Consider the following 70,750-nt stretch of genomic DNA (forward strand, 5'->3'; position numbering starts at 1 on the left):
TGGATCATTTGGTTCCTATTCTGAAAGTTTGATAAATTGTGCATAATGACATGCATCTTTAATTGTGCAACAAATGTATTTAGGTTATCAGACTCATATACTGTATTTCAATGCAAATTCAGGGGCACTTCTGAAATATTTTGGAGCCCCCTCTGGCCAGGATGAGGAGCCATCTACCTCCTCAGACACACTGGCCAGGATGAGGAGCCATCCACCTCCTCAGCCACACTGGCCAGGATGAGGAGCCATCTACCTCCTCAGCCACACAGGCCAGGATGAGGAGCCATCTACCTCCTCAGACACACTGGCCAGGATGAGGAGCCATCTACCTCCTCAGCCACACAGGCCAGGATGAGGAGCCATCTACCTCCTCAGCCACACTGGCCAGGATGAGGAGCCATCTACCTCCTCAGCCACACTGGCCAGGATGAGGAGCCATCTACCTCCTCAGCCACACTGGCCAGGATGAGGAGCCATCTACCTCCTCAGCCACACTGGCCAGGATGAGGAGCCATCTACCTCCTCAGCCACACTGGCCAGGATGAGGAGCCATCTACCTCCTCAGCCACACTGGCCAGGATGAGGAGCCATCTACCTCCTCAGCCACACTGGCCAGGATGAGGAGCCATCCACCTCCTCAGCCACACTGGCCAGGATGAGGAGCCATCTACCTCCTCAGCCACACTGGCCAGGATGAGGAGCCATCTACCTCCTCAGCCACACTGGCCAGGATGAGGAGCCATCCACCTCCTCAGCCACACTGGCCAGGATGAGGAGCCATCTACCTCCTCAGCCACACTGGCCAGGATGAGGAGCCATCTACCTCCTCAGCCACACTGGCCAGGATGAGGAGCCATCCACCTCCTCAGCCACACTGGCCAGGATGAGGAGCCATCCACCTCAGCCACACAGGCCAGGATGAGGAGCCATCCACCTCCTCAGCCACACAGGCCAGGATGAGGAGCCATCTACCTCCTCAGCCACACTGGCCAGGATGAGGAGCCATCTACCTCCTCAGCCACACAGGCCAGGATGAGGAGCCGTCTACCTCCTCAGCCACACAGGCCAGGATGAGGAGCCATCCACCTCAGCCACACTGGCCAGGATGAGGAGCCATCTACCTCCTCAGCCACACTGGCCAGGATGAGGAGCCATCTACCTCCTCAGCCACACTGGCCAGGATGAGGAGCCATCTACCTCCTCAGCCACACTGGCCAGGATGAGGAGCCATCTACCTCCTCAGCCACACTGGCCAGGATGAGGAGCCATCTACCTCCTCAGCCACACTGGCCAGGATGAGGAGCCATCCACCTCAGCCACACTGGCCAGGATGAGGAGCCATCTACCTCCTCAGCCACACTGGCCAGGATGAGGAGCCATCCACCTCAGCCACACGGGCCAGGATGAGGAGCCATCTACCTCCTCAGACACACTGGCCAGGATGAGGAGCCATCCACCTCCTCAGCCACACGGGCCAGGATGAGGAGCCATCCACCTCAGCCACACTGGCCAGGATGAGGAGCCATCCACCTCAGCCACACAGGTATCTTCACAAATGTTGTCTGAGGATGAAGACCCATTTGCTTTCACTTCTCCCCAGCAGGATTCTTCAGTTGTGTTTGTGTGCACGCGCAAGTGTGTGTGTGTGGGTACACGCACCTATGTTTAAGTGTGCATCCCTGCATAACATAAACAAAATAAATAATTTCCCTTTTTGTAAAGTTTTAAGTTTCCATATTGTAGGTAACTATGATGATTTTATTATTACTGGGTATGTACAGTGGGGAGAACAAGTATTTGATACACTGACGATTTTGCAGGTTTTCCTACTTACAAAGCATGTAGAGGTCTGTAATTTTTATTATGGTACACTTCAACTGTGAGAGACGGAATCTAAAACAAAAATTCTGAAAATCACATTGTATGATTTTGAAGTAATTAATTAGCATTTTATTCGGAAACATAATGTTAACTTTCACTGCTATGCGGACGACACACATCTGTACATTTCGATGAAACATGGTGAAGCCCCAACATTGCCCTCCCTGGAAGTCTGTGTTTCAGACATAAGGAAGTGGATGGCGGAAAATGTTCTACTTTTAAACTTGGACAAAACATAGATGCTAGTTCTAGGTCCCAAGAAACAAAGAGATCTTCTGTTGAATCTGACAATTAGTCTTGATGGTTGTACAGTCATCTCAAATAAAACTGTGAAGGATCTTGGCCTTACTCTGGACCCTGACTCGGTCTCAACCATTAAGTCTTTATTGAAGACTCATCTCTTCAGTAGGTCCTATGATTGAGTGTAGTCTGGCCCAGGAGTGAGAAGGTGAACGGAAAGGCACTGGAGCAACAAACCGCTCTTGCTGTCTCTGCCTGGCCGGTTCCCCTCTCTCCACTGGGATTCTCTGCCTCAAACCCTATTACGGGTGCTAAGTCACTGGCTTACTGGTGCTCTTCCATGCCATCCGTAGGAGGGGTGCGTCACTTGAGTGGGTTGAGTCACTGAAGTGATCTTCCTGTCTGGTTTGGCACCCCCCTCGGGTTCGTGCTGTGGGGGAGATCTTCGTGGGCTATACTCGGCCTTGTATCAGGATAGTAAGTTGGTGGTTGAAGATATCCCTCTACTGGTGTGGGGGCTGTGCTTTGGCAAAGTGGGTGGGGTTATATCCTGCCTGTTTGGCCTTGTCCGGGGGTATCGTCGGATGGGGCCACGGAGTCTCCTGACCCCTCCTGTCTCAGCCTCCAGTATTTACGCTGCAATAGTTTATGTGTCGGGGGGCTAGGGTCAATCTGTTATATCTGGAGTATTTCTCCTGTCTTATGCGGTGCCCTGTGTGAATTTTAGTATGCTCTCTCTCTCGCTCTTTCTTTCTCTCTGAGGACCTGAGCCATAGGACCATGCCTCAGAACTACCTTGTCTGATGACTCCTTGCTGTCCCCAGTCCACCTGGTCATGCTGCTGCTCCAGTTTCAATTGATCTGTCTGCGGCAATGGAACCCTGACCTGTTCACCAGACGTGCTGTTTTCAACTCCGCAGGTGCGGTAGAGATACTCTGAATGATCGGCTATCAAAAGCCAAATGACATTTACTCCTGAGGTGCTGACCTGTTGCACCCTGTACAATCACTGTGATTATTATTATCTGACCCTGCCGGCACAGCCAGAAGAGGACTGGCCACCCCTCATAGCCTGGATCCTCTCTAGGTTTCTTCCTAGGTTCCGGCCTTTCTAGGGAGTTTTTCCTAGCCACCGTGCTTCTACACCTGCATTGCTTGCTGTTTGGGGTTTTAGGCTGGGTTTCTGCACAGCACCTTGTGACATCAGCTGATGTAAGAAGGGCTTTATCAATAAATTTGATTGATGTATATAGTTTAAATTAATTCAAACTTCGATATGTGTATTGGGTATATGCTGTGTAATTTGTTATATATTACTTTTTCGATATTACTGCACTGTCGGAGCTAGAAGCACAAGCATTTCGCTAAACCTGCAATAATGTGACCAATATGACTTGATTTGCTCAGTCCCCTCCTGTGCTCCCTGTTCACTCATGACTGCATGGCCAGGCACGACTACAACATCATTAAGTTTGCAGACAACACAATCAGTGCCTGATCACAGACAACGATGAGACAGCCTATAGGGAGGAGGTTAGAGACCTGGCTGTGTGGTGCCAGGACAACAGCCTCTCCCTCAACGTGATCATGACAAAGGAGATGATTGTGGACTACAGGAAAAGGAGGAGAGGAGCACGCCCGCCATTCTCATCTATGGGGCTGTAGTGGAGCAGGTTGAGAGCTTCAAGTTCCTTGGTGTCCACATCACCAACAAACTACCATGGTCCCAGCACACCAAGACAGTCGTGAAGAGGGCACGACAAAACCTATTCCCCCTCAGAAGACTGAAAAGATTTGGCATGGGTCCTCAGAAGTTCTACAGCTGCACCATCGAGAGCATCCTGACTGGTTGCATCACAGCCTGGTATGGCAGCTGCTCGGCCTCTGAGGGCACTACAGAGGGTAGTTCGTATGGCCCAGTACATCACTGGAGCCAAGCTTCCTGCCATCCAGGACCTCTATAACAGGCAGTGTCAGAGGAAGGCTCTAAAAATTGTCAAAGACTCCAGCCACCCTAGTCATAGACTGTTCTCTCTGCTACCGCACGGCAAGCAGTACTGAAGCGCCAAGTCTAGGTCAAAAAGGCTTCTCAACAGCTTCTACCCTCAAGCCATAAGACTCCTGAACAGCTAATCAAATGGCTAGCCAGACTATTTGCATTGCCCGCCCCCCCTTTTACGCTGCTGCTGTTTTCTTTTTATAGTCTATGCATAGTCCCTTTAACTCTGTCTACATGTACATATTACCTAAATCACCTCGACTAACCAGTGCCCCCTCACATTGACGTTGTACCGGTACCCCCTGTATATAGCCTCGCTATTGTTATTTTACTGCTGCTTACTTTTCTTTCTTATTTTTCTTATTTTTTTACTTAACACATATTTTTCTTAACTGCATTGTTGGTTAAGGACTTGTAAGTAAGCATTTCACTGTAAGGTCTACAGTTGTATTCGGGACATGTGACAAATAAAATTTGATTTGAATGATGTATACAGGTAAGATAGTCTAGCGTTAGCTGGCTACATTTTCAGATATTACACATTTCTAATTTTGACAGAAAGTGCTTTCATTTCAAGCTAAAGTGTACTGTTAGCTGGCTGGCTCCCTAGCTAACGTTACGTGTATGATGTTATTGTTCGTATCCCAGAACCGTTTGCTTTGATAGTTAGAGCCTAGCTAGCTAACATTGAACCTGGTTAGCTCTCAGCAGATTCATGCAGAGTAGTAACGACATGATTTGGCACTATGCTCATTGTTGTTTAACTAGCTACCGTTAGCTGGCTGGCTCGTTAGCTAACGGTACGTAACGTGTGTGATCTTACACGTTTTTTTTACCTAGCTAGGTTCATTGTTTACCTAGGTAGCTGGCTACATGTCTTAAGGTAAAGTGTACAACACCCGTTTAATATGGCCGATGTCAGAAAAACGTTTGAAAAAAGCGTAATGAAATTGTTGCCAGCATTGCTGGTTAGGCTGTTTTCATGTTATCCAGAAGTAAACAAATCATTGGCCAGAGCGTCAAGTGTGCGCTCACTTTATATCAGGGGTGGGGAACCTTTTTCCCATCAAGGGCCATTTGGATATTTATAAATGAATTCACGTGTATGTTAAAATATTATTATTTTATTATTAAAATATTATCAAAAACGTATTAATTAAATTAACAATATTATGCTTTATTCATGTTTTAATGTGACTTTAATCACTGACATTGGTTTTATAGTTTAAATATGACTTTTATGATGTTTCTTGTGTCCTTGAGTATTGAGAAAAGTGCTAGACCTATTTAAATACGTTTTAGTATTGTAAATAATGTTGTTGATATTATGATTACTTGTTCAGACTCACCACTAATGCGATGGCTGAATGCCTTTGACAAGGCATTTTATGTCAGCTGGCAGTGAAGATGGCGCTACTCGCAGCTGGTTATCCAGGTTCCAGTCAGTCTTGAGTGGAATCGAGTCTTTGCAAGAGTCAGTTTGGAAAAGAACTGCTCACAGCAGTTGGTTGTCATGAACACAGATGCAAATTTAAGTGGATGTCTCCTCAGAACAGAAAAATGCTGTAGAACTCAAGGAGAGGGTTGTTGTACCTGGCTTTGAGCTCGTCATTGCTTTGCAGCTTAAAAGGGTTTCACCTAGGGGTCATGATAGGGGCTGTACCAAATGTTTAATGTATTATAATAATTTATTATGCTGATGTTGTATTAATAGAGGGGAGGGGAGGGGTTATAAGACCCCTCCCTCCTTACATTTATAGGGTCCTAGACTACAGATTAAGAATATATATATATTCATTATAGAGGTTTAGTATTGTTCCACATTTGTTTTGTAGACTCTGCCTCTTATAAAGAGACCCCTCTGAGAAATGTGTGACTGAGACAGAACTCTGCAGGGGAGTGTAGGAGATAAGAGATTAGTCAGACATTCCACAATAAATCAACTTTGGGGAGAAGAAATGTATTGCCTAGGCCTTAGAAAACACTGGAACTATTGTATCTCTCTTGCAAGTGTATATAGCTGTGTATGCATGGGCTTGGTATGAAGAGTAGAAGGTAATGACGTGTGCAGTAACATCACAAGGGCTGTTTAATAAAATAACTTGGGACCTTTTAAATTTTGCAGAACTTACTCGGAAACTTGCGTTGTATTCCTGTTGTCAACTTTTGTCTGCAATTGCATTAATAAAGGTTTTTGAATGATTTAATTAAAGAAATCAAATCAAATTTTATGTGTCACATACACATGGTTAGCAGATGATAATGCGAGTGTAGCGAAATTCTTGTGCTTCTAGTTCTGACCATGGAGTAATATCTAACAAGTAATCTATCCTAACAATTTCACAACAACTACCTTGTACACACATGTGTAAAGGAATGAATAAGAATATGTACATATAAATATATGAATGAGCGATGGCCGAATGGCATAGGCAAGATGCAGTAGATGGTATAGAGTACAGTATATACATATGAGATGAGTAATGTAGGGTATGTAAACATTATATAAAGTGGCATTGTTTAAAGTGGCTAGTGATACATTTATTACATACATTTTTTATTATTCATGTGTCTAGAGATGAGTCAGTATGTTGGCAGCAGCCACTCAATGTTAGTGATGGCTGTTTAACAGTCTGATGGCCTTGAGATAGAAGCTGTTTTTCAGTCTCTCGGTCCCAGCTTTGATACACCTGTGGTGACCTCGCCTTCTGGATGATAGCGGGGTGAACAGGCAGTGGGCTCGGGTGGTTGTTGTCCTTGATGATCTTTTTGGCCTTCCTGTGACACATCGGGTTGTGTAGGCGTCCTGGAGGGCAGGTAGTTTGCCCCCAGTGATGCGTTGTGCAGACCTCACTACCCTCTGGAAAGCCTTATGGTTGTGGGCGGAGCATTTGCCGTACCAGGCGGTGATACAGCCTGACAGGATGCTCTCGATTGTGCATCTGTAAAAGTTTGTGAGTGTTTTTGGTGACAAGCTAAATTTCTTCAGCCTCCTGAGGTTGAAGAGGCACTGCAGCGCCTTCTTCACCACACTGTCTGTGTGGGTGGACCATTTCAGTTTGTCTGTGATGTGTATGCCGAGGAACTTAAAACTTTCCACCTTCTCCACTACTGTCCCGTCGATGTGGATAGGGGGCGGCTCCAAGTCAGAATTTGTAAATTTTATTTTTGTGGAAAAATGACGTCTACAGCTTTTTATATATATAAAAAAAAAAAGAATGTATTTAAGAATTGGTTCTGTGGCTTGATCAAAGGGTCTCGTAGGCCGGATGTCCCCCACCCCTGCTTTAAATGATAGGTATGTACAATCCTGTTACTCTGGTTGTGTAAATTGCCGTTTTCACCGAACTCTGTACCTAATCCACCACGGCTGTGCACATCTTGTGTTCTTGCCCCCACCCTCTGTACTCTGAAACTTGCATGTTCGGAACGAGGTATCTCTGCTCCGAACAAAGTCGCTCCTTATCCTCTATTCTAAGTACAAACAGAGGACAGAATATTTGGTCACCTCATCCAGTAGATATCGGTTGGTTCGACACATTGAGACAGTTGTGGTGGATTAAGGAAATGTAACATGATTTGGCTATGTTGGGTGGTCCTTTACATGGGGTGATGTAAGTTTCCTTTAACAATCAGTCTTCCAGATAGATGACACAGACACAGGAACCTTGGTAATAAAATGCAATTGCAGACAGAGTTTCACTTAACAGAATACCTCAGTAGTCTATAGTGGGTCAGAAGTTTACATACACTAAGTTGACTGTGCCTTTTAACAGCTTGGAAAATTCCAGAAAATTATGTCACAGCTATAGAAGCTTCTGAAAGGCTTATTGACATAATTTGAGTCAATTGGAGGTGTACCTGTGGATATATTTCAAGGCCTACCTTCAAACTCAGTGCCTCTTTGCTTGACATCATGGGAAAATCAAAGTAAATCAGCCAAGTCCTCAGGAAAAAAATTGTAGACCTCCACAAGTCTGGTTCATCCTTGAGAGCAATTTCCAAATGCCTGAAGGTACCACTTTCATCTGTACAAACAATAGTATGCAAGTATAAACACCATGGGACCACGCAGTCGTCATACCGCTCAGTAAGGAGACGTGTTCTGTCGCCTAGAGATGAACATACTTTGGTGCGAAAAGTGCAAATCAATCCCAGAACAACAGCAAAGGACGTTGTGAAAATTATGGAGGAAACGGGTACAAAAGTATATATCCACAGTAAAACGAGTCCTTTATCGACAAAACCTGAAAGGCCGCACAGCAAGGAAGAAGCCACTGCTCCAACACTGCCATAAAAAACAGACTATGGTTTGCAATTGCACATGGGGACAAAGACCGCACTTTTTGGAGACATGTCCTCTGGTCTGATGAAACAAAAATAGAACTGTTTGGCCATAATGACCATCGTTATGTTTGGAGGAAAAAGGGGGAGGCTTGCAAGCCGAAGAACATTATCCCAACCGTGAATCACAGGGGTGGCAGCATCATGTTGTGGGGGTGCTTTGCTGCAGGAGGGCCTGGTGCACTTCACAAAATAGATGGCATCATGAGGGTGGACAATTATGTGGATATATTGAAGCAACATCTCAATACATCAGTCAGGAAGTTAAAGCTTGGTTGCAAATGGGTCTTCCAAATGGACAATGACCGCAAGCATACTTCCAAAGTTGTGGCAAAATGGCTTAAGGACAACAAACTCAATCTATTGGAGTGGCCATCAAAGCACTAACCTCAATTCTATAGGAAATTTGTGTGCAGAACTGAAAAAGTATGTGTGAGCAAGGAGGCCTACAAACCTGACTCAGTTACACCAGCTCTGTCTGGAGGAATGGGCCAAAATTCACCCAACTTACTTTGGGAAGCTTGTGGAAGGCTACCCGAAACGTTTGACCCAAGTTAAACAATTTAAAGGCAATGCTACCAAATACTAATTGAGTGTATGTAAACTTCAGATCCACTGGGAATGTGTTGAAAGAAATAAAAGCTGAAATAAATCATTCTCTCTACTATTATTCTGACATTTCACATTCTTTAAATAAAGTGGCGATCCTAACTGACCTAAGACAGGGACTTTTCATTGTAATTAAATGTCAGAAATGGTGAAAAAGAGAGTTTAAATGTATTTGGCTAAGGTGTATGTAAACTTCCGACTTCAACTGTATACTGTAATCATGACATCATACCTGTTTTCTGTTTGTCTGTTGATAGTTTGTCTCGTCAAGCCTACCCGCGTGTTTTTCTGTACTCCTGTTCTCTCTAGTCCATGTTTTCTAGTTCTTCTGGTTTTGACCATTCTGCCTGCCCTGAGCTTGCCTGCCGTTCTGTACCTTTCTGACACTGCTGTGGATTACTGACCTCTGCCTGCCCTTGACCTGCCTCCTGTTTTGTAAATAAACATCTATGATTCGAACTCTCTGCATGTGGGTCTCATCCTGAGTCCTGATACTTTTAATCAAGTATGACAATGTAACACTTTTTCCACCACTGGTGGAAATGTATTGTTTCAGTTGGCGGTGCATTCAAAATGCAACCACTTTCCAATAACATTAGAAATAGAGAGAAACACATACAGGAAAATAATGTAACTATTTTGAGATATTATGGTAAAAAGTATCACTCACCTCAATAGTAGGCTATCTCAGTTAGTCTTGTTTCAGTGAAGTGACTTCCTCTCCAAGGTCTGCCTGCGTGTGTCTCTTTAGTCTCTTCATCACTATACTTTATGGATGTAGTCTGTTAAAATTTATCACGTCAGTTTGTTGCCTTAGCAACAAGTAAATCATCGATTCTCTTCTTGTACTCTGTTTAGTCGGTCAACATATTACTTTCCGTAAAGGCATGGAACACAACAGATGCATTTCAATATTCAAAGCACAAGATAACAATGTTGTCCATAAAACTATTTGTCGCCATATTGTAATCTTTAAGAAATTATTTTATATTTTTTTGTAACACTTTATTTGGTAAGTCCCCCTACATATGGTTTATCAACTAACTATCAAGAAATTGTTCAACTGATAATCCACTAACCTTAACCCTAGCCCTAACCTACCATAACCTATCCCTGTCCCCCCAACCATAACTCTAACATTAACCTTAACCTTAAACCCCAAACCTGTTCCTAACACTAACAAGTTGCTGCAGATCAACAGAGTTGCAATTGTAAGTTGATTGATATTGCATTTTACACCCTAACTAGTTAAGTGTCATATTTCATGTCATTACATGTTAATTTAATTATTACATTTTCAGACAAAAGTCATGTTTAAGTCCATAAAACACAGCAATGATTAAACCGATTGTACACCCTCCAACAGAATCAGTCAATGGGGTGAAGTTTCCCCTAGTTGTTGATCTTGGGTCAGTTTTGCATATTTCCCACTATTGGTTATGGTTATGATTGGGGGAGGAGAAGCTGATCCAAGATCTATTCATACCGCAGGTGGAAACTTCACCCTGGAGCCAGTGAGTGGAGTGTGAGCCTCTGGAGCTACACAACGCCTCTCTATGGCCGTCTGATGCTATAGAAAATCCACACTGCTTCAGGACCTGAGAGGGCAGAGAGAGACGAGAGAGGCAACTTGGTTTCTAAACCATATAAGGGAGGAAATTTGGCATAGAGAGTACGCTGAAATATTCAGTCCTGAAAAAAAAACATATTCCAAAGGCTAGAAAATAAGAAAAAGTTGCAGAATGAAATGAAAAATATGAAGAAAAATAGACTTTGGGGGAGGAGATTCTATTCTGTTGCAATACAATTCAAGAGTAGAGTTACTTTGCTTCTGGATTCTGATCATAAATCATAATGAGTAAACATTTCATTAGTGCTTTCTTGTTGTGGGTTTTCCAAATGTGTTGCATGATTTGTCATTGCTGTGTCAACAGAGACTTGATGACAAAGGGGATTGTCACACCCTGGCCATAGAGAGGCTTTTATTCTCTATTTTGGTTAGGCCAGGGTGTGACTAGGGTGGGCATTCTAGTTTCTTTATTTCTATGTTTTCTGTTTCTATGTTTTGGCCGGGTATGGTTCTCAATCAGGGACAGCTGTCTATCGTTGTCTCTGATTGGGAATCATACTTAGGCAGCCTGTTTTTCCACCTTAGTTGTGGGTAGTTGACTTTGTTAGTGGCCTGTATAGCCCTTGTAAGCGTCACGTTCGTTTTTGTTGTTTCTTGTTTTTGTTGGCGACATTCAAAATAAAAAGAAATGTACGCTCACCACGCTGCACCTTGGTCCGGTCATTTCCCTGACGACTTCGTGACAGGATTCTATGTATCAGTGTACTTTCATTTGGTTGTTTACTTGGTTCTTCGATAAGTTTGAAATGTCAAACCAACCAGACTTGATTCAAAGTCAGACTGGAAATCAAAAGTAAATAACAATATATGTGGAAACAATGTAGCCTTTAATGCTTCATAGTTCATGACCTACATTAAGATCCATATATGATACCTTACTGTAAGCCCCAATTTGTTACTTAAATGTATTTTAACAGGTAAATTAAACTTTTGTTAGACAAACAACAATCTACTGTAGAGTAAAACGTTTAACATTAACATGTATTGTCTTGTCACAGCTATGGTTCACTCAAAAACATGTCAAAATAGTGTGTGTGTGTTCTCTCTGTGTGTGTGTGTGTGTATACAGTTTTATTTTGGACATTAGGTCACAAGGAATTGGAGTTCTTGATAAGTAGAGGAAGACAGGTTTTTATTTTTGTTTCCATGACGTGGGACCTGATATATATGGTGTCTGTGTGCCAAGCTCTGATTCACACTCAGTTGTATATCACGTCCTTGAAACAGTTCAATTCAACACTCGTCTAGCTGAAGTTAAATCAACCTGGTAAGCCATGGTTTATCTTTTCATGAACTACTTTCACTACTAACTATTTAACAGGCCTATGTTAATAACACTAACAAATAATTGTCCATCACTAGTGAATGGAGGGAAGTGTTGCAGGAGAAAATGGTAGGATGATGATTTACCGTGAAAGATGGGTTGATCTGTGACTGTCTGAAGGTTGGAATGAATGAGTTTTGGAATAAATACATAGACACATGAACAGTATAAATGATTAAGCTCCTCCGATCAGGGTGAGATTGTGTGTTTAGTTATATGTTTTGGTTTCACGGTCTGAGAGGTGTGTGTGTGCTGGTCGTGGTGGTTATGTGTGCGCTCGCTTCCATACCAGCCTGGGCATCAAGCGGGGCTTGGTCCTTCCCGCCCTGGAAAATCCCTTTGGGCAGGGGGCTTCGCCATGTCGGCATCTTAGGCAGGTGGGGACGAGTGCTCCCACTGACCAGAGCACCACTGACCAGAGCACCCATTCACAATGTCTTTGTAATGTATTTTTGTTGTTTTAATAGCAATAATAATAATTGTCCTCAGTAACATTAGAAATTAGGGTTTAAGACGTCATGCTAGACATAGATAATAAAAAGCCTAATATATAATTTGGCACCAAACAATTCACCTGAATACTTGTCTTTCTTTTGGATGAAGTTCTGTTGAACAAGACTGGATATTAGTTTCAATATCTTCTAACATGGAGGCTCATGTATGCTCTTACATTAAGATCATTCCAGGGGTTTTCCCCTACCTTAATATGTTAACATTGTAGATTTGTTATTTAAACTTAATTATTATTACAGTGTAATTATGACTAGTTATATAGTTGTTACTGCTGTTAAACTTTCTGTCTAAACAAGAGAACTTTAATGACAAAAGGTCAGAGTTTATATTTCCACAGGTGTTACGTTGTCTGTTCATTACCTATTTACTGTATGTTTGTAGTTATAAAATGTCTATAATCTCATTAGAAATATTAGAATTTATAGATGTGTCTTTGTAAATTGATTAATTGGGTCACATGTCAAATATCATGTCACATGAGATATCCTATGTTTTCTCTCCCGAAACTCTTATTCTGTCTCTCTCTCGCTCTCTCTCTTTTCCTCTCTTTTCCTCTCTCTCGCTCTCTCACACACACAACCACAATATACATCTGCTATACAGAGACATGGTGGGTTTTCTCTGCCTTCTCCTCTCTCTGACTGCTCTACAAGTGGAGGGTTTCAGTGGGGGAGGATCTCTTATTGCTTCTCAGTGTGGCTCAATGCTACCTGGTAATAGTTTTCATGGCAGCACAGGGCAGAGCTCTTCCTCACCATACACTGTCACTGTCAACCAGACCACCTACCAGCCAGGAGACACCATCCAAGGTGAGTCACCAAGATGGTAGAAACACACTATTAGGCTTACCTGATCCATACTGTATTGGCACAGATGAAGTAACGGAGTGGGAACAGTTATCTGTCTGGACATTTCTAATACACAACCCATTTTATTCCTTGGGGCACTTGCAAAAAATGTTAATTTTGCGAGAAAATTTTAATAAACATTATTCGTCCCTGCCCAGATGTTAACTTTTCGCATAGCATATTCCAGCACAGTTGCCGTGACATTACAAGATTGCTAATTGGCAGGGAATCATAACTTAGTCTAAGGAGATGTCATCCAGCGTTTCAGCACTCAATATCTCATTCTTTAGCCATCTGTCATGATGTTGGCCTGTGGGTAAGGTTTATGACCCCCCCATAAATACCTTTCTCCCTTCCCTCTCTCTCTGACTCTACTGAAGGACTCTTGAATAGCCTTTGTTAAACATAGAGAGTCTGGGAACATCAAACAAGTGGGGGGAACCATATTTCGGTAATAGAACCAGTTGAAAATATGCGTTGGTACTTAATGAATATGATGTCAGTTCGGTTGTCATCTGAGACATTATGACTAATGATAGGACGACATAAACTGTATCTGGGAAAGTCTACACATTCTAGTTATCAGATTCACATGGAATTGTTGTGCAATTTAAATGTTTGAATATGAAACTATTTGTGAAAAGACTAAATGTAATGTTAGCTTCCAAGTGAGAGAATTGGGTTTTCATAAGGTTAGAGCTCTGCTCAATCAGTGGCCCGTCCCTGTGAAGAGACATGGGTTATAAACTATGAAACACACCCTTCTCTCCCTCCACTATATAAGCCTTTGACGAAAATGTAACCTTCTGTTCCGAGTACATTAGGGCGAGAGCCTTATGTTAAAAGGGTTTAGATAATAAGCTGTTCCAAGGACGTGAGGACTCACCATCCCCACGTTGAAAGGACAAAGACCACCTACAGAACTAAGCCAACCTCAGCAAGATCCTAACGAAATTAGCATCAAATTTCAATGTGAAGGTGACGACCTACACGCCGGAAGGATGAATTTCGAATATAGCATGAGAATATAGCATGAGCTAAAAGTATGGCAACTTGGTATGAACTTTGAACTCTTATTCACTCCAGAAGTGATACCTTCTAGCCGTTGAGTGGGCTAGGAAACGTGGGCTAGGAAAGGACGGACGACGTATCCAGTCTTCCACACAACCACGATACTACAACGTTTCCAGTTTCCCACCAGAGACACTCTTCAAAGGACAAGGAAGATCTCTTGGGCAACACGGCCTCCCATCTACTACCAACCGATCGAAGCGTAGCTCAGAGTAAATATTTATTGCATTTTCCTTTTCCAAATTGGCGGTTATTTAGAATGCATAAGATTCTGTATTTGCGATAGAGTAGCGGCCTACGGCCCGATAGAGACATAGCTTCTCCCTTTGTTCCTCAGTCTTCCCGCTCTTTCATTCAAAACCCAACCCTCTTTCTTTGTGTAACCAGCCATCATAACGATTCCGTCCACAAGGGACGTTTTCTTATATGACATAATTTGTATTCAATGTATTATCCATTCTGTGTTTATGTAATTCTGTGTGATTATTTAGGTATTTAGTAAATAAATAATTCAACCAAATGTTTTATTGCTGATTCAACTTGTTATCCATGGTTCGTGAAGATAAATCTTGTTTGGGATAGGGGCAGCATTTTCACTTTGGATGAAAATCGTGCCCAGAGTGAACTGCCTCCTACTCAGTCCCAGATGCTAATATATGCATATTATTATTAGTATTGGATAGAAAACACTCTGAAGTTTCTAAAACTGTTTGAATGATGTTTGTGAGTATAGCAGAACTCATATGGCAGGCAAAAACCTGAGAAAAAATCCAAACAGGAAGTGGGACATCTGAGGTTTGTAGTTTTTGAACTCACCCTTATCGAATACACAGTGGGATATGGGTTATTTTTCACTTCCTAAGGCTTCCACTAGATGTCAACCGTCTTTAGAACGTTGTTTCAGGCTGCTCATGTGAAGGGGGGCCGGATGGGAGCTGTTTGACAAAGGGGTCTGCCTACAGCCTCGTTCTCAGTCACGCATTATCGAACAAAACATGCATTTATTGTGGAACTGCGATTCCTGGGAGTGCATTCTGATGCTTTCACTTGAGAGGTAGCTGTCGTTCCATTGCTTTTCTACAGACAATGGAATTCTCCGGTTGGAACATTATTGAACTTTTATGATAAAAACATCCTAAAGATTGATTCTATACTTAGTTTGACAAGTTTCTTCGACCTGTAATATAACTTTTTGAATGTTTCGTCCGAATGGACCAGATCGCGCTTTTGGATTTGTTTACCAAACGCCCTAACAAAAGAAACTATTGGACATAAATGGACATAAATGATGGACATTATCGAACAAAACATGCATTTATTGTGGAACTGCGATTCCTGGGAGTGCATTCTGATGAAGATCATCAAAGGTAAGTGAATATTTATAATGCTATTTATGAATAATGTTGACTACCCAACATAGCGGATATTTCTCTGGCTGTTTGGGCTCTGAGCGCCGTTCTCAGATTATGCTTTTTACGTAAAGTTTTTGGGAAATCTGACACAGTGGTTGCATTAAGGAGAAGTGTATCTAAAGTTCCATGTATAATAGTTGTATTTTCATCAACATTTATTATGAGTATTTTTGTGAATTCATGTGGCTCTCTGCAATATCACTGCATGTTTTGCCTAATACTTGTATGTTTGAGAAATTTGATTTATGAGATTTCTGTTGATTTGTATTTGGCGCCCTGCAATTTTATTGGCTGTTGACCCCAGTCCTAGACAGGATAACCAAGAATTTACAACTTTCAGATGAGACTGAAATAAGGTGACGATTAATATTGACTGCTATTGATGTAAAATATGACTAGGTCTTTAAGAGTTTATTCGGAAGATAACAGCTCTATAAACACTCTTTCGTGGTGCCCCAACTTTCTAGTTAATTACATTTACATGATTAGCTCAATCAAGTAATATTAATTACAGAGAAAGGATGTTATAGAATAGCATGTCATATCACTTAATCCGGCATAGCCAAAGACGCGACACATCTCTCTCCCTTTCTCTACATTTCTCTCCATCCCTTTCTCCCACCTCTCTTTCTCAGTGACTCTGTCAGGAAAAGTCAGCTATAAAGGGTTTCTTCTGGAGGCCCATGAGGAAGGACAGAACAAGGCTGTGGGAACGTTCTCTCTCGGCAGTGGAACTGGGATCGTTCTTGTACCTTGCAATGGGATCGCAGTGAGTTACTGTTAGGGTTGTAAAATTCCTGAAACTTTCCCAGTTGGAGGATTCCCACCCTGCTCCTACCCTCCTGAATCATGAGATCCTCCAACTGGGATTTCTGGAAAATCTGGGACATTTTGGTAGAGCTCCTGGAATTTTGCAACCCTAGTTACAATACAGCACAGGACATTCTGGCCATAGTCTTCACTGTTACCAATTTACGTACTGACTTATTGGATTATATTGACTCATCAATATGTCAAATGAAACTGACTTGAGCCAAATAATAGGAGAGTTTTTACTGGTCAGGCTACACAGTGAGGAAATACTCCTGGCCCGGATTATAATGAATGAAGTTGATGAAATGACAGAGGTAGGGTTGCAAAAATTCCGGTAACTTCCCAAAATTCCAACGTTTCCAGAAATCCTCGTTGGTGGATTCCAGATTTCCTGCTTGAAACCTGGGTATTTTGGGCAAGTTACCGTGATTTTCCAACCTCAAACAAGAGTTTGTTACCTTTACCTACTATAGCTAGAACCATCAAAAAGCAATGATCAGTGCCTTACCTTACATCATTGTACCAACGTCATTGTTCTCTGTTAATTGACTTTACCTGCTGTTTTACTGTTAGGCCTCTGGGGTGAGTCAAAGCAACATTCAGCCTAAATCATCAGTAACAGTCACCTGGACATCACCATCCTCAGCCTCCTTGGGCAACATCATAGTCAAGTGAGTCTCTACTAGAGTTGAACAATTACAGTAACTTTTTCCCAATTTGGCAACCATAGTCTCTGTTAAAGCCATCACAAACACGACACAGTTCTTTTTTACATAATTTTTCTGTAGGATGCAACTGAAATAAAAAATGTCACCATGTCATCAAATCAAATCAACATTTATTGGTCACATACACATGGTTAGCAGATGTTAATGCGAGTGTATCGAAATGCTTGTGCTTCTAGTTCCGACCATGCAGTAATATCTAACAAGTAATCTAACAATTTCACAACAACTACCTTATACACACAGGTGTAAAGGAATTAATAAGAATATGTACATATAAATATATGGATGAGCGTTGGCCGTGCGGCATAGGCAAGATGCAGTAGATGGTATAGAGTACAGTATATACATATGAGATGGGTAATGTAGGGTATGTAAACATTATATAAAGTGGCATTGTTTAAAGTGACTAGTGATACATTTATTACATTTTGTATTATTCATGTGGCTAGAGATTGAGTCAGTATATTGGCAGCAGCCACTCAATGTTAGTGATGGCTGTTTAACAGTCTGATGGCCTTGAGATAGAAGCTGTTTTTCAGTCTCTCAGTCCCAGCTTTGATGCACCTGTAGTCACCTCGCCTTCTGGATGGTAGCGGGGTGAACAGGCAGTGTCTCGGGTGGTTGTTGTCCTTGATTATCTTTTTGGCATTCCTGTGACATCGGGTGGTGTAGGTGTCCTGGAGGGCAGGTAGTTTTCCCCCGGTGATGCATTTTGCAGAACTCACTACCCTCTGGAGAGCCTTGCGGTTGTGGGCGGAGCAGTTGCCGTACCAGGCGGTGATACAGCCCGACAGGATGCTCTCGATTGTGCATCTGTAAAAGTTTGTGAGTGTTTTTGGTGACAAGCCAAATTTCTTCAGCCTCCTGAGGTTGAAGAGGCGCTGTTGCGCCTTCTTCACCACGCTGTCTGTGTGGGTGGACCATTTCAGTTTGTCCATGATGTGTACGCCAAGGAACTTAAAACTTTCCACCTTCTCTACTACTGTCCCATCGATGTGGAGGGGGGGGAGGCTCCCTCTGTTTCCTAAAGTCCACGATCATCTCCTTCGTTTTTTGACGTTGAGTGTGAGGTTATTTTCCTGACACCACACTCCGAGTGCCCTCACCTCCTCCTGTAGGCCGTCTGGTCGTTGCTGGTAATCAAGCCTACCACTGTAGTGTCGTCTGCAAAGTTGATGATTGAGTTGGTGGCGTGCGTGGCCACGCAGTCATGGGTGAACAGGGAGTACAGGAGAGGGCTGGGAACGCACCCTTGTGGGGCCCCAGGATCAGCAGGGTGGAGATGTTGTTTCCTACCTTCACTACCTGGGGGCGGCCCGTCAGAAAGTTCAGGACCCAGTGGCACAGGGTGGGGTCGAGACCCAGGGTCTTGATCTTAATGATGAGTTTGGAGGGTACTATGGTGTTAAATGCTGCGTTGTAATCGATGAACAGCATTCTTACATAGGTATTCCTCTTGTCCAGATGGTATAGGGCAGTGTGCAGTGTGATTGCGATTGTGTCGTGTTCGGAGCTATTGGGGCGGTAAGCAAATTGGAAAGGGTCCAGGGTATCAGGTAGGGTGGAGGTGATATGATCCTTTACTAGTCTCTCAAAGCACTTCATGTTGACGGAAGTGAGTGCTATAGGGCGATAGTTGTTTAGCTCAGTTACCTTAGCTTTCTTGGGAACAGGAACAACGGTGGCCCTCTTGAAGCATGTGGGAACAGCAGACTGGGATAGGGATTGATTGAATATGTCCGTGAACACACCAGCCAGCTGGTCTGTGCATGCTCTGAGGACGCGGCTAGGGGTGCCTTGCAACCTTGCGAGGGTTAACACGTTTAAATGTTTAACTCACGTTGGCCGCGGTGAAGGAGAGCCCACAAGTTTTGGTAGCGGGCCGTGTCAGTGGCACTGTACTGTCCTTCCATAAACTTTCCATAAACTTTTCCAAAGCAATTAGGTTAGAAATGGATAATCTGCCAAATCAGGCTTGAATGAGCACTGCGAATCCTACAACCATGGGATTTAAAAAATAATGGATATTTTGAGAATATTTCAGGAATTTTGTGTGCAGTCTAATATTGGCACTTTTGTCTGTCTTCCTCTTCAAGGTCAACATTTATGGAGACCTCCAGTGTATTTTGGATTGCAGTGCCTAGCGTGACAGTTAACCGACTGTCCTCAGTTGTCACCACCACAAGTGCTCCTACTACAACAACTACAGCTCCTACTACAACAACTACAGCTCCTAATACAACAACTACAGCTCCTACTACAACAACTACAGCTCCTACTACAACAACTACAGCTCCTACTACAACAACTACAGCTCCTACTACAACAACTACAGCTCCTACTACAACAACTACAGCTCCTACTACAACAACTACAGCTCCTACTACAACTACAGCTCCTACTACAACAACTACAGCTCCTAATACAACAACTACAGCTCCTACTACAACAACTACAGCTCCTACTACAACAACTACAGCTCCTAATACAACAACTACAGCTCCTACTACAACAACTACAGCTCCTAATACAACAACAACTACAGCTCCTAATACAACAACAACTACAGCTCCTAATACAACAACAACTACAGCTCCTAATACAACAACAACTACAGCTCCTAATACAACAACAACTACAGCTCCTAAAACAAAAACTTCTGCTACAACAAGTGTCACGTTCTAACCTTAGATCTTTTGTTATTTCTTTCTTTTAGTATGGTCAGGGTGTGAGTTGGGTTGGTTATCCTTTCATTGATACCCATCCCGGATCCGGGAGCATCCTCATCAAAAAAGCTGACTAGCATAGCCTAGCCTAACGGGACAGGGATATCATATAATATAATTTCATGAAATCACAAGTCCAATACAGCAAATGAAAGATAAACATCTTGTGAATCCAGCCATCATTTCCGATTTTTAAAATGTTTTACAGCGAAAACACAATATGTATTTATATTAGCTAACCACAATAGCCAAACACACAACCGCATATTTTCACCATGTTTCCACCGCATAGGTAGCTTTCACAAAACCGACAAAATAGAGATAAAATGAATCACTAACCTTGAACAACTTAATCAGATGACAGTCTTATAACATGTTATACAATACATTTATGTTTTGTTCGAAAATGTGCATATTTGAGGTATAAATCATAGTTTTACATTGCAGCCACCATCACAAATAGCACCAAAGCAGCCAGAATAACTACAGAGAGCAACGTGAAATACATAAATACTCATCATAAAACATTTTTGAAAAATACATGGTGTACAGCAAATGAAAGATAAACATCTTGTGAATCCAGCCAATATTTCCAATTTTTTAAGTGTTTTACAGCGAAAACACAATATATATTTCTATTAGCTCACTACAGTAGCCAAACACACAACGCAATTTACTCCCCGCCAAAATAGAGATAAAATTAACCACTAACCTTGAACAACTTCATCAGATGACAGTCTTATAACATCATGTTATACAATACATTTATGTTCTGTTCGAAAATGTGCATATTTAGAGCTGTAAATCGTGGTTATACATTGTGAATACGTAGCAACAATTCACCAGAATGTCCGGAGATATTTTGGACACTCACCTAATCTGACCAAAGAACTCATCATAAACTTGACATAAAAATACTTGTTGTATGGCAAATGAAAGATACACTGGTTCTTAACTTCTTATGGCTGCAGGGCGGTGCCGGTACACTTATGACAACAGCCACTTCAAGTGCAGGGCGCGAAATTCAAAAGATATTCTTTTTAAATATTTAACTTTCACACATTAACAAGTCCAATACAGCTAATGAAAGATACACATCTTGTGAATCCAGCCAACATGTCCGATTTTTTAAATGTTTTACAGGGAAAACACCACGTATATTTATGTTAGCTCACCTCCAAATAGAAAAAAGCACAGACATTTTTCACAGCACAGGTAGCATGCACAACACCTAACTAACCAAGATCTAACCAAGAAACAACTTCATCAGATGACAGTCCTATAACATGTTACACAATAAATCTATGTTTTGTTCAAAAAATTTGCATATTTGAGGTATAAATCAGTTTTACATTGGAGCTACCATCACAGCTACCGTCAAAAATAGCACCGAAGCAGCCAGAGTAATTATAGAGACCAACGTGAAATACCTAAATACTCATCATAAAACATTTCTGAAAAATCGATGGTGTACAGCAAATTAAAGACAAACATCTTGTGAATCCAGACAATATTTCCGATTTTTTCGGAAAACACAATATATCATTATATTAGCTTACTACAATAGCCTACCACACTACCGCATTCATTCATCAACGCACGTTAGCGATAGCAATAGGCACGTTAGCGATCGTAACAAACCAGCAAAAGATATATAATTTTTGACTAACCTTGATTAGCTTCATCAGATGACAGTCCTATAACATCAGGTTATACATACACTTATGTTTTGTTCGAAAATGTGCATATTTAGAGCTGAAATCAGTGGTTATACATTGTGCTAACGTAGCATCTTTTTCCCAGAATGTGCGGATATTTCTATTAGACTCTCACCTATTCTGACCAAATAACTATTCATAAACACGACAAAAAAATACATGTTGTATAGGAAATGATAGATACACTAGTTCTTAATGCAATCGCAGTGTTAGAATTCTAAAAATAACTTCATTACGACATAAGGCTTATGTTATAGCGAGAGCGTGCCCAAAACCTGGGCGCAAAACTAATAGTACACAGTTCGACAGATATATGAAATAGCATCATAAAATGGGTCCTACTTTTGATGAGCTTCCATCAGAATGTTGTACAAGAGGTCCTTTGTCGGGAACAATCATTGTTTGGTTTTAGAACGTCCTTTGTCCCTCTTGAAATAGCAAGCACACTAGCCAAGTGGCGCGAAGCTCTCCTTCCTGAACAAAGACACACAACGCAACTCGCCCGCAACGTCCCGAATAAATTTCAATAATCTAATAAAACTATATTGAAAAAACATACTTTACGATGATATTGTGACATGTATCAAATAAAATCAAAGCCGGAGATAGTAGTCGCCTATAACGACAGCTTTCCAGAAGGCAATTCCAGGTCCATCCTCGCGCTTTCCAGAAAACAGGAAATGGGTAACACGTCATTCCAAGAGGATTTATTCCACCTCAGACCAAGATAATCACTCCATTTCTTCTCTCACTGCCTCTTGACATCTAGTGGAAGGTGTATGACGTGCATGTATACTAATACGTATCATGCCCATTTATAGGCAGGCCCTAGAACAGAGCATTGTTTTCAGACTTTCCACTTCCTGGTCCTGAAGTTTGCTGCCAAATGAGTTCTGTTTTACTCACAGATATAATTCAAACGGTTTTAGAAACTAGAGAGTGTTTTCTATCCAATAGTAATAATAATATGCATATTGTACGAGCAAGAATTGAGTACGAGGCCGTTTGAAATGGGCACCTTTTATCAGAGCTACTCAATACTGCCCCTGCAGCCCAAACAGGTTAATGCAACCGCTGTGTTAGATAAAAAAAAAAATACTTTACCACAACATACAGCTTGGGTTATTGTGAGACAGCGCTCACCAACACGGCGGAGAATAGGAGTCAACATATTACACAGAAATACGAAATAACATCATAAATGTTGTCTTACTTTTGCTGAGCTTCCATCAGAATGTTGTGCAAGGAGTCCTAGTTCCAGAATCAATCGTTGTTTGGTTTTAGAATGTCCATTTCTTCTGTCGAATTAGCAAACTTGGCTAACCATGTGGCGCTAACATGCCCATATTCTCTTAGCGCATGGAACGAAAAATTCCAAAATTCCCAATAAACGTTGAATAAACTGATCAAACTCGGTTGAAAAATCCTACTTTATGATGTTTTTCTCATATGTATCAAATAAAATCAGAGCCGGAGATATTCGCCGTGTATACCGAACGCTTTTCAGAAGACAATGTGGAGCTCCTTCGCGCGCCGTGGAAAACTGACTAAAGACCGGACCTGCCACTCCAAAAGCTCTTATTCGGCCTCAGATCAAGCTAGACACCCCATTCAACCTTCCACTGCCTGTTGACATCTAGTGGAAGGCATATGAAGTGCATAAATATCGATAAATAAAAGCCAGTTGAATAGGCAGGCCCTGAAACAGAGCCTCGTTTTCAGATTTTTCACTTCCTGTGTGGAAATTTGCTGCCAAATGAGTTCTGTTTTACTCACAGATATAATTCAAACAGTTTTAGAAACTTCACAGTGTTTTCTATCCAATAGTAATAATAATATGCATATTGTATGATCTAGAACAGAGTATGAGGCCGTTTAATTTGGGCACGATTTTTCCCAAAGTGAAAACATCGCCCCCCTATTGACAAGAAGTTATCTAATTTCGTTTTTCTATGTTGGTTTTTTCGTTTGTCTGGTATGATTCTCAATCAGAGGCAGGTGTCGTTAGTTGTCTCTGATTGAGAATCATACTTAGGTAGCCCTTTTTTCGACCTGTGTTTCGTGGGTGCTTATTTTCTGTCTTTGTGTATGTCACCAGACAGGATTGTTTCGTTTCGTGTCATTCTCGTTTATCGTTAGTTTTGTTGTTTTGTTCGATTTTCGTTTTCATTAAAAGGCATAATGAATACTTATCACGCTGCACCTTGGTCCTCCGATCCTTACTACTCCTCCTCGTCTGAGGAGGAGGAAGACAGCCATTACAACAAGTACTGCTCCTACTACAACAACTACAGCTCCTAATACAACAACAACTACACCTCCTAATAGAACAATTACAGTTCCTAAAACAAAAAATTCTGCCAGAACAAGTATTGCTCCTACTTCAACAACTACTGCTTCTACTAAAACAACTACAGCTCCTACTTCAACAACTACAGCTCCTACTACAACAACTACAGCTCCTAATACAACAACTACAGCTCCTAATACAACAACAACTACACCTCCTAATACAACAACTACAGCTTGGTCGCAAATGGGTCTTTCAAATGGACAATGACCCCAAGCATACTTCCAAAGTTGTGGCAAAATGGCTTAAGGACAACAAAGTCAAGGTATTGGAGTGGCCATCACAAAGCCTTGACCTCAATCCTATAGAAAATGTATGGGCAGAACTGAGAAAGCGTGTGCGAGCAAGGAGGCCTACAAACCTGACTCAGTTACACCAGCTCTGTCAGGAGGAATGTGCCAAAATCCCCCCAAGTTATTGTGGGAAGCTTGTGGAAGGCTATCCGAAACATTTGACCCAAGTTAAACAATTTAAAGGCAATGCTACCAAATACTAATTGAGTGTATGTAAACTTCTGACCCACTGGGAATGTGATGAAAGAAATAAAAGCTGAAATAAATCATTCTCTCTATTATTCTTCTGACATTTCACATTCTTTAAATAAAGTGGTGATCCTAACTGACCTAAGACAGGGAATTTTTACCACGATTAAATGTCAGGAATTGTGAAAAACTGAGTTTAAATGTACTTGGCTAAGGTGTATGTAATCTTCCGACTTCAACTGTATGTATCATTACTAGTAATTTTTTTAAGGCCCTCATGATAAATACATTTTCTTTTTAGATGATATTTAACAGGTTTTTCAAACAGAATTTCTCTTGTAGTTGTGTGTAGAAATGTATCTATGACCACTTTCTCGATGGGTGTGATTGTCAGTGGTTCAGCAGTTAGCCAGCTCTTGGCCGGCCTAATCAGATCATGCATTTGTGATTGGTGAGTTTGCTGTGGCATCATATGCCCAATCACGGAACCTTTGCGCCCTGCTAATCAGGGTCACCGGCGCAGGATTTCCTTTTTCAGGCCCTCGTAATGAGTCTCCTGGTCAGCCGTCAGATCCTAAAAGGTCTTCTCTGCCGTGCCTGACAGAGAGGGGTGCTAGCAGGCTGGCTCATTGCTCATGGGGCCATTTCTCCCTAGACGCCGTCCTCTCGAAGGCTTGGAGGTAAGCCTTGGTGTCGTCAGCCTCTGTCAGCTGGCTGAGTTCAGCTCGCAGGAGAGTGGTCTGTTGACACTTCCTCCAGCAGCTCCCGATGCATAGCCGGTTGCGCTATGTTCACCTCCATTATGCTCCGTGTCCGTTTAGTTATTGAGCTTGGTTTGCTTTGCCCGCATTATCCATCATATGTTCAAGGGTGTGGGGTTTCAACGTCACCAAGTTCAATAAACAAACACAAACAGGGTGCACAACTATAATTCAAATGGGAATTTATTAGGAATATTTGCACATGGTGGGAAAGGGGGGGATCCAGCAACCAGCTCACAACCAGTAATCGTACAGCTACTCCTCCCTAACATGCATTTCCCTCTCAGCCCTCTCCTCCTTTGTGCAGCCTGCTTCCTCTTATCCCCAAGCACTCAATGGCTTAATGATCCACAGGCATGCTTCGTTGGGGCAGGAAGTCCATATAAGGCTTGGGGGTGGAGCGAGCAGGCTGTAAGATATTTTCCTTCTATCACCACTCCCCTCACCTCTCCCTGCAATCTGCCACTATTTATATATATATATTTGTTTAAGTTCCTGTTTTCCCCACAGTGTTTGAGACAAAGAAAGCACCTCTTTGAACCTAAGGGCTGCGATGTTAGAGATGACTCCATGAACTGCACTTACATCTCTGTCACAACCAGCCCACCTTACATGGTGAAGATTAGTGCACCTGCAGAGACACTTCAGGGATACCTGGGGATCATCAGTGAAATACTAACTAATCAAATCAAGGTAACACAACACATCCAGTTTTCCTCATTTCATTTTACTTGAAGAACAGCAATGAAGGTGTAAAGTTTGAGCACGTATGTTTAGGGAATAGTTAAATTAAGGCAAGTCATTCTAATTTGTTAAGGTTAGGAAGGGATTCAAACCAGTGACCTTGTGTATGGCAACCCATATCAACCTTTTATAAAAAATAGTCCAATTTAGTTTCATGATCCCTGATAATTTGGCTCCACTTTTGCTCAAAACCTTGACCCTAACGCCCAGACGTGTAATAGATACTGGTCTTCAAAAAGTGTTCTTTGTCCGGGGATCTGTTGGGGATAATGGTAAGATTCAGGAGTGCATCTTCTTAAATTACTGCTTTTATGTCTACCATAAAATTCTATTTAAAATGTACATTTGCTGACTATGCTGAAACAGCTGTTTTTGCATAATGCAAGAGTGCTCGTGTGTCTGCTCACACAGACACACACACAGACACACACCCACAATCGGGTGAATTGTCAGGACATTGTAGTCCTTACATTGTAGACTTGGCAAGGTAGGAAAACATGAATGCACACCTGCAAGCACACACACTCACACACATAAACACACACACACGCACACACATACACACACACACACACATACGCACACACACACGCACACACACACAAGCACAGACACACACACAGACACCTAAGAAAGAGGAAATGTTCTGTGACTTTGAAAGATTGTGGACTTTTCCAAAATGTGTTTCCTTGTTCTTGTACAATGTACACTGTGGTCATTGTGGACTGTGGTCATTGTGCAGTGTGGTCATTGTGGACTGTGGTCATTGTGCAGTGTGGTCATTGTGCAGTGTGGTCATTGTGGACTGTGGTCATTGTACACTGTGGTCATTGTGGACTGTGGTCATTGTGGACTGTGGTCATTGTACACTGTGGTCATTGTGGACTGTGGTCATTGTACACTGTGGTCATTGTGGACTGTGGTAATTGTGGACTGTGGTCATTGTGCACATTGGTCATTGTGGACTGTGGTCATTGTGGACTGTGGTCATTGTGGACTGTGGTCATTGTGCAGTGTGGTCATTGTGGACTGTGGTCATTGTGGACTGTGGTCATTGTGCACTGTGGTCATTGTGGACTGTGGTCATTGTGCAGTGTGGTCATTGTGGCCTGTGGTCATTGTGCACATTGGTCATTGTGCACATTGGTCATTGTGGACTGTGGTCATTGTGGACTGTGGTCATTGCACTATAGTCTGTAGGATTAAATGCTGTTGAGGCTGTTGATGACGACTTGACTCAACCAGTAGGTGTCAGTGTTGAAAAGTCCTGTTGAAAGTAACCATGGTTCTCTTGTTTGTTTGTTTGTTTTTCCAGCCCTGTTGATGACGTTGGTCTGTTGGAACCTCTTCAACCGTCTGCCTTAAACCTGCTGAGCTACCAAAGGAGGACTTTACAGCCAAGTTCAACATTTTATTGATTTAGCCATTTTTGTTCAATAACACAGTATTTTGTTATATACTGTAGTCAGGCATATTTATGCAAATGTGTGCATCTTTTCTCCTGTCAATTAGCAGATCTTATTGTGGGTGTAGCAAAATGCTTGTCTTACTAGCTCCAACAGTGCAGTAGTATCTAACAATTCACAATACACAAATCTAAAAGTAAAAGAATGGAATTAAGAAATATATAAATATTAGGACGAGCAATGTCCGAGTGGGATTTACTAAATACAGTAGAATAAATTACAGTGTATACATATGAGATTAGTAAAGCAGTATGTAAACATTGTTAAAGTGACTAGTGATCCATTATTAAAGTGGCAGTGATTCCATGTCTATGTATATAGGGCAGCAGCCTCTAAGGTTCAGGGTTAAGTAACCAGGTGGTAGCTGGCTAGTGATGGCTGTTTAACGGGTCTGATGGCCTTGAGATAGAAGCTGTTTTTCAGTCTCTCGGTCCCAGCTTTGATGCACCTGTACTGACCTCGCCTTCTGGATGATAGCGGAGTGAACAGGCCGTGGCTCGGGTGTTTGATGTCCTTGATGATGTGTTTGCCCTTCCTGTGACATCGGGTGCTGTTGGTGTCCTGGAGGGCAGGTAGTTTGCCGCCGATGATGCGTTGGGAAGACCGTACCACCCTCTGGAGAGCCCTGCGGATGCGGGCTGTTCAGTTGCCGTACTAAGCGGTGATAATGCCCGACAGGATGCTCTCAATTGTGCATTTGTAAAAGTTTCTGATGGTCTTAGGGGCCAAGCCGAATTTCTTCAGCCTCCTGAGGTTGAAGAGGTGTTGTTGCGCCTTCTTCACCACACTGTCAATTCAGATTGTCAGTGATGTGTGCGCCGAGGAACTTGAAGCTTTCCACCTTCTCCACTGCTGTCCCGTCGATGTGAATAGGGGAGAGCTCCCTCTGCTGTTTCCTAAAGTCCACGATCAGCTCCTTCATTTTGTTGACATTGAGGGAGAGGTTATATTCCTGGCACCACTCCGCCAGGGCCCTCACCTCCTCCCTGTAGGCTGTCTCGTCATTGTTGGTAATCAGGCCTACTACTGTTGTGTCATCTGCAAACTTGATGAACGAGTTGGAGGCGTTCAAGGCCAAGTAGTCATGGGTGAACAGGGAGTACAGGAGAGGCCTAAGCACGCACCCTTGTTGGGCCCCTGTGTTGAGGATCAGTGTAGTGGAGTTGTTGTTTCCTTCCTTCACCACCTGGGGGCGGCTTTTCAGGAAGTCCAGGACCCAGTTGCACAATTTGGCCCATTGCCCCAAGTTTAATGATGAACTTGGATGGTACTATGGTGTTGAAGGCTGAACAGCATTCTGACGCAGGTTTTCCCCTTGCCCAGATGGGATAGGGTGGTGTGCAGTGCAATGGCAATTGCATCGTCTGTGGATCTATCGGGGCAGTAAGCAGATTGAAGTGTGTCTATGGTGTCAAGGTAAGGTAGAAGTGATATGATCCTTAACTAGCCTCTTAAATCACTTCATGATGACAGAAGTGAGTGCTAGTAGATGCAGGATTTCAGCAAACATGGCTTAAACTGTTTACATTAATTTATAGTAATTTAGCATTTTTCTGAATTTCCGCCTGACCTACAGTAAACTGCCTGTTACTCAGGCCAGAAGCCAAGATAAGCATATAATTGGTACCATTGGAAAGAAGCCACTATAAAGTTTGTAGAAATGTTAAAATAATGTAGGAGACTGTAACACAATAGATATGATAGGAGAAAAACCAACCAGATTCTTTCTTTTTTTGAGAGACCATGCTCTTACAATGGAAAGTATAGGGGCATATCCAATTCCAGCTCCCAGATTGCAAATCCTATGGCTTCCACTAGATGTAAACAGTCGTTGTTCAAGGTTTCAGGCTTGTTTCTTCCAAAACTAGGAAACAAGTTTTAGCATTGGGACTCAGTTGGAAATCAGTCTGTGTGCGCGCGATGAAGAGGATGCACACTTGCTAAAATCGGTTTCCTATTGAACATACTTCTTTCCGTAAGAAATATTATAGTTTAATTACATTTTCAGGTATCTGAGGAGTCAATAGAAATGTATTATGACTTGTTGAAACAAAATTTAGGGGAAGATTTTTGGATTCCTTTCTCTGCATGTTGAACGAGTGGATTACTCAAATCGATGGCACCAACTAAACAGACTTTTTGGGATATAAAGAAGGATTTTATCTAACAAAACGACACTACCTGTTATAGCTGGGACCCTTTAGATGACAAATCAGAGCAAGATTTTCAAAAAGTAAATGAATATTTAATCCTTATTTGTGAATGTATGTAACCTGTGCCGGTGGAAAAATATTTTGATGTGGGGCGCTGTCCTCAAACAATCGCATGGCATGTTTTTGTCGTAATAGCTACTGTAAATCGGACAATGCAGTTAGATTAACAAGAATTTAAGCTTTCAGCCGATATAAGACACTTATATGTACCTAAATGTTTAATATCCATAATTTTTATGATTATTTACTTGAATTGTGCGCCCTCCAGTTTCACCGGAAGTTGTCCCGTTAGCGGGATGTCTATCTCCCAACGATGCAGTTTTAAGAAAATACATAAAAAATTGAAAGTATAAAAAAGTAAGAGATAAGAAAAACAAATAATTAAAGAGAAAATAGTCTGGGTAGCCATTTGATTAGCTGTCCAGGAGTCATATGGCTTGGGGGTAGAAGCTGCTGAGAAGCCTCTTGGACCTAGACTTGGCGCTCCGGTAACGCTTGCCGTGCGGTAGCAGAGAGAACAGTCTATGACTAGGGTGGCTGGAGTCTCTGACAATTTTTAGGACCTTCCTCTGACACCGCATGGTATAAAGGTCCTGGATGGCAGGAAGCTTGGCCCTAGTGATGTACTGGGCCTTACGCACTACCCTCTGTAGAGGCCGAGCAATTGCCATACCAGGCAGTGATGGAACCCATCAGGATGCTCTCGATGGTGTTGCTGTAAAATCTTTTGAGGATCTGAGGACCCATGCCAAATCTTTTCAGTCTCCTGAGGGAAAATAGGTTTTGTCTAGTCCTCTTCACGACTGTCTTGGTATGCTTGGACCATTTTAGTTTGTTATTGATGTGGACGCCAAGGAATTTGAAGCTCTCAACCTGCTCCACTACAGCCCTGGCGATGAGAATGGGGGCGTGCTTAGTCCTCTTTTTCCTGTAGTCCAAAATCATCTCCTTTGTCTTGATCACGTTGAGGGAGAGGTTGTTGCCCTTGCACCACATGGTCAGGTCTCTGACCTCCTCCCTATAGGCTGTCTCATCATTGTCGGTGATCAGGCCTACCACTGTTGTGACATCAGCAAACTTAATGATGGTGTTGGAGTTGTGACTGGCCATGCAGTCATGAGTGAACAGGGAGTACAGGAGAGGACTGAGCACGCACCCCTAAGGGACCCCCGTGTTGAGGATCAGTGTGGCGGATGTGTTGTTACCTACCCTTACCACCAGGGGGCGGCCTGTCAGGAAGTCTAGGATCCAGTTGCAGAGGGAGCTCATCTCACACGCCTGCCAGAAAGATATTATGAAGAAATCTGATGCACGACTACACTGTCGATGACTTGACATGCAACCTTTCATTCATGCAAGCAACATAAAAAATGTAGTCAGCCTGGAAAACAACCCAATATGTTATTAGTTCAGAAACCTGTTCCTCTGAAAATGGGTTCCCATCTTTGATCTTCTGTGCGAGATTTCCACCCTCACTATGGTCCATCACTTCGTAGTAACTTGTATCTGTTTTATCTGTAAAAATGCATAGTTGTGTGAATATAGTATTTTGGGATATATTGTTATAGCATGCTAGCTCCTCTGTTTAGAATTTTCATGTTGATACTGTGGCAACAAACATATTGGGGTGGTGTCCTAGACACAAATGAAGTTTAGTCCTGGACTAGAAATCATTCTCAATGGAGTTGTAATCTGTATCTGGGAACCAACCCTAACGTTTTCTCTCTGAACTGAAAAATAAACACAAAAATATGTTACCTTGGAAAGAGTCCTAAAATATGGCAGTGATTTATCTGCAGGAGTATTTCAACCTCAGAGAATATGTCTCCAGCACACGAGTCTGATGTCTGTTAAAGCAACAACCACAGTACTCAATCCAACACTTTCCATTATAAAGGATTCTAAATTAGACCTAGTTGTGTCTCCCTTTGAATCCAATCAAATCAAACTGTATTTAATTATAAACAATAAAATAAGTAAATAATAATAATAATAAATCAATTAAATAAGTAAAACGAAAACTGCCAGGTATGAATCAACACAGGGAAAGCAGTCCAGTGACAAACTCCTTATAAATGATCTATAATCATATAAATAACACACCTTATTAGAAAAGGGTTGCTATAAAAGTAGAATGTAAAATAAAAGACAAGTGCTGGTCTAGTGGTAGTGCTGCTGCCTATGGACCACACTTTGACTCCTGGAGGGTTCAAACCCCAACTGCACCATTTTAATGTTTACTGTATGCCCCTCTCCTCTACCTCCCCACCTCATCACGTTTCTCTACCTATCAATAAAACTACAGTTTATGTTTACAAATAACATTTAAGAAAAAAAACTAAGACAATGGTGCCTACTCACCTCATTCAGTTTGACCTCTTTAATGACAAACTGGTCACCATCTTTGTCAGTAGCTATGACGCCATTCTCTACCTTCCTCGGGATAGTGAATCCTTTCTTTTCAAGGACACTCTGGGTATTCCCTATCTTTGTATTTCACTATAATACAGTATGGTGTCATTGGTAAATAACTCAAATGTCAAATATTTGATGTACAGTACAATATTTTGAATTATAAATATAGAGTTGATTTGTGGCAAGTAAATATGAATAATAAATTAAACAACTATGTTGTTATTTTAAACATTTTGTTTATGTGAAAATGCATTGTTCATGAAATACAGGACTTCTCTTTTGAATGTGCATGAGCTTACCTTAGCTTGCCTGTCTTCCAGTAAATATGATCTCTACTCGTCTGAGCCAGAGTGTCACACACAAGAGCATCTATTTACTTTGTGTTAGATAAACACACGTATCAGTGTCAGCTGAAAAAGTGGCATTAGTGGATCAATATTGAAACGATGAAATGGATTCACAAGAATTCAACTATGCCTGTACAGCTCGTGTCAAACTCATTCCATGGAGGACCGAGTATCTGTGGGTTTTCACTCCTCCCTTGTACTTAGTAAATTAGTAAAGGACTTCCCACACCTGGTTGTCTACATCTTAACTGAAAAAAACTCGAAGCTGCAGACACTAGGCCCTCCATGGAATGAATTTGACACCCCTGCTGTACACAGAAGTAAACATAAAAGGCTCATGTGACAGCTTGTGAAAACAATGTGTCTGGAGAGCTACAGCAGTGGGGGCTGGTGGGAGGAGCTATAGGAGGACGGGCTCGTTGTAATGGCTGGAATTGGTTGAATGGAATGGAGTCAAACGTGGTTTACATCTGTTTGTTGTGTTTTATACCGTTTGTTTAATCCCATTCTAGCCATTACAATGACCCTGTCCTCCTATAGCCCTCCACCAACCCCCACTGAGCTACAGGTAGGCAAAACTTCCACCGGTGCTCTGGAGAAGTGTAGAGAATTGGAACGCAGACATGGAAGGTAGACAAATAATTAATGACACCTGTGTTTAGGTGTGGTCTCAGAAAGGTGAGGTTATTCCAGATCACCACTAGGGGCTGCTATTGGGTTACAATCTCATCAACAATTGAGAGAAACAATCAAATATGAGCATAGAATAGCATACACGTTTCATGTCAGTTTGTTCACTGTCTTCATTCACTATATCTCCTCTGAACCCTAAACAAATGTGATGTTATTCTGGGTTGAAATAATACATTGTTCTAACTGTGTTATTTTGAAAAATACATGTAACTCTTTATATAAAAGGAAGAGAAATGATCGACTGTGTTGGTTACATCCATATTGTCCTGTGCTGCACCCGAAAGGCAGATGTTTCCATTGTGAGCAGTGTGAGATTATAAAATAGCCTACTTTGTCCTGGTTGTCAAACCGCCACACTAACCAAACATGGACATCAACTGGTCTGAGAGAGAAACACAGAATTCCTTGCTCTTTTTTATTCATTTTATTGACAGTCTGTAAATAATTTGCAGCTCTCATAAACAGTGTCTGCTGGATGGTTGTGATATATTAGTATTGCCTTGTAAGATTTGGTAAGATAATTTGCTTGAAAATTCATTTAGTAGCAATCAAAATGTAGGTCAGTGATTTTATGGAAAAAAATCCCATCTTTAAATGTTTAAATTTCACATATTATAACAATGTTTGCATCACAGGTAATATCAACCCAAGGTCCAGAGGTTGTTGTTGCAATACAGTCTTCTATACCATTGCCTCCACTGTTTGGTTCTCCACTGTGCCAGTCCAGATACGTCAGTGGCTCATCATTCAAATCTACCCAAACACCCTCTGTTTTCCTGTCTGTTGCTCCCAGGAAACCATAAGAAGCACCAACAATGAATTTGGAAAGAGCTTGGTTCTCCACATCATTCCTTGGCATGACCAGCGTCGCACCAAAGTTTTTGCAGAACTTCAAACCTTCATCGAAACTTCCCAGCACTCCATTGGACACTAAATATTTGTCCCCTGCCTTCTGGAAGACCCTGAAGCTTGCAGCTTGAAATAAATAATGTAATTCTTTCTGTGAGTCATACCGACCGATTTCTTTGTTGAATGTGGATATAAATGTGAAACACACTGAGTGTACAAAACATTAGGAACCCCTGCTCTTTCCATGACATAGACTGACCAGGTGAATCCAGGAGAAAGCTATGATCACTTATTGAAATACATGAAGGGGAGGTGACAGGTTAAAGAATAACAGGTTAAAGAATAATTTGAGACATGGATTGTGTATGTGTGCCATTCAGAAGGTGAATGGTCAAGACAAACAATTTAAGTGCCTTTGAACGGAGTATGGTAGTAGGTGCCAGGCACACTGGTTCGAGTGTGTCAATAACTGCAATGCTGCTGGGTTTTTCACACTCAATAGTTTCCCTTGTGTATCAAGAATGGTCCACCACCCAAAGGACATCCAGCCAACTTGACACAACTGTAGGAAGCATTGGAGTCAACATGGGCCAGCATCCCTGTGGAACGCTTTCGACAACTTGTGGAGTCCATGCCCCGATGAATTGAGGCTGTTCTGAGGGCAAAAGGGGTGCAACTCAATATTAGGAAGGTATTCCTAATATTTTGTACACTCAGTGTATATATTTTTTGAAATACATTAACAATTTATAATTAAAAAAATTATAATTCTAAAGAGAAATTCTTACCTTTCTCAAGATTAGCCTGTCTGTCTTTGAGCTGTTGGATCTCAGCGAGTAAATGGCTGATCACACTGTTGCCTCCTGCATCTGAAAGAACGTGACACATTTCTCTATCACTGTCTATGTTCTGGATTGCACCTCAACAAGTACTATCCCAACGGGTCAAGGACTGTTGGTTACCTCCTGGCTCCCCTATCTCCCCTTTAGGTCCAGCTGGCCCCACATCACCAGGGGGTCCCTGTGCCCCTATTCCTACTAGAATAACATAAAACAACATACATTTAATCTTTTACAGATCATTCCTCAAACATGTCATTTTTTTGTATTGGGAACTGTGCCATGCCTTGATGCTAGTTAACACATTCTTTAATGTCCCCTACCAGGGTGTCCTTTCTCTCCCTTGGGTCCTGTGACTCCGTCATGCCCATCCCTCCCATCTCTCCCAGGCAGACCGTTATGACCAGGTATGCCAGGGACACCAGGATAAGCTGGGCAGCTCGGGCTGGAAGTGTGAGGGGGAGGGGTTTGCTTTTGGGCTTCACTTGGCAGGTAGACAGTCAATTGTGAGGTCAGCAGAATGCTGAGAAACAACCGGGGCATCGCCATCTAGTGGTCTCTGAGGAGAACAGGCTCAGAGTCATTGGGATTGCATGGTGGAGGTAACATCAACCCAACCTCTTGCCTTGCCTGCAAAAAGGCTATTTGGACACTCCTGGTACAAAACAATATTTAGTTTCAGAATTGGATAAAATTATGTTAAGGTTAGGGTTAGTTTCAGGGTTACGTTTTGCAGGTCAGGAATGTCCTTATAGCCTCTCCTTCTTGCCTGCAGAAATATGCCCTGGGCCATAGGATTGCTGCAGCACCCCCACAAAAAATGGAATATTGTTTTATTTATTGATAAAAATACAAAACATCTGACACTTATTTTTCTCACAAAAGTAGTGCACTGGGCCTATACTAGTTCACGATTAGTGGACAGATGATAGCCTTTGACATAAATTTGACAAAAGCTGGATCCCTTCTAGCCATGACCCTTCTGGAGAGTGACCAATTTTTTTGTCAACCATTTTAGGTCTGGAAGAAAACTAACAAATATAGATATTTTAGCTCAGCGTTTCTCAAACTCTGTCCTCGTGAGTGTATTTGTCACGTGCGCTGAATACAACCGGTGTAGACCTTACAGTGAAATGCTTACTTCCAGGCTCTAACCAACAGTGCAGAAAAAGGTATTGGGTGAACAAAAGTGATCCGTTTCCACATTGATTTAACATCATCACATGGTTCTTTGGGGTTAAAATGAAAGTTGATTCAACCAAGTTGATTTGCTCCACCAGTGGGTAGATTTCTGTAGATAAAAGAAACTGGCAGCTTGGATCCATATAACACACAGTTCAGTCTCGTACTGGATAGAAAGGAAGTGCGGATGGTTGAGAGCTTTTCTTGACATATTGATTGGTTCCATACAACCGCTCTCAACACTGCAGACTTCTTTGTTGGTTTTGGGTCGAAATTAGGCATAACATTGTCCTCTTCTGTGTTAAAGAAACACTAAAAAGACAAAGTAAGACGATTCACACACCTGTGCAGCGCAGAAGTTCATGTTTGAAAAGTAAATATGATCGGTTGAATGTGTTTCAGTTAACTTAATGTGTCTTCAGATTTCATAACTCCCTTTTACTAAAGGAATCCTCATAAAAAAACATGAGATATGTTAGCGATAGTGATATTATTATTGTGCAACGTAGACATTCTATTTTCTCCTGAGATTGCAAACCAATTCGCATGTTGATCTAGTGCCCATCGGTTATGAATGTTTCAACCACTGTTTTTACCGTTAGTTGGTTTCAGAGAGCACAACAAACTACACTAACCATGAGCCTTTTAGCGTTTCTGATGCCACAGAAACAGACCCTGAGTCTGTTCCAACGTGTCCACCTGCGAATCGGAGGCCATGATTGTGCTCCCGTTGTGGGTGTGGTAGAGAAGCAACCTTTATTTACATGCAATTAACATAGCCTATATTAATATGCATTACCATTTCTCCCGACAGTAGAAGAACTGATTGTTGCTCGCTGCATGAAACAGAAGCGTGCTTTGTCACTTCTCACAGTGAAGCTTGCTTACTAAAGTCACATCATGTTTTATTAGTATTCTACATAACAGAACCTAATACAATAGCATATAGTATGAACTGGGTGGTTCGGGCCCTGAATGCTGATTGGCTGACACCCATGGTATTTTGGTCATATACCACACCTCCTCTGGCCTTATTGCTTAAGTATTACATTACTCTTAGACCAGAAACACATTTGAGGACAGGGGTGTCCGGAGTCATTTTGCCCCGGGGATACATTCGCTCTTCAACGAGGTCCAGACGGCTGCACTGAAAATTGGTTATTTCCTTGCATTCAAAATCTGCAAAGAAATTGTCCTCTAACCATAGTTGAGGGTTATTTTCGATGAACCCCGACTGTCTAGTGATTATTAGCGAGCTGGACAGTCAAGACACTTTATGAATACAGGTCTATCAACATTTCTACACAGTTTTGATTTGGTTTGAATAATTTTATTATGTTGAGTATATTGAGTTTGTTTTTTCAAATTGTGACAGTGACAATGTTTGTTGTTGTTTTGGCTCTGTACTCAAGCATTTTGGATTTGAAATTATACAATCAGTAGCGGTGCGTGGGTAGAATCACTGGGGAAGCCAAGCCCCCCCAAAACAGCCATATTACAACCCATGTGCTGGGATAATTGCATTGTTTACTCTATAACCTGTTAGTTCATATGCCTTAACACCGTGATATATACAGTGCATTTGGAAAGTGTTCAGACCACCTGACTTTTCCACATTTTGTTATGTTACAGCCTTATTCTAAAATGGACTCCACCAATCAGGCCTTTATGGTAGAGTGGCCGGACAGATGCCACCAGGCTCAAATTCATAGACAGAGCTTTCGATGCATGGACTGACCATCCATGATATCAAAATATAGTTTTAACCATATTTTGAGGCTCTACAGTGTTTGTTTACATTTACTTTGTTTACACACATTGGAGTTAAACAATATTTTGAGTTCTGAAGGGGTACGACAGTTGAACTACGCTCATGATGCATTTATCAGTTCTATTCTCCAAGAATCAATGAGTACATATCATTCATTTATTAATCATTAATTCATTAATTTAGGTCTCCTGAGTGGTGCAGTGGTCTAAGGCACTGCATCTCAGTGCTAGAGGTGTCACCACAGACATCCTGACCGGTTGCATCGCTGCTTGGTATGGCAACTGCTCGGCAGTTGACCGTAAGAAGCTACAGAGGGTAGTGCGTACGGCCCATTATATCACTGGGGCCAAGCTTCCTGACATCCAGGACCTATATACTAGAAGGTGTCAGAGGAAAACCCAGTCACCGTGTTTGGGAGTCCCATAGGGCGGCGCACAATTGGCCCAGCGTCGTCCGGGGTAGGCCAATCATTGTAAATAAGAATTTGTTCTTAACTGACTTGCCTAGTTCAATAAAGGTTAAATGTAAAAAATGAAAGATGTATAAGTCCAAAAATGTATGTAGCAACTGCAGAATGCCTGTTTAACGTCTGTCAGCCACAGCTGAAACATCCCTCTGTAATAAATAAGGCACGTTGCACCTGCTGCAGAAGCATTGTCCAATCATATATACAAATCTTACTTACCTTTGTGGTAGTTCTCTGTATGAAGCAGGATTAGTACACAGATCAATAGTTGCCGTTACAGTAAAGATACTGAGCTCTGTTTATGCCTATTTATAGTGTACACCGGTTTATAGTCTTCTACTTTATAGTATACTTGATAGCTAATCAGTCCACAGATCAATAGTTGATGTTACAGTACACACAGTATATTGTTCTCTGTGCCAATGTATAACTTCTACAACTTTATGGTAGGGACTTGATACCTATCTCCTTTATGTCAGGGGCATAATCTTCCCAGCAATCAGTTTAACAACCATTACAAGGAAACGCTACAGAGGGACCTAAAAACAAAGGATCTTTGCTCTCTAAAATAAAATATCATATCATTATGGCCTTGACACACTAATAGGAACCCAGCAGCCACCAGGAGCTACACATTGCTCTCTGTAGATTATAGAAGAAATGACCCAGATTGTGCAGAATAATTATTTTCTGGTAACATGAACAGATAATAAATCAAGACAAGGGAGCAATCCACTGGACACGGACGTCAACTCAACGTTGGTTCAACGTCATTTCATTGAAGTGAAGTGGAAACAAAGTTGATTCAACCAGTGGGAATCTAATCGTAATCTTAATCTATACATTTTTAAGGCCTATGTTAGTTTGTAAGATTAGTCAAAAGTCCAGTATCATAGGAAGTGTACAGTATTACATACGAACACATTTGATTTGACAATATCTCAGATTTATTCCATCATATTTTGAGTTAAATTCCATATTTTATGTCACACAACATTCATATGCTAACTCTGGAATCATTTGACAATCTCTCAAATGTGTTGATTTTCCGTTAATCAGTTCCTTTAAAACATTACAGAGCATTCCTCAGAAGAAGTTTGGACAGAGTCAAATTCTTTTTTTTATATCACACTACTTTCACAAACAAACTCTTATTGCAGAATAGTTATTTTCAGACAAAATTTGTCATAATTTGTTTTTAGTTCTACTAATTTGAGCATTGTATTTACCCATGGAAATGTGCTGACATACAGCATGGCTAAATCCCAAATGGTACCCTATTCCCAATATAGAGCACTACTTTTTCCCAGAGATATATGGGTCCTGGTCAAAAGTAGTGCACTATATATGGAATAGTGTGCCATTTGAAACACATTCCATTGTTGTTTTCATGGGATTTATCCTTATGTTCTAAAAAGCAGGAAGCCCCTGAATGTGCTGCGGTTTTGGAAGTCTGCAAATATGTGTGAATGAGCATGAAGAGTCATGTAGACATGGTCTCCCTGTTCTAGATGTAGTGTCCCTCCATTACCAGAACTATCAGAGCTATCATGCTCTGAATGATGATCACACGCAGACAACATGCGCACATTATTCTTAAACAGACTTACACAGACATTGTGCTGGCTGAAGGCAAATGATGAGAAGCTGAAGTAGTAGACTCCTTTCACTGGCACATTGAAGACACCTGAATAGGAGTAGCAGGGAGAGATACGTACTATAATACTATAAATACATTGAAGACACCTCTAGAGGAGTAGCAGGGAGAGATCAGTACTATAATACTATAAATACATTGAAGACACCTCTAGAGGAGTAGCAGGGAGAGATCAGTACTATAATACTATAAATACATTGAAGACACCTCTAGAGGAGTAGCAGGGAGAGATCAGTACTATAATACTATAAATACATTGAAGACACCTGAAGAGGAGTAGCAGGGAGAGATCAGTACTATAATACTATAAATACATTGAAGACACCTCTAGAGGAGTAGCAGGGAGAGATCAGTACTATAATACTATAAATACATTGAAGACACCTCTAGAGGAGTAGCAGGGAGAGATCAGTACTATAATACTATAAATACATTGAAGACACCTCTAGAGGAGTATCAGGGAGAGATCAGTACTATAATACTATAAATACATTGAAGACACCTGAAGAGGAGTAGCAGGGAGAGATCAGTACTATAATACTATAAATACATTGAAGACACCTCTAGAGGAGTAGCAGGGAGAGATCAGTACTATAATACTATAAATACATTGAAGACACCTCTAGAGGAGTATCAGGGAGAGATCAGTACTATAATACTATAAATACATTGAAGACACCTCTAGAGGAGTAGCACGGAGAGATCAGTACTATAATACTATAAATACATTGAAGACACCTGAAGAGGAGTAGCAGGGAGAGATCAGTACTATAATACTATAAATACATTGAAGACACCTCTAGAGGAGTAGCAGGGAGAGATCAGTACTATAATACTATAAATACATTGAAGACACCTGAAGAGGAGTAGCAGGGAGAGTTCAGTACTATAATACTATAAATACATTGAAGACACCTGAAGAGGAGTAGCAGGGAGAGATCAGTACTATAATACTATAAATACATTGAAGACACCTCTAGAGGAGTAGCAGGGAGAGATCAGTACTATAATACTATAAATACATTGAAGACACCTCTAGAGGAGTAGCAGGGAGAGATCAGTACTATAATACTATAAATACATTGAAGACACCTCTAGAGGAGTATCAGGGAGAGATCAGTACTCTAATACTATAAATACATTGAAGACACCTCTAGAGGAGTATCAGGGAGAGATCAGTACTATAATACTATAAATACATTGAAGACACCTGAAGAGGAGTAGCAGGGAGAGATCAGTACTATAATACTATAAATACATTGAAGACACCTGAAGAGGAGTAGCAGGGAGAGATCAGTACTATAATACTAGAAATACATTGAAGACACCTGAAGAGGAGTAGCAGGGAGAGATCAGTACTATAATACTATAAATACATTGAAGACACCTGAAGAGGAGTAGCAGGGAGAGATCAGTACTATAATACTATAAATACATTGAAGACACCTCTAGAGGAGTAGCAGGGAGAGATCAGTACTATAATACTATAAATACATTGAAGACACCTGAAGAGGAGTAGCAGGGAGAGTTCAGTACTATAATACTATAAATACATTGAAGACACCTGAAGAGGAGTAGCAGGGAGAGATCAGTACTATAATACTATAAATACATTGAAGACACCTCTAGAGGAGTAGCAGGGAGAGATCAGTACTATAATACTATAAATACATTGAAGACACCTCTAGAGGAGTAGCAGGGAGAGATCAGTACTATAATACTATAAATACATTGAAGACACCTCTAGAGGAGTATCAGGGAGAGATCAGTACTATAATACTATAAATACATTGAAGACACCTCTAGAGGAGTATCAGGGAGAGATCAGTACTATAATACTATAAATACATTGAAGACACCTGAAGAGGAGTAGCAGGGAGAGATCAGTACTATAATACTATAAATACATTGAAGACACCTGAAGAGGAGTAGCAGGGAGAGATCAGTACTATAATACTAGAAATACATTGAAGACACCTGAAGAGGAGTAGCAGGGAGAGATCAGTACTATAATACTATAAATACATTGAAGACACCTGAAGAGGAGTAGCAGGGAGAGATCAGTACTATAATACTATAAATACATTGAAGACACCTCTAGAGGAGTAGCAGGGAGAGATCAGTACTATAATACTATAAATACATTGAAGACACCTCTAGAGGAGTAGCAGGGAGAGATCAGTACTATAATACTATAAATACATTGAAGACACCTGAAGAGGAGTAGCAGGGAGAGTTCAGTACTATAATACTATAAATACATTGAAGACACCTCTAGAGGAGTAGCAGGGAGAGATCAGTACTATAATACTATAAATACATTGAAGACACCTCTAGAGGAGTATCAGGGAGAGATCAGTACTATAATACTATAAATACATTGAAGACACCTCTAGAGGAGTAGCAGGGAGAGATCAGTACTATAATACTATAAATACATTGAAGACACCTCTAGAGGAGTATCAGGGAGAGATCAGTACTATAATACTATAAATACATTGAAGACACCTCTAGAGGAGTAGCACGGAGAGATCAGTACTATAATACTATAAATACATTGAAGACACCTGAAGAGGAGTAGCAGGGAGAGTTCAGTACTATAATACTATAAATACATTGAAGACACCTGAAGAGGAGTAGCAGGGAGAGTTCAGTACTATAATACTATAAATACATTGAAGACACCTCTAGAGGAGTATCAGGGAGAGATCAGTACTATAATACTATAAATACATTGAAGACACCTGAAGAGGAGTAGCAGGGAGAGATCAGTACTATAATACTAGAAATACATTGAAGACACCTGAAGAGGAGTAGCAGGGAGAGATCAGTACTATAATACTATAAATACATTGAAGACACCTCTAGAGGAGTAGCAGGGAGAGATCAGTACTATAATACTATAAATACATTGAAGACACCTCTAGAGGAGTAGCAGGGAGAGATCAGTACTATAATACTATAAATACATTGAAGACACCTCTAGAGGAGTAGCAGGGAGAGATCAGTACTATAATACTATAAATACATTGAAGACACCTCTAGAGGAGTATCAGGGAGAGATCAGTACTCTAATACTATAAATACATTGAAGACACCTCTAGAGGAGTATCAGGGAGAGATCAGTACTATAATACTATAAATACATTGAAGACACCTGAAGAGGAGTAGCAGGGAGAGATCAGTACTATAATACTATAAATACATTGAAGACACCTGAAGAGGAGTAGCAGGGAGAGATCAGTACTATAATACTAGAAATACATTGAAGACACCTGAAGAGGAGTAGCAGGGAGAGATCAGTACTATAATACTATAAATACATTGAAGACACCTGAAGAGGAGTAGCAGGGAGAGATCAGTACTATAATACTATAAATACATTGAAGACACCTCTAGAGGAGTAGCAGGGAGAGATCAGTACTATAATACTATAAATACATTGAAGACACCTCTAGAGGAGTAGCAGGGAGAGATCAGTACTATAATACTATAAATACATTGAAGACACCTGAAGAGGAGTAGCAGGGAGAGTTCAGTACTATAATACTATAAATACATTGAAGACACCTCTAGAGGAGTAGCAGGGAGAGATCAGTACTATAATACTATAAATACATTGAAGACACCTCTAGAGGAGTATCAGAGAGAGATCAGTACTATAATACTATAAATACATTGAAGACACCTCTAGAGGAGTAGCAGGGAGAGATCAGTACTATAATACTATAAATACATTGAAGACACCTGAAGAGGAGTAGCAGGGAGAGATCAGTACTATAATACTATAAATACATTGAAGACACCTCTAGAGGAGTATCAGGGAGAGATCAGTACTATAATACTATAAATACATTGAAGACACCTCTAGAGGAGTATCAGGGAGAGATCAGTACTATAATACTATAAATACATTGAAGACACCTCTAGAGGAGTATCAGGGAGAGATCAGTACTATAATACTATAAATACATTGAAGACACCTCTAGAGGAGTATCAGGGAGAGATCAGTACTATAATACTATAAATACATTGAAGACACCTCTAGAGGAGTAGCAGGGAGAGATCAGTACTATAATACTATAAATACATTGAAGACACCTCTAGAGGAGTAGCAGGGAGAGATCAGTACTATAATACTATAAATACATTGAAGACACCTGAAGAGGAGTAGCAGGGAGAGATCAGTACTATAATACTATAAATACATTGAAGACACCTCTAGAGGAGTAGCAGGGAGAGATCAGTACTATAATACTATAAATACATTGAAGACACCTCTAGAGGAGTAGCAGGGAGAGATCAGTACTATAATACTATAAATACATTGAAGACACCTGAAGAGGAGTAGCAGGGAGAGATCAGTACTATAATACTAGAAATACATTGAAGACACCTCTAGAGGAGTAGCAGGGAGAGATCAGTACTATAATACTATAAATACATTGAAGACACCTCTAGAGGAGTAGCAGGGAGAGATCAGTACTATAATACTATAAATACATTGAAGACACCTGAAGAGGAGTAGCAGGGAGAGATCAGTACTATAATACTATAAATACATTGAAGACACCTGAAGAGGAGTAGCAGGGAGAGATCAGTACTATAATACTATAAATACATTGAAGACACCTGAAGAGGAGTAGCAGGGAGAGATCAGTACTATAATACTAGAAATACATTGAAGACACCTGAAGAGGAGTAGCAGGGAGAGATCAGTACTATAATACTATAAATACATTGAAGACACCTCTAGAGGAGTAGCAGGGAGAGATCAGTACTATAATACTATAAATACATTGAAGACACCTGAAGAGGAGTAGCAGGGAGAGATCAGTACTATAATACTAGAAATACATTGAAGACACCTCTAGAGGAGTAGCAGGGAGAGATCAGTACTATAATACTAGAAATACATTGAAGACACCTCTAGAGGAGTAGCAGGGAGAGATCAGTACTATAATACTATAAATACATTGAAGACACCTGAAGAGGAGTAGCAGGGAGAGATCAGTACTATAATACTATAAATACATTGAAGACACCTCTAGAGGAGTAGCAGGGAGAGATCAGTACTATAATACTATAAATACATTGAAGACACCTCTAGAGGAGTAGCAGGAAGAGATATATACTGTAGTACTATAATCTTGTAAATACATTGAAGACACCTGTAGAGAAGTAGCAGGAAGAGATATATACTGTAGTACTATAATCTTGTAAATACATTGAAGACACCTGTAGAGAAGTAGCAGGAAGAGATATATACTACAATACTATAATCGTGTAAATACATTGACGACACCTGTAGAGAAGTAGCAGGAAGACACCCTTATCAGAGGAGAGATCAGATCAGAAGCAACTTAAACAAGAAACATACATTGTACTGTGCATGAATCTGTGCAATAAAAACTACTACTTTGCTACTGAGGTGAGCTTTTTAGATTGGTCATTCACCCTTTTAACTTTGTGGGGACTAGTGAACGAGTGGACACTTCAGGAGGAAGGAGAGATTTTTGGGACAAATCCACTCTCATAGTTCTTCCATCGTGTCTTCCAACTCTTTACCTGATCCAGGGTTGTAGGCACCGCCAACGTTTGTGAAGACATTGCTGAATGCCAAGTTGGTCTCTCTCTCAGAGGGCGGTATATGGCCATCTCCTCCTAGTGCTGCCGTAAAAGCAATCTTTGGTCCGTCTATGAGAAACAGTACATTACAACTTCACAACAAAGAACAGGGCATGTATACGATTTCACACACTGTTTTCCCGTAGTTTCAGCTAAATCACTTTGTTAACCACATTTTAATTATTGGCTATTTAGCATGATCTACCATTCTGTCTCCTCAGTTCGTCCAGCAGGATTTGCTGTTGCTCCACTCTGAACTCAGTGGCGTTGACTCTAAATGACAATACTTGAAGCTTCCTCTCCTGTACTGGAAAACAGGAATTTAAACTAATATTAAGACCAAAAACAGACAAACTATTCTCTGTTGATCTTAGCGATGATCTCACTTCACACCATAGTTACTTTACCAATCCAGACAGAATACAAATGTAAATCACCTTCATTCTCTCTCGTCATGCTCTTCATCAGGCTCTCACTGGTGCTCAGCTTGGTCTCCATGACTCTGAGCTGGGCTGCTTGAACTATTAAACACAAAAACTGTCTTAAGTTAGGCAGGTCTGAAGACAAAATAAAGAAAATTCACATGAGCACCATAAGGCCTATAACTTCACCCATGCTCTACCAAGGTTTTCCAGCAGACAGTTTTGACCTACTACTGGTAGCTGTGTTGGCCAATTGTACTTCAAACAACATGTAGGCAGGTTGCTTGGGCATTAAACCTTGTCAAACAGCCTAATTCATAATCTTAGCTGTCAATATGTTGTTTGGTATTCTGAAGATTTGAATAGATGTGTCATGTTTTGTCATTGATTATCATGTCTTGTCCCTGTGCTTCCCTCTGCTGGTCTTATTAGGTTCTTTCCCTCTTTCTATCCCTCTCTCTCCTCCTCCCTCTCTCCCTCTCCCGCTCTCTCTCTCTATCGTTCCGTTCCTGCTCCCAGCTGTTTCTCATTCTCCTAACGACCTCATTTACTCTTTCACACCTGTCCCCTATTTTGCCCTCTGATTAGAGTCCCTATTTCTCCCTCTGTTTTCCGCTTCTGTCCTTGTCGGATTCTCGTTTGATGTTTGCTGTTCTGTCCTTGTTCCGCCCTGTCGTGTTTTTGCCTTCTTCAGATGCTGCCGTGTGAGCAGGTGTCTATGTCAGCTACGGCCTGTGCCTTCCTGAAGCGACCTGCAGTCTGTGGTCGCGTCTCCAGTCGTTCCTCTCTACTGACGAGAGGATTTCAGTTTCCTGTTTTGGATTTACCATCGATATATCCAGGAGAATCATTATTTGTTTAATACTGGAATAAAGACTCTGTTTCTATTACGTCGCTTTTGGGTCCTCATTCACCAGCATAACAGAAGAATCCGACCAAGAATGGACCCAGCGACTACGGATTCTCGCAACACTGCTGTCGAGTTCCAGGGAGCAATGCTCGGCAGACACGAGCAGGAATTGTTTGCTGCTCGTCATGCCGTTGAGAACCTGGCCGCTCAGGTCTCCGATCTCTCAGGACAGTTTCAGAGTCTTCGTCTCGTGCCACCAGCTACTTCCTGGTCTTCCGAGTCTCCGGAACCTAGGGTTAATAACCCACCATGTTACTCTGGGCAGCCCACTGAGTGTCGCTCCTTTCTCATCCAGTGTGATATTGTGTTCTCTCTCCAGCCCAACACATACTCTAGAGAGAGAGCTCGGATCGCTTACGTCATATCACTCCTTACTGGTCGGGCTCGGGAGTGGGGCACAGCTATCTGGGAGGCAAGGGCTGAGTGTTCTAACGTTTATCAGAACTTTAAAGAGGAGATGATACGGGTTTTTGATCGTTCAGTTTTTGGGAAGGAGGCTTCCAGGGCCCTGGCTTCCCTATGTCAAGGTGATCGATCCATAACGGATTACTCTATAGAGTTTCGCACTCTTGCTGCATCCAGTGACTGGAACGAGCCGGCGTTGCTCGCTCGTTTTCTGGAGGGACTCCACACTGAGGTTAAGGATGAGATTCTCTCCCGGGAGGTTCCTTCCAGCGTGGACTCTTTGATTGCACTCGCCATCCGCATAGAACGACGGGTAGATCTTCGTCACCGAGCTCGTGGAAGAGAGCTCGCGTTAACGGTGTTTCCCCTCTCCGCATCTCAACCATCTCCTCCCACCGGCTCAGAGACTGAGCCCATGCAGCTGGGAGGTATTCGCATCTCGACTAAGGAGAGGGAACGGAGAATCACCAACCGTCTTTGCCTCTATTGCGGTTCTGCTGGACATTTTGTCATGTCATGTCCAGTAAAAGCCAGAGCTCACCAGTAAGCGGAGGGCTACTGGTGAGCGCTACTACTCAGGTCTCTCCATCAAGATCCTGTACTACCTTGTCGGTCCATCTACGCTGGACCGGTTCGGCTGCTTCCTGCAGTGCCTTGATAGACTCAGGGGCTGAGGGTTGTTTTATGGACGAAGCATGGGCTCGGAAACATGACATTCCTCTCAGACAGTTAGGGAAGCCCACGCCCATGTTCGCCTTAGATGGTAGTCTTCTCCCCAGTATCAGATGTGAGACACTACCTTTAACCCTCACAGTATCTGGTAACCACAGCGAGACCATTTCCTTTTTGATTTTTCGTTCACCTTTTACACCTGTTGTTTTGGGTCATCCCTGGCTAGTATGTCATAATCCTTCTATTAATTGGTCTAGTAATTCTATCCTATCCTGGAACGTTTCTTGTCATGTGAAGTGTTTAATGTCTGCTATCCCTCCTGTTTCTTCTGTCCCCTCTACTCAGGAGGAACCTGGTGATTTGACAGGAGTGCCGGAGGAATATCATGATCTGCGCACGGTCTTCAGTCGGTCCAGAGCCAACTCTCTTCCTCCTCACCGGTCGTATGATTGTTGTATTGATCTCCTTCCGGGGACCACTCCTCCTCGGGGTAGACTATACTCTCTGTCGGCTCCCGAACGTAAGGCTCTCGAGGATTATCTGTCTGTTTCTCTCGACGCCGGTACCGTGGTGCCTTCTTCCTCTCCCGCCGGAGCGGGGTTTTTTTTTGTTAAGAAGAAGGACGGTACTCTGCGCCCCTGCGTGGATTATCGAGGGTTGAATGACATAACGGTTAAGAATCGTTATCCGCTTCCCCTTATGTCGTCAGCCTTCGAGATTCTGCAGGGAGCCAGGTTCTTTACTAAGTTGGACCTTCGTAACGCTTACCATCTCGTGCGCATCAGAGAGGGGGACGAGTGGAAAACGGCGTTTAACACTCCGTTAGGGCATTTTGAATACCGGGTTCTGCCGTTCGGTCTCGCTAATGCTCCAGCTGTCTTTCAGGCATTAGTTAATGATGTACTGAGAGACATGCTGAACATCTTTGTTTTCGTTTACCTTGACGATATCCTGATTTTCTCACCGTCACTCGAGATTCATGTTCAGCACGTTCGACGTGTACTCCAGCGCCTTTTAGAGAATTGTCTCTACGTGAAGGCTGAGAAGTGCGCCTTTCATGTCTCCTCTGTCACATTTCTCGGTTCTGTGATTTCCGCTGAAGGCATTCAGATGGATCCCGCTAAGGTCCAGGCTGTCAGCGATTGGCCCGTTCCTAAGTCACGTGTCGAGTTGCAGCGCTTTCTCGGTTTCGCTAATTTCTATCGGCGTTTCATTCGTAATTTCGGTCAAGTGGCTGCCCCTCTCACAGCGCTGACTTCTGTCAAGACTTGCTTTAAGTGGTCCGGTTCCGCCCAGGGAGCTTTTGATCTCCTCAAGAAGCGTTTTACATCCGCTCCTATCCTTGTTACTCCTGACGTCACTAAACAATTCATTGTCGAGGTTGACGCTTCAGAGGTGGGCGTGGGAGCCATTCTGTCCCAGCGCTTCCATTCTGACGATAAGGTTCATCCTTGCGCTTACTTTTCTCATCGCCTGTCGCCATCGGAACGCAACTATGATGTGGGTAACCGCGAACTGCTCGCCATCCGCTTAGCCATAGGCGAATGGCGACAGTGGTTGGAGGGGGCGACCGTCCCTTTTGTCGTTTGGACTGACCATAAGAACCTTGAGTACATCCGTTCTGCCAAACGACTTAATGCACGTCAAGCTCGTTGGGCGTTGTTTTTCGCTCGTTTCGAGTTCGTGATTTCCTATCGCCCGGGAAATAAGAACACCAAGCCTGATGCCTTATCCCGTCTCTTTAGTTCTTCTGTGGCTTCTACCGACCCCGAGGGGATTCTCCCTGAAGGGCGTGTTGTCGGGTTGACTGTCTGGGGAATTGAGAGACAGGTAAAGCAAGCACTCACTCACACTGCGTCGCCGCGCGCTTGTCCTAGTAACCTTCTGTTCGTTCCTGTCTCTACTCGTCTGGCTGTTCTTCAGTGGGCTCACTCTGCCAAGTTAGCTGGCCACCCCGGCGTTCGGGGTACGCTTGCTTCTATTCGCCAGCGGTTTTGGTGGCCTACTCAGGAGCGTGACACGCGCCGTTTCGTGGCTGCTTGTTCAGACTGCGCGCAGACTAAGTCAGGTAACTCTCCTCCTGCCGGTCGTCTCAGACCGCTTCCCATTCCTTCTCGACCATGGTCTCACATCGCCTTAGACTTTATTACCGGTCTGCCTTCGTCTGCGGGGAAGACTGTGATTCTTACGGTTATCGATAGGTTCTCTAAGGCGGCACATTTCATTCCCCTCGCTAAGCTTCCTTCCGCTAAGGAGACGGCACAAATCATCATTGAGAATGTGTTCAGAATTCATGGCCTCCCGTTAGACGCCGTTTCAGACAGAGGCCCGCAATTCACGTCACAGTTTTGGAGGGAGTTCTGTCGTTTGATTGGTGCTTCCGTCAGTCTCTCTTCCGGGTTTCATCCCCAGTCTAACGGTCAAGCAGAAAGGGCCAATCAGTCGATTGGTCGCATATTACGCAGCCTTTCGTTTCGAAACCCTGCGTCTTGGGCAGAACAGCTCCCCTGGGCTGAGTACGCTCACAACTCGCTTCCTTCGTCTGCTACCGGGCTATCTCCGTTTCAGAGTAGTCTTGGGTACCAGCCTCCTCTGTTCTCGTCCCAGCTCGCCGAGTCCAGCGTTCCCTCCGCTCAGGCTTTTGTCCAACGTTGTGAGAGCACCTGGAGGAGGGTCAGGTCTGCACTTTGCCGTTACAGGGCGCAGACTGTGAGAGCCGCCAATAAACGTAGGATTAAGAGTCCTAGGTATTGTCGCGGTCAGAGAGTGTGGCTTTCCACTCGTAACCTTCCCCTTACGACAGCTTCTCGCAAGTTGACTCCGCGGTTCATTGGTCCGTTTCGTGTCTCTCAGGTCGTCAATCCTGTCGCCGTGCGACTGCTTCTTCCGCGACATCTTCGTCGCGTCCACCCTGTCTTCCATGTCTCCTGTGTCAAGCCTTTTCTTCGCGCTCCCGTTCGTCTTCCCTCCCCCCCCCCCGTCCTTGTCGAGGGCGCACCTATTTACAAGGTACGGAAGATCATGGACATGCGTTCTCGGGGACGTGGTCACCAGTACTTAGTGGATTGGGAGGGTTACGGTCCTGAGGAGAGGAGTTGGGTTCCATCTCGGGACGTGCTGGACCGTTCGTTGATTGATGATTTCCTTCGTTGCCGCCAGGGTTCCTCCTCGAGTGCGCCAGGAGGCGCTCGGTGAGTGGGGGGGTACTGTCATGTTTTGTCATTGATTATCATGTCTTGTCCCTGTGCTTCCCTCTGCTGGTCTTATTAGGTTCTTTCCCTCTTTTTATCCCTCTCTCTCCTCCTCCCTCTCTCCCTCTCCCGCTCTCTCTCTCTATCGTTCCGTTCCTGCTCCCAGCTGTTTCTCATTCTCCTAACGACCTCATTTACTCTTTCACACCTGTCCCCTATTTTGCCCTCTGATTAGAGTCCCTATTTCTCCCTCTGTTTTCCGCTTCTGTCCTTGTCGGATTCTTGTTTGATGTTTGCTGTTCTGTCCTTGTTCCGCCCTGTCGTGTTTTTGCCTTCTTCAGATGCTGCGTGTGAGCAGGTGTCTATGTCAGCTACGGCCTGTGCCTTCCTGAAGCGACCTGCAGTCTGTGGTCGCGTCTCCAGTCGTTCCTCTCTACTGACGAGAGGATTTCAGTTTCCTGTTTTGGATTTACCATCGATATATCCAGGAGAATCATTATTTGTTTAATACTGGAATAAAGACTCTGTTTCTATTACGTCGCTTTTGGGTCCTCATTCACCAGCATAACAAGATGAACAAAAAAAGTATTTTGATTTAGATTACATTCAGTTTCTCTCTGTAAAAGAGCAACAATAGCCTCCATGTTACTCAATTCTTCCACCTGGTTCTCTGCAGTGGTCAGTCTGGCCTCCATGGCTCCCAGATGCCTAAGAAGGTTACACATGTCTGGCTGGCAGCTACCGTTTGTCTCTGCTAGGGATGGTGCTTGATTCTGTTTGAAAATGACTTCACTTTCTATGTCCTGTTCCTGTTCAGAGTGTTGGTTGTGAATCTTGTATTCATTCTCTATGTCCTGTCCCTGTTCAGGCTGAATCTGTACCATGATGTCATTCAGGTTGTCTTCTCCAGCATCTTCACTGAGAGTCCCAGACAGACACAAAAGCAGCAGGGTCAGAGTCAGTCCCCCCATTCTTAAACTGGATAGCCTATACTTCAGCTTGTAGTGTACTGGAACTTGTGTGAACATTTAACTTGTGCAGTCCTCTTTGGTCCAATGTGTGCAGTCATTTTATGGTAGCGTCAGGGTTAAACATTAGCCGTGATTTACAAGGAAAATCTGCAAAAGTAGACAAATAAGGATATTTTATGATATAGTCCTGTAAGATAAAATGATGTTCACCAGGAAACTGAAACATGTTTACAATTTACATATGTAAAGGGAATTTAAGGTGACCTCAATCCTAAGCGTTTACCGGCATCATTCAGAGTTTATGGTCTGTTATCTGGGAACCCAGAAACAAACCTTGTGTGCACTGGTCAGCTACCTGATTTACATGTCAGTTTGTCACAAAACTATAATGATACGTGTACACTTTTCAATTGCTTGTCATTATTATATTGACTGTTTTGCTCATATGTTTTACCATGTTGAAATGTGTATTATTTTGCCGGTGAATAGCAACTGAAAACTATACAAAACAACTTCTGTCATGTTTGTTTCTTTTTCATAATGTCTCTGAAGTACAATTTAATTGATCTGGTTTTAATTGATCTGTGGTACATACTATTTCCCCTAGAACATGTGTGCTGTACATTATGTCCCGATCATTGGTGACCACAGGAGGTCACTGTTACATTGGAGAAAGATGGCTGTGGGTGAGAAATGTACATTATGTCCTGATCATTGCTGACCACAGGAGGTCACTGTTACATTGGAAAAAGGTGGCTGTGGGTGAGAAATGGGGCAAATCAGTAGACCTACATAACATTGTTGCAATTATATTCCCACTCATTCATCATTTTGTATGTTATAAACTTGCTATGAAATATAATCTTTAAAAATAAAACATTTAAATTAGTTTTGATGGTTTAGGAAGAGGTAGTTCTATTGGTGTGACAATGTGGACTGCAGATTATTAAAGATTATTCAGATAAGACTTGTTTTTTAACCAATTTATTTTTTTGTATTAAATCAATTATAGATGCACAACATGACCAAGTATGTGGACACCTGCACGTCGAACATCTCATTCCAAAATCATGGGCATTAAAATGGAGTTGGTCCCTCCTTTGTTGCTATAACAGCCTCCACTCTTCTGGGAAGGCTTTCCACCATGTTGGAACATTGCTGCGGGGACTTGCTTCCATTCAGCCACAAAAGCATTAGTGAGGTCAGGCACTGATGTTGGGCGATTAAGCCCGCAGTCAGCGTTCCAATTCATCCCAAAGGTGTCCGATGGGTTTGAGGTCAGGGCTCTTTGTAGGCCAGTCAAGTTCTTCCACACTGATCTCAACAAACCATTTCTGTATGGACCTCGATTTGTGCATGGGGGCATTGTCATGCTGAAACATGCCCAAACTGTTGCCACAAAGATTTCCATTCACTGGAACTAAGGGGCCTAGCCCACACCATGAAAAACAGCCCCAGAACAATATTATTCATCCACCAAACTTTACAGTTGGCACTATGCATTCAGGTAGGTAGCGTTCTCCTGGCATATATATATAGTGTAGATATGAGCAGAATTGTGTGTAAGGAATAAGCGGTAGGGCTGTAAGGACAACATGATTCTCTGTGAAAGAAGAAAACATACACGTGCATGTCCTTGAAGTTTGCAGTTGTGTCTAAAAAATACAATTTTACCCTTTAGTGTTGGGATCATCAACTAGCGACTGATTTTTATTTTTGAGCGGATGGTCGGGGGCGGGGAAATAATTACAAATAATTTGTAGACTGCAAATTGACCACAAGAAGCCCAAACAGTAGTCATGTTTGACTAAAACATAATAATTTCAATCTTTTATCTTTTTTTTCAATCTTTTATGTCCAACATTTGCTCAGAAAACTTGGTGGCCAAATAAAACCACCCGCGGGCCGCCAGTTAGGGAACCCTGCTTTAATGTGTGTCATTTAATTTTCAACAGTAAAAGTTCAAAACTCGCTGCCAGGAGCTGATTGATGCGCCGGTGCATCAAATTAATTAACATCATAAAAAAATCCCCCTCAAAATCTGTCTGTTAAATCTTGCTGCTTCTCAACCTACCGCATCCGCCTATGCCAGCCTTTTGCATCTGCAGTGGAAAGTGGTATAGCCACAGAGTTGTTGCCTGTTTGTCAGACCAGGAGAAATCTCAAAAATCAGTCTTCTCACTTCAAAGTCTGTAACATCCGAACGGGTTGGCCTGCAAAACTAATATTGAAAGAAGAGTCTCTCGCGAAGATAGTGTTCTCCATTTTGCTCGACAACCCCCACAAGCCTCAGCACTGGCTGAAGTCTGTACCACCCATGTGCCAACTTCTGTCTGTAGCATCCGAACCGTTTGGGCTACAAACTGAGACCCCACTTTGGAAAGGGGAGAATCTCAGGAACAAGATGGTGTTCTCCGTTTTGTTCTATGACCCCCAAAAGTGTCACTATCTGAATGTAAATCGGTTAGAAAAAACGAGTGGAAGTAGTTTTGTGCCTCCCCCCAAAAGGGGTTAAATATGTGTCAAAAAAGAATAATAGTAATTCCTGAGCTTTCTTATAGATATAGGGCAGACACTTCAAAATCTTATTCCTTACGATTTATTTTTTGACTGTCTGTTTTGACATTTATGAATGTGTTATTCAATGCGTTTCTATGGCTATAGATGCAGTAATGTTCAATATTTTAGCAAATATGTTATTTTTGGTGGATACCTACAGGGCTCCAAAAATTCAAAATCAAATAGCTAAATAATCAATTTTAGAGGTTACATTTTGGATCCATTGCCATTTACAGGGACATTATTTAAGATAAGCAACGTTTTAAAGTGTGCGTTAAATGCCTAGGCTATATGCCTATAAACCAAGAAAATGTAGGTTGATTTAATGGGCTTATATCAAATGCGCTAATCATGGTATAAAATTGGATGGAAATAAAATGTGTTTGAGTGGAGCGCCAGCGGTTGAAAGTCTGTAGCTCTCTTGTGTGATGCGGGAGAATGTGGAGGGAGAGAGGTAGGGGTGTGTGCCTAGCATTAGGAGACTGGGAGGGGAAAACAACTATTTGTAGGCTACGGCTTGCCTTGCAGAGCCGGACCAGGGAAATAGCGGTAGAGAGGTGGGGAGAGACCAACGACAGGGAGGGGGATCGTTCGACGATAATCATAATAGTTTTCTATCGCTTGTTGTGAAACAAACACCAGCATGTTAAGGGACTTCTTCGCATTTAACGGGCAATTGAAAAGGGGGAACTATCCTAGCGTCGAGAAAGTCTCTCTATAGCGGTGGATGGTTGCAGGAAGCGGGCTACAATGTAGGCAGCTCAAACAGTCAATATGGTAAGCCCCTTCTGTGGACTGTAGCCTAGGTATGCAGCAACAGGCTGAACGAGTTCCCTGCCTGGCGTGCTTCTTGGCTACCTGAAACAACTTATGATGGTAATAATGCAGTTTTACAAAATAATAAAGCAAGTTATATAGCATATAGCCTATTATTACAACATACAAATGTAGGCATAGGCCTTTAGACTATAGGCTATATTCTTGTTATTGCCCTAAGCCTATATCTTTTCAGTATAATCACGACTTTTCAAATTGAACATTGTAGGCTTGTTTATAGGTCACTGTTTAGCCTTTGCAAGTATTTGCTCCCCCCTAACAGTGAACTAGTCTATCACATTGATTGTAATGCATGCATCCTTCTCTTTGGATAGCATGTTCAGCAGATATACAATATTCATTTAGGTTTACGAATTGGGATTTTTGCTTTCTATCTCCGTGTGTAGCCTATTGCGCATGCATTGGTATGAAGCTGAAGCTGCATGCTAACATCAGGACTAAATGGTCATGATATGAATAGTCTTCTCCATGTTTTCATCACTATGTCTATTTAAGGACTGCATCATGGGGAAGCTGTTAGCAAGGGAACAGTCGCCATGACCGCTCTGTAACAATTACACTACTGTTCTTCTCTGACCCAGACTTGGATTGTTACCACTAGTTTTGACAGACAGAGAAGGAGATAGTGGGAGACAGAGAGAGAGCGAGATAATTGAATTGAGAGAGGGGGGAGATAGACAGCGAGAGAGACAGAGAGACAGACAGAGAGAGAGAGTTGGACAGAGAGAGAGAGAGATGGACAGAGAGCGAGACAGACAGAGACAGAGAAAAAGAGAGATGGACAGAATTAGTGCTTTTTACTGTTTCTCCTGTTGTGGAGGAGCTTGGAAATCATGAGATGGATAGAGAGGGAAGAGAGGGGAAAGAGAAAGGGACAGAGGGGAGAGATACACAGAGACAGAATGAGAAAAGAGGGAAATGACAGAGAGGGAAACAATTGAGAGAGAGAGAGAGGGGACTTGGAGAGTAGCGACAGTAGTTTGGGTGATTTTCCATATTGGACCTGAAATAAAGAGATGTAGTGAGAAACAAAGAACAAGGGATGGATCATCAGACAGGATGAGAAGCATAGAAATAAACCCAGCAAAAAAAGAAACGTCGTCTCACTGTCAACTGCGTTTATTTTCAGCAAACTTAACATGTGTAAATATTTGTATGAACATAACAAGATTCAACAACTGAGACATAAACTGAACAAGTTCCACAGACATGTGACTAACAGAAATGGAATAATGTGTCCCTGAAGAAAGGGGAGGTCAAAATCAAAAGTAACAGTCAGTATCTGGTGTGGCCACCAGCTGCATTAAGTACTGCAGTGCATTTCCTCCTCATGGACTGCACCAGATTTTCCAGTTCTTGCTGTGAGATGTTACCCCACTCTTCCACCAAGGCACCTGCAAGTTCCCAGACATTTCTGGGGGGAATGGCCCACCCTCCAATCCAACAGGTCCCAGACGTGCTCAATGGGATTGAGATCCGGGCTCTTCGCTGGCCATGGCAGAACACTGACATTCCTGTCTTGCAAGAAATCACGCACAGAATGAGCAGTATGGCTGGTGGCATTGTCATGTTGGAGGGTCAAGTCAGGATGAGCCTGCAGGAAGGGTACCACATGAGGGAGGAGGATGTCTTCCCTGTAACGCACAGCGTTGAGATTGCCTGCAATGACAAGCTCAGTCCGATGATGCTGTGACACACCGCCCCAGACCATGTCGGACCCTCCACCTCCAAATCGATCCCGCTCCAGAGTACAGGCCTCGGTGTAATGCTCATTCCTTCGACGATAAACGCGAATCTGACCATCACCCCTGATGAGGCAAAACCGCAACTCGTCAGTGAAGAGCACTTTTTGCCAGTCCTGTCTGGTCCAGCGACGGTGGGTTTTTTACGAATTCTCTTTGAAAGACAGGGTCCTGAAAAAGGGATGTTTCTTTTTTTGCTGAGTTTAGAATGACTAGAACAGGAGTCCCCATTCAAATCAATGATTTGTCCGTTCTATTCGTTCTATTTCTATGCAATGTATACCATCGGATAGGTGAAATACAGATAACTTTTGAAAAACTGGGGCCAGGGCAGTGAGGGCATGGGTAGAAGGATTTTATTTCTCTGTTTCTTAAGGAAAGTTTGGAGGAGAGACGGAGAGGGGGATGAGAGATGGAGAGGAGAGGGGGATGAGAGATGGAGAGGGGGATAAGAGACCGAGAGAGGGATAAGTGACCGAGAGGGGGATGAGAGATGGAGAGGGGGATGAGAGATGGAGAGGGGGATGAGAGACAGAGAGGGGGATGAGCGACAGAGAGGGGGATGAGAGATGGAGAGGGGGATGAGAGACAAAGAGGGGGATGAGTGACAGAGAGGGGGATGAAAGACAGAAAGGGGGATAAGAGACAGAGAGGGGGATGAGAGATGGAGAGGGGGATGAGAGATGGAGAGGGGGATGAGAGACAGAGAGGGGGATGAGAGACAGAGAGGGGGATGAAAGACAGAGAGGGAGATGAGGGATGAGAGATGGAGAGGGGGATGAGAGACAGAGAGGGGGATGAGAGACAGAGAGGGGGATGAAAGACAGAGAGGTGGAAAAGAGACCGAGAGGGGGATGAGAGACGGAGAGGGGGATGAGAGACGGAGAGGGGGATGAGAGACAGAGAGGGGGATGAGAGACAGAGAGGGGGATGAGAGATGGAGGGGGGATGAGAGACAGAGAAGGGGATGAGAGATGAGAGGTGTAGGAGAGGGGGGGATGAGAGATGGAGAGGGGGAAGGGGATGAGAGACAGAGAGGGGGGTGAGAGATGGAGAGGGGGAAGAGAGGGGGATGAGAGATGGAGAGGGGGATGAGAGCTGGAGAGCGGGGTTGAGAGACAGAGAGGGGGGTTGAGAGACGGAGAGGGGAATGAGAGAAAGACAGATGGAGAGGGATGAGATATGGAGAGGGGGATGAGAGTTGGAGAGGGGGGTTGAGAGACGGAGAGGGGGGTTGAGAGATGGAGAGGGGGATGAGAGACAGAGAGGGGGATGAGAGATGGAGAGGGGGATGAGAGACAGACTGATGGAGAGGGATGAGAGATAGAGTGGGGGAGGAGAGACCAAGAGGGGGATGAGAGATGGAGAGGGGGGGCCGAGGGGGTGAGAGATCGAGAGGGAGATGAGAGATGGAGAGGGGTTGAGAGACGGAGAGGTTGAATGAGAGACGAGAGGGGGATGAGAGACAGAGAGATGAGGAGGGAGATGAGAGACAAAGGGATGGAGAGGGGGATGAGAGACAGAGAGGGGGATGAGAGACCGAGAGGGGGATGAGAGACCGAGAGGGGGATGAGAGATGGAGAGGGGGATGAGAGACAAAGAGGGGGATGAGTGACAGAGAGGGGGATGAAAGACAGAGAGGGGGATAAGAGACAGAGAGGGGGATGAGAGATGGAAAGGGGGATGAGAGATGGAGAGGGGGATGAGAGACAGAGAGGGGGATGAGAGACAGAGAGGGGGATGAAAGACAGAGAGGGAGATGAGGGATGAGAGATGGAGAGGGGGATGAGAGACAGAGAGGGGGATGAGAGACAGAGAGGGGGATGAAAGACAGAGAGGTGGAAAAGAGACCGAGAGGGGGATGAGAGACGGAGAGGGGGATGAGAGACGGAGAGGGGGATGAGAGACAGAGAGGGGGATGAGAGATGGAGGGGGGATGAGAGACAGAGAAGGGGATGAGAGATGAGAGGTGTAGGAGAGGGGGGGATGAGAGATGGAGAGGGGGAAGGGGATGAGAGACAGAGAGGGGGGTGAGAGATGGAGAGGGGGAAGAGAGGGGGATGAGAGATGGAGAGGGGGATGAGAGCTGGAGAGCGGGGTTGAGAGACAGAGAGGGGGGTTGAGAGACGGAGAGGGGAATGAGAGAAAGACAGATGGAGAGGGATGAGATATGGAGAGGGGGATGAGAGTTGGAGAGGGGGGTTGAGAGACGGAGAGGGGGGTTGAGAGATGGAGAGGGGGATGAGAGACAGAGAGGGGGATGAGAGATGGAGAGGGGGATGAGAGACAGACTGATGGAGAGGGATGAGAGATAGAGTGGGGGAGGAGAGACCAAGAGGGGGATGAGAGATGGAGAGGGGGGGCCGAGGGGGTGAGAGATCGAGAGGGAGATGAGAGATGGAGAGGGGTTGAGAGACGGAGAGGTTGAATGAGAGACGAGAGGGGGATGAGAGACAGAGAGATGAGGAGGAGGATGAGAGACAAAGGGATGGAGAGGGGGATGAGAGACAGAGAGGGGGATGAGAGACCGAGAGGGGGATGAGAGACCGAGAGGGGGATGAGAGATGGAGAGGGGGATGAGAGATGGAGATGAGGAGGAGGGGGGGATGTGAGACCGAGAGGGGGGTTGAGAGACAGAGAGATGAGGACGGAGATGAGAGACAAAGAGATGGAGAGGGGGATGAGAGATGGAGAGGGATGAGAGACAGAGAGGGGTAGGAAAGATGGAGAGGGGCAGGAGGGAAGACGAGGTTGAGGAGGAGAGGTGGTGGAGGAAGAGGAGGAGGTAGAGGGAAGAGGGGGAGGAGGAGGGTAGATGGAGGAGGAAGAGGAGGAGAGTAGGAGGAGGAGGGGGAAGATGAAGAGGTTGAGGAGGGGGAGCTGGTGGAGGTGGCAGAGGAGGAGGAGGGTAGATAGAGGGTAGATGGAGAGGGAAGAGGAGGATAAATGGAGGAGGAAGGGGGTGAGGAGGGTAGATGGAGGAGGAAGTGGGGGAGGAAGAGGAGGAGGTGGAGCAGAGGAGGAGGAAGAGGAGGTTGAGGAGAGGGAAGAGAGGAGGAGGATGAGGAAGAGAGAGAAGAGGAGGAGGAAGACAGAGTATTTGTTTTAAATAGGGGGATTCAAGAGAGCAAATCAGTATCTTATAGACTCCTTCCCCCCCTTTCTCTCTCCCCTCTCTACATCTGGTTTCTATCACTACTGTTTCCCATCCCAGTAGTTTAGCCTCTTCCTTCTCTCTCCCTCTCTTTCTCCCTCTCCTTCTCCCTTCCCTCCCTTTCTCTCTCTCTCTCTCTCTCTCTCTCATCCCTGCCTTTACCTCTGTACTATTTTGTCTCCCCTCCTCTCTCGCTCTTTTCTCTTTCTCCGCCAATCATCGGTCTTCCGTTCCAGGGCTGTGTGCTGCATGCAGGAGAGAAAGACAGGAAGTATGAGTGAAGAATGACATACCCCTGCCTTGCAGAGGCCTCCAGAATAATCAATACCGAGTACACACACACACGCACACACACGCGCACACGCACACACACACACACACACACACACACACACACACACACACACACACACACACACACACACACACACACACACACACACACACACACACACACACACACACACACACACACACACACACACACATAGGATCTTAGTTTGAGCAATACAATACATTTATAACTTGTAGGGTATTTGAGGTTTAAAAAGGCTTCTGAAGTTTGTAATTTGCAGAGTGTAGGACTGGTAGTATTTGAATTGGGACTGGTAGTATTTGAATTTGGACTAGTAGTATTTGAATTGGGACTGGTAGTATTTTCATTGGGACTGGTAGTATTTTCATTGGGACTGGTAGTATTTCAATTGGGACTGGTAGTATTTCAATTGGGACTGGTAGTATTTTCATTGGGACTGGTAGTATTTTCATTGGGACTGGTAGTATTTGGATTGGGACTGGTAGTGTTTGGATTGGGACTGGTAGTATTTGGATTGGGACTGGTAGTATTTTCATTGGGACTGGTAGTATTTGGATTGGGACTGGTAGTGTTTAGATTGGGACTGGTAGTATTTGGATTGGGACTGGTAGTTTTTGCATTGGGACTGGTAGTATTTGAATTGGGACTGGTAGTATTTGAATTATGACTGGTAGTATTTGAATTGGGACTGGCAGTATTTTCATTGGGACTGGTAGTATTTGGATTGGGACTGGTAGTATTTGCATTGGGACTAGTACTATTTGGATTGGGACTAGTATCATTTGGATTGGGACTGGTAGTTTTTGCATTGGGACTGGTAGTATTTGCATTGGGACTGGTAGTATTTGGCTGGGACTGGTAGTGTTTGGATTGGGACTGGTAGTATTTGCATTGGGACTGGTAGTATTTGCATTGGGACTGGTAGTATTTGCATTGGGACCGGTAGTATTTGGATTGGGACTGGTAGTATTTGGATTGGGACTGGTAGTATTTGCATTGGGACTGGTAGTATTTGGATTGGGACTGGTAGTATTTGGATTGGGACTGGTAGTATTTGGGTTGGTATTTTGATTGGGACTGGTAGTATTTTGATTGGTATTTTGATTGGGACTGGTAGTATTTGGATTGGTATTTTGATTAGGTCGGGTAGTATTTGGATTGGTATTTGGATTGGGACTGGTAGTATTTGGATTGGTATTTTGATTGGGACTGGTAGTATTTTGATTGGTATTTTGATTGGGACTGGTAGTATTTGGATTGGTATTTTGATTGGGACTGGTAGTGTTTGGATTGTTATTTTGATTGGGACTGGTAGTATTTGGATTGAGACTGGTAGTATTTTGATTGGGACTGGTAGTATTTTGATTGGTATTTTGATTGGGACTGGTAGTATTTGGATTGGTATTTTGATTGGGACTGGTAGTATTTTGATTGGTATTTTGATTAGGTCGGGTAGTATTTGGATTGGTATTTTGAATGGGACTGGTAGTATTTGGATTGGTATTTGATTGGGACTGGTAGTATTTTGATTGGTATTTTGATTGGGACTGGTAGTATTTGGATTGGTATTTTGATTGGGACTGGTAGTATTTGGATTGTTATTTTGATTGGGACTGGTAGTATTTGGATTGAGACTGGTAGTATTTTGATTGGGACTGGTAGTATTTTGATTGGTATTTTGATTGGGACTGGTAGTATTTGGATTGGTATTTTGATTGGGACTGGTAGTATTTTGATTGGTATTTTGATTAGGTCGGGTAGTATTTGGATTGGTATTTTGAATGGGACTGGTAGTATTTGGATTGGTATTTGATTGGGACTGGTAGTATTTTGATTGGTATTTTGATTGGGACTGGTAGTATTTGGATTGGTATTTTGATTGGGACTGGTAGTATTTGGATAGTTATTTTGATTGGGACTGGTAGTATTTGGATTGAGACTGGTAGTATTTCAATTGGTATTTTGATTGGGACTGGTAGTATTTGGATTGGGACTGGGACTGGTAGTATTTGGATTGGTATTTTGATTGGGACTGGTAGTATTTGGACTGGGACTGGTAGTATTTGGATTGGTATTTTGATTGGGACTGGTAGTATTTGGATTGGTATTTTGATTGGGACTGGTAGTATTTGGATTGGTATTTTGATTGGGATTGGTAGTATTTTGATTGGGACTGGTAGTATTTGGATTGGTATTTTGATTGGGACTGGTAGTGTTTAATTTGGTATTTTGATTGGGAATGGTAGTATTTGGATTGGGACTGGGACTGGTAGTATTTGGATTGGTATTTTGATTGGGACTGGTAGTATTTGGATTGTATGGAACACAGTTTGTGTGTGCATTGTATCTCTGTTCTCTTGCGTTCAGTCTCCCTCTGTCTTTTTTTCTGCCTCTCTTTCTCGTTCTCTCATCTCACCTTCCTTCACCCTCTCTCTTTCTCTCTTTCTCTCTGCCTCTCATTGGACTGTTAGTCCTCTCCACTTCCAACATTTTCTGTATGTTCAGCCATATTCTTTCATAGTTTGTTTTTCTTTCCCTCCCTCCCTCCATGGTCCCCCTTTCCACTTTTGTCTTTATCTCCCAGAAACCTCCTCTCTCCCCAGCCATCCTTTTCTTTTTCCAGACACACATTTTACCATCCCTCCTTTCTTTCTTTGTGCCTTTATTTCTTTGTCTTTTTTAAAACTAAAATCTCTACATGTTTTCAACCTCTCTGCACTATATGCTTTTTTTTCTGAGGGGGATCTCACTATAATTATTGTCAGATGACTTTGAGAAAGAAAGCAGGAGAGAGGAAAAGAGAGTATGGAGAAAAGAGGGGACATTATGAAAGGAGAGAGGTAAAAGAAAAAACATGGATAGGAAGAGAAAAAAAAGTTGTGGGTTGCCATGCCAACAGTCCTGTAGAAAAATAAACAGTGTGTTGTTGTGTGCTCTCTTCTCTGTCACCCTCCACCTCTTTGGCAGACCTACAGGGTGGGTGGGTGGGTGTGTGTGTGTGTGTGTGTGTGTGTGTGTGTGTGTGTGTGTGTGTGTGTGTGTGTGTGTGTGTGTGTGTGTGTGTGTGTGTGTGTGTGTGTGTGTGTGTGTGTGTGTGTGTGTGTGTGTGTGTGTGTGTGTGTGTGTGTGTGTGTGTAGATGTGCATACATTTTCATACTATGTGTGGCTGAGAGTGTGTGAGTGGGAGGTAGCACAATCTGCAGAGGTCATAGGATGCGTACCAAATGCCATTTGGGACACATGTCCAGCCTCCACTGGAACTCCAGGAATTGTTTGAACCTCCCCAGACCGTGCAACAGGCAGTGTGTGTGTGTGAGTAAGCGGGACAAGCCGGCTGTTTAACATACAGACATAGAGACAGACACAGACATAGTTGTAGCCTTTCAATGTGTCTCTCTCTCTCTCTCTCTGGAGAGCCTTGCGGTTGAGGGCGGTGCAGTTGCCGTACCAGGCTGTGATACAGCCCGACAGGATGCTCTCGATTGTGCATCTGTAAAGGTTTGTCAGGATTTTGGGTGACAAGCCACATTTCTTCAGCCTCCTGAGGTTGAAGAGGCGCTATTTCGCCTTCTTCACCACACTGTCTGTGTGGGTGGACCATTTCAGTTTGTCCGTGATGTGTACACCCAGGAACTTAAAACATTCCAGCTTCTCAACTGCTGTCCCTTCGATGTGGATAGGGGGGTGCTCCCTCTGCTGTTTCTTGAAGTCCACGATTATCTCCTTTGTTTTGTTGACTGAGAGGTTGTTTTCCTGACACCACACTCCGAGTGCCCTCACCTCCTCCCTGTAGGCTGTCTCGTTGTTGTTGGTGATCAAGCCCACTACGGTTGTGTCGTCTGCAAACTTGATGATTGAGTTGGAGGCGTGGATGGCCACGCAGTCATGGGTGAACAGGGAGTACAGGAGGGGGCTGAGAGCACACACACTTGTTGGGCCCCAGTGTTGAGGATCAGCGAAGTGGAGATGTTGTTTCCTACCTTCACCACCTGGGGGCGGCCCGTCAGAAAGTCCAGGACCCAGTTGCACAGGGAGGGGTTGTGACCCAGGGCCTCCAGCTTGATGATGAGCTTGGAGGGTACTATGTTGTTGAATGCTGAGCTGTAATCAATGAATAGCATTCGTACATAGGTATTCCTCTTGTCCAGATGGGACAGGGCAGTGTGCAGTGCGATGGCAATTGCGTCATCTGTGGACCTGTTGGGGCGGTATGCAAACTGTTGGAATAAACATGTATAGACTGGATAAACATGTATAGACTGGATAAACATTTATAGACTGGATAAACATTTATAGACTGGATAAACATTTATAGACTGGATAAACATTTATAGACTGGATAAACATGTATAGACTGGATAAACATGTATAGACTGGATAAACATGTATAGACTGGATAAACATTTATAGACTGGATAAACATTTATAGACTGGATAAACATTTATAGACTGGATAAACATGTATAGACTGGATAAACATGTATAGACTGGATAAACATGTATAGACTGGATAAACATGTATAGACTGGATAAACATGTATAGACTGGATAAACATGTATAGACTGGATAAACATGTATAGACTGGATAAACATGTATAGACTGGATAAACATGTATAGACTGGATAAACATTTATAGACTGGATAAACATTTATAGACTGGATAAACATGTATAGACTGGATAAACATGTATAGACTGGATAAACATGTATAGACTGGATAAACATTTATAGACTGGATAAACATGTATAGACTGGATAAACATTTATAGACTGGATAAACATGTATAGACTGGATAAACATTTATAGACTGGATAAACATGTATAGACTGGATAAACATTTATAGACTGGATAAACATGTATAGACTGGATAAACATGTATAGACTGGATAAACATTTATAGACTGGATAAACATTTATAGACTGGATAAACATGTATAGACTGGATAAACATGTATAGACTGGATAAACATTTATAGACTAGATAAACATTTATAGACTGGATAAACAGTTATAAACTGGATAAACATGTATAGACTGGATAAACATTTATAGACTGGATAAACATTTATAGACTGGATAAACATGTATAGACTGGATAAACATTTATGGACTGGATAAACATTTATAGACTGGATAAACATTTATAGACTGGATAAACATGTATAGACTGGATAAACATTTATAGACTGGATAAACATTTATAGACTGGATAAACATGTATAGACTGGATAAACATTTATAGACTGGATAAACATGTATAGACTGGATAAACATGTATAGACTGGATAAACATGTATAGACTGGATAAACATGTATAGACTGGATAAACATGTATAGACTGGATAAACATTTATAGACTGGATAAACATGTATAGACTGGATAAACATGTATAGACTGGATAAACATTTATAGACTGGATAAACATGTATAGACTGGATAAACATGTATAGACTGGATAAACATGTATAGACTGGATAAACATGTATAGACTGGATAAACATTTATAGACTGGATAAACATGTATAGACTGGATAAACATTTATAGACTGGATAAACATGTATAGACTGGATAAACATGTATATACTGGATAAACATGCATAGACTGGATAAACATGTATAGACTGGATAAACATGTATAGACTGGATAAACATTTATAGACTGGATAAACATTTATAGACTGGATAAACATTTATGGACTGGATAAACATGTATAGACTGTATGTATCGAATTGAATAAAAGTTTATTCATCACACACACAGGATACGGCAGGGTATAAACGGTACAGTGAAATGTTTACTTGTGAGCTCCCCTCAACAGTGCAGTACAAATATCAATATTAATAGTAATCAATAGTAATCAATAGTCAAATCCCCAAAATATAAAGTTGTAATAAAAATAGAGTACAATGTTTACGTGTTTAGATTTGTTTATGTCTGTGCCACACGAGGTTGGTGGCACCTTAAGACGGGTTCGTGGTAATAAGGGCTCGTGGTAATGGTTAATAAGGATGCGTGGTAATGGTTAATAAGGATGCGTGGTAATGGTTAATAAGGGCTCATGGTAATGGTTAATAAGGGCTCGTGGTAATGGTTAAGACGGGCTCGTGGTAATGGTTAATAAGGGCTCGTGGTAATGGTTAATAAGGGCTCGTGGTAATGGTTAATAAGGACTCGTGGTAATGGTTAATAAGGGCTCGTGGTAATGGTTAATAAGGGCTTGTGGTAATGGTTAATAAGGGCGCGTGGTAATGGTTAATAAGGGCGCGTGGTAATGGTTAATAAGGGCGCGTGGTAATGGTTAATAAGGGCGCGTGGTAATGGTTAATAAGGGCGCATGGTAATGGTTAATAAGGGCGCGTGGTAATGGTTAATAAGGACTCGTGGTAATGGTTAAGACGGGCTCGTGGTAATGGTTAAGACGGGCTCGTGGTAATGGTTAATACGGGCTCGTGGTAATGGTTAATAAGGGCTCGTGGTAATGGTTAATAAGGGCTCGTGGTAATGGTTAATAAGGGCTTGTGGTAATGGTTAATAAGGGCTCGTGGTAATGGTTAATAAGGGCTTGTGGTAATGGTTAATAAGGGTGCGTGGTAATGGTTAATAAGGGCGCATGGTAATGGTTAATAAGGGCGCGTGGTAATGGTTAATAAGGACTCGTGGTAATGGTTAATAAGGGCGCGTGGTAATGGTTAATAAGGGCGCATGGTAATGGTTAATAAGGGCGCGTGGTAATGATTAATAAGGGCGCGTGGTAATGGTTAATAAGGACTCATGGTAATGGTTAATAAGGGCGCGTGGTAATGGTTAATAAGGGCGCATGGTAATGGTTAATAAGGGCGCGTGGTAATGGTTAATAAGGGCTTGTGGTAATGGTTAATAAGGGCTTGTGGTAATGGTTCATAAGGGCGCGTGGTAATGGTTAAGAAGGGCGCGTGGTAATGGTTAATAAGGGCGCGTGGTAATGGTTAATAAGGACTCGTGGTAATGGTTAATAAGGGCTTGTGGTAATGGTTAATAAGGGCTCGTGGTAATGGTTAATAAGGGCTCGTGGTAATGGTTAATAAGGACTCGTGGTAATGGTTAAGACGGGCTCGTGGTAATGGTTAAGACGGGCTCGTGGTAATGGTTAATAAGGGTGCGTGCTAATGGTTAATAAGGGCGCGTGGTAATGGTTATTAAGGGTGTGTGGTAATGGTTAATAAGGGCTTGTGGTAATGGTTAATAAGGACTTGTGTTAATGGTTAACAAGGGCTTGTGGTAATGGTTAATGCGGGCTTGTGGTAATGGTTAATAAGGGCTTGTGGTAATGGTTAATAAGGGCTTGTGGTAATGGTTAATAAGGGCTTGTGGTAATGGTTAATGAGGGCTTGTGGTAATGGTTAAGACGGGCTTGTGGTAATGGTTAATAAGGGCTCGTGGTAATGGTTAATAAGGGCTCGTGGTAATGGTTAATAAGGACGCGTGGTAATGGTTAATAAGGGCTCGTGGTAATGGTTAATAAGGGCTCGTGGTAATGGTTAATAAGGGCTCGTGGTAATGGTTAATAAGGGCTCGTGGTAATGGTTAATAAGGACTCGTGGTAATGGTTAAGACGGGCTCGTGGTAATGGTTAAGACGGGCTCGTGGTAATGGTTAATAAGGGCTCGTGGTAATGGTTAATAAGGACTCGTGGTAATGGTTAATAAGGGCTCGTGGTAATGGTTAATAAGGGCTTGTGGTAATGGTTAATAAGGGCGCGTGGTAATGGTTAATAAGGGCGCGTGGTAATGGTTAATAAGGGCGCGTGGTAATGGTTAATAAGGGCGCGTGGTAATGGTTAATAAGGGCGCGTGGTAATGGTTAATAAGGGCGCATGGTAATGGTTAATAAGGGCGCGTGGTAATGGTTATTAAGGGTGTGTGGTAATGGTTAATAAGGGCTTGTGGTAATGGTTAATAAGGACTTGTGTTAATGGTTAACAAGGGCTTGTGGTAATGGTTAATGCGGGCTTGTGGTAATGGTTAATAAGGGCTTGTGGTAATGGTTAATAAGGGCTTGTGGTAATGGTTAATAAGGGCTTGTGGTAATGGTTAATGAGGGCTTGTGGTAATGGTTAAGACGGGCTTGTGGTAATGGTTAATAAGGGCTCGTGGTAATGGTTAATAAGGGCTCGTGGTAATGGTTAATAAGGACGCGTGGTAATGGTTAATAAGGGCTCGTGGTAAGGGTTAATAAGGGCTCGTGGTAATGGTTAATAAGGGCTCGTGGTAATGGTTAATAAGGGCTCGTGGTAATGGTTAATAAGGACTCGTGGTAATGGTTAAGACGGGCTCGTGGTAATGGTTAAGACGGGCTCGTGGTAATGGTTAATAAGGGCTCGTGGTAATGGTTAATAAGGACTCGTGGTAATGGTTAATAAGGGCTCGTGGTAATGGTTAATAAGGGCTTGTGGTAATGGTTAATAAGGGCGCGTGGTAATGGTTAATAAGGGCGCGTGGTAATGGTTAATAAGGGCGCGTGGTAATGGTTAATAAGGGCGCGTGGTAATGGTTAATAAGGGCGCGTGGTAATGGTTAATAAGGGCGCATGGTAATGGTTAATAAGGGCGCGTGGTAATGGTTAATAAGGACTCGTGGTAATGGTTAATAAGGGCGCGTGGTAATGGTTAATAAGGGCGCATGGTAATGGTTAATAAGGGTGCGTGGTAATGGTTAATAAGGGCTCGTGGTAATGGTTAATAAGGGCTTGTGGTAATGGTTAATAAGGACTTGTGGTAATGGTTAATAAGGTCTCGTGGTAATGGTTAAGACGGGCTCGTGGTAATGGTTAAGACGGGCTCGTGGTAATGGTTAATAAGGGCTCGTGGTAATGGTTAATAAGGGCTCGTGGTAATGGTTAATAAGGGCTCGTGGTAATGGTTAATAAGGGCTTGTGGTAATGGTTAATAAGGGCTCGTGGTAATGGTTAATAAGGGCTTGTGGTAATGGTTAATAAGGGCGCGTGGTAATGGTTAATAAGGGCGCGTGGTAATGGTTAATAAGGGCGCGTGGTAATGGTTAATAAGGGCGCGTGGTAATGGTTAATAAGGGCGCGTGGTAATGGTTAATAAGGGCGCATGGTAATGGTTAATAAGGGCGCGTGGTAATGGTTAATAAGGACTCGTGGTAATGGTTAATAAGGGCGCGTGGTAATGGTTAATAAGGGCGCATGGTAATGGTTAATAAGGGCGCGTGGTAATGATTAATAAGGGCGCGTGGTAATGGTTAATAAGGACTCGTGGTAATGGTTAATAAGGGCGCGTGGTAATGGTTAATAAGGGCGCATGGTAATGGTTAATAAGGGCGCGTGGTAATGGTTAATAAGGGCTTGTGGTAATGGTTAATAAGGGCGCGTGGTAATGGTTCATAAGGGCGCGTGGTAATGGTTAAGAAGGGCGCGTGGTAATGGTTCATAAGGGCGCGTGGTAATGGTTAAGAAGGGCGCGTGGTAATGGTTAATAAGGGCGCGTGGTAATGGTTAATAAGGACTCGTGGTAATGGTTAATAAGGGCTAGGGCTCGTGGTAATGGTTAATAAGGGCTCGTGGTAATGGTTAATAAGGACTCGTGGTAATGGTTAAGACGGGCTCGTGGTAATGGTTAAGACGGGCTCGTGGTAATGGTTAATAAGGGTGCGTGCTAATGGTTAATAAGGGCGCGTGGTAATGGTTATTAAGGGTGTGTGGTAATGGTTAATAAGGGCTTGTGGTAATGGTTAATAAGGACTTGTGTTAATGGTTAACAAGGGCTTGTGGTAATGGTTAATGTGGGCTTGTGGTAATGGTTAATAAGGGCTTGTGGTAATGGTTAATAAGGGCTTGTGGTAAT

The 70,750-nt window shown here is 42.8% G+C and overlaps 4 protein-coding genes across 9 annotated transcripts in view; 2 read left to right on the forward strand and 2 right to left on the reverse strand.

The window, feature by feature from the left end:
- The first annotated feature begins 11,898 nt into the window (after nucleotides 1–11,898).
- LOC139561816 (putative ferric-chelate reductase 1) lies at nucleotides 11,899–20,302 on the forward strand. Its single transcript, XM_071379111.1, has 5 exons — nucleotides 11,899–11,970; nucleotides 13,144–13,349; nucleotides 16,507–16,640; nucleotides 17,258–17,355; nucleotides 19,509–20,302. The coding sequence occupies exons 2-5, from the start codon at nucleotides 13,148–13,150 to the stop codon at nucleotides 20,095–20,097; spliced, it is 1,023 nt and encodes a 340-aa protein (XP_071235212.1). The 5' UTR covers nucleotides 11,899–11,970; nucleotides 13,144–13,147; the 3' UTR covers nucleotides 20,098–20,302.
- A 13,623-nt stretch (nucleotides 20,303–33,925) lies between these two features.
- LOC139561817 (mannose-binding protein C-like) lies at nucleotides 33,926–35,564 on the reverse strand. Its single transcript, XM_071379113.1, has 4 exons — nucleotides 35,339–35,564; nucleotides 35,139–35,213; nucleotides 34,965–35,045; nucleotides 33,926–34,302 (listed from the first exon to the last, which is right to left on the reverse strand). The coding sequence occupies exons 1-4, from the start codon at nucleotides 35,562–35,564 to the stop codon at nucleotides 33,926–33,928; spliced, it is 759 nt and encodes a 252-aa protein (XP_071235214.1).
- Nucleotides 35,565–39,363: 3,799 nt separating this feature from the next.
- LOC139561585 (uncharacterized) lies at nucleotides 39,364–52,290 on the reverse strand. The gene is made up of 5 exons (XM_071378809.1): nucleotides 51,969–52,290; nucleotides 46,157–46,276; nucleotides 45,925–46,026; nucleotides 45,660–45,788; nucleotides 39,364–40,121 (listed from the first exon to the last, which is right to left on the reverse strand). The coding sequence occupies exons 1-5, from the start codon at nucleotides 52,288–52,290 to the stop codon at nucleotides 39,838–39,840; spliced, it is 957 nt and encodes a 318-aa protein (XP_071234910.1). The 3' UTR covers nucleotides 39,364–39,837.
- A 3,077-nt stretch (nucleotides 52,291–55,367) lies between these two features.
- LOC139561163 (zinc finger protein 219-like) overlaps nucleotides 55,368–70,750 on the forward strand; it is a 72,740-nt gene continuing 57,357 nt past the window's right edge. For 5 of the 6 annotated variants that reach the window (XM_071378080.1, XM_071378077.1, XM_071378083.1 and 2 more), the window contains exon 1: nucleotides 55,368–55,626. The gene's annotated coding sequence lies outside the window, so the exon portion shown is untranslated. Of the gene's footprint in view, nucleotides 55,726–70,750 lie in introns of all 6 variants that reach the window. The other variant, XM_071378078.1, reaches the window with a different exon arrangement.

Source organism: Salvelinus alpinus, chromosome 31, assembly GCF_045679555.1.
Source record: "Salvelinus alpinus chromosome 31, SLU_Salpinus.1, whole genome shotgun sequence".
Lineage (NCBI taxonomy): Eukaryota > Metazoa > Chordata > Actinopteri > Salmoniformes > Salmonidae > Salvelinus > Salvelinus alpinus.

Excerpts from the sequence above, each read along its gene's own strand:
- LOC139561816 (XM_071379111.1), top strand. The coding sequence starts at position 13,148 with ATGGTGGGTTTTCTCTGCCTTCTCCTCTCTCTGACTGCTCTACAAGTG. Across the intron at positions 13,350-16,506 it reads GCCAGGAGACACCATCCAAG|TGACTCTGTCAGGAAAAGTC; the intron begins GTGAGTCACCAA and ends TCTCTTTCTCAG. Across the intron at positions 17,356-19,508 it reads TTGGGCAACATCATAGTCAA|GTCAACATTTATGGAGACCT; the intron begins GTGAGTCTCTAC and ends TTCCTCTTCAAG.
- LOC139561817 (XM_071379113.1), bottom strand. The coding sequence starts at position 35,564 with ATGGCGATGCCCCGGTTGTTTCTCAGCATTCTGCTGACCTCACAATTG. Across the intron at positions 35,046-35,138 it reads GGAGATAGGGGAGCCAGGAG|ATGCAGGAGGCAACAGTGTG; the intron begins GTAACCAACAGT and ends ACGTTCTTTCAG. Across the intron at positions 34,303-34,964 it reads ACAGGCTAATCTTGAGAAAG|CTGCAAGCTTCAGGGTCTTC; the intron begins GTAAGAATTTCT and ends ATTTATTTCAAG.
- LOC139561585 (XM_071378809.1), bottom strand. The coding sequence starts at position 52,290 with ATGGGGGGACTGACTCTGACCCTGCTGCTTTTGTGTCTGTCTGGGACT. Across the intron at positions 46,277-51,968 it reads GAACCAGGTGGAAGAATTGA|ACCTGCCTAACTTAAGACAG; the intron begins GTAACATGGAGG and ends TTTTGTCTTCAG. Across the intron at positions 40,122-45,659 it reads TGCCTACAACCCTGGATCAG|GTGTCTTCAATGTGCCAGTG; the intron begins GTAAAGAGTTGG and ends ACTCCTATTCAG.